The following is a 68,904-nucleotide window of genomic DNA, read 5'->3' as shown; positions in this document are numbered from 1 at the left end:
GTAGAGACAGGGTTTCGCCATGTTGACCAGGCTGGTCTCGAGCTCCTCACCTCAGGTTATCCACCCACCTCAGCCTCCCAAAGTGCTGAGATTAGAGGCGTGAGCCACCTTTCCTGGCCGAGGGTCTCTATATTATTCACTGCTAGACCCCTGGCCTGAACCCCGACATCAGTAGATGTTCCCTGAATACATGAAAGATTAAGAGCATGAGCTTTGGGGTTAGAAGCAGGTGTGGGCTTGAGTCCCAGCTCCATCACTCGTTAGCTGTGTGGCCTTGTGTAAGTTCCTTCACCTCTCTGAGCTTTGGGTTCCTCTGCTGTGAAGTACAAGCAGAGGAACTCCCTCAACGGGGGTGCAGAAGCATATCAAGTCTGGTGCAGTGTGAGCCCTGGAGGATCATCTGTGATAATTACAGGCATCTCTGAATTTTATCTGTAATTGTCCTGCCATGGGTTGAGGAACTCCAGGCATCCATAGAGTGCATCCACCAAAAGGATGTAGTAGGAAATGATCTACGGGCCGGATGCGGTGGCTCAGCACTGTAGGAGGCCGAGGCGGGTGGATCCCTTGAGCCTAGCAGTTTGAGATCAGCCTGGCCAACGTGAAGAAACCCTGTCTCTAAAAATATTACAAAAATTAGCCAGGCATGGTGGCGTGCGTCTGTAATCCCAGCTATTCAGGAGGCTGAGCGGGGAGGATCACTTGAGCCTGGGAAGTGGAGGTTGCAGTGAGCCGAGATCGCACGACTGCACTCCAGCCTGGGAGACAGAGTTAAAGTATACAGTGAGTACTTAATGTTGCCAATAGGTTCCTGGAAACTCAGACTCTAAGTGAAAGGAGGAACTACATGCTATAGGAACTTAACTCTTGTTTATACCAATTAACCTACGGTAAAATTGGTTTTGTTATACAGTCTGTTGTTTCTGCTTAACAGTTGAAGTTTCCAAGAACCTACCGATGACGTTAAGTGAAGACTCACTGCACCATTTGCTCGCGTATTTTATCGTCGTGGGCATATGATGCATGCTTATAAAAATTCAAGCAATGAATCAAGTACAAAGTGAAAGTCTCCTACATCCCACAATTTCTCATCCAAATTTCATGCTATATTAAATGAAAAAGGCAGGTTAAAAAATCCAAATATGCACAGTATAAACTCACATAAAAATTAAAATATGGCTGGGTGCAGTGGCTCACGCCTGTAATCCCAGCACTTTGGGAGGCCGAGGTCAGGAGTTCAAGACCAGCCTGGCCAATATGGTGACACCGTCTCTACTAAAAATACAAAAATTAGCTGAGTGTGGTGACATGCGCCTGTAGTCCCAGCTACTCAGAAGGCTGAGGCAGAATAATCCCTTGAACCTAGGAGGCGGAGGTTGCAGTGAGCCAAGATCGTGCCACTGCATACCAGCCTGGGCGACAGAGCGAGACTCTCTCTCTCTCTCTCTCTCTGATATATATATATATATATATCTCCTCATAAGGAAAAGCCTGGAGGATTTACATTGAAGTGTCAAGGATGTTTGGTGGGAGAGCAGAGATTACTTGCATTTTTCTTTTTTTTTTTTTGAGACGGAGTCTTGCTCTGTCACCCAGGCTGGAGTGCAGTGGCACGGTCTCGGCTCACTGCAAGCTCCACCTCCTGGGTTCACGCCATTCTCCTGCCTCAGCTTCCCGAGTAGCTGGGACTACAGGCGCCCGCCACCACGCCTGGCTAATTTTTTGTATTTTTAGTGGAGACGGGGTTTCATCATGTTAGCCAGGATGGTCTCGCTCTCCTGACCTCATGATCCACCCACCTCGGCCTCCCAAAGTGAGGGGATTACAGGCGTGAGCCACCGTGCCTGGCCAGATTGTTCGCATTTTCCATGGTCTTTTTTGACTTTTCTTTTTTGAGACAGGGGGTCTTGCTGTGTTGCCCAGGCTGGAGTGCAGTGGCACAATCACAGTTCACCACAAACTCAAACTCCTGGACTCAAGTGATTCTCCCACTTTAGCCTCCTGAGTAGCTGGGACTACAGACACATGCCATCATGCCCAGCTAATTAAAAAAATTTTTTTTTTTTTTTTGGTAGAGATGGGGTTTCGCTATGTTGCTCAGGCTGGTCTCGAACACCTAGGCTCAAGGATTCCTCCCGCCGCAGCCTCCCATAGTGCTGGGATTACAGGCATGAGTCATGCCTGGCCATTTTTGGCTTTTTCGTGGCTTCCTCACTGTCTGTGATGGCTGACCACGTATTACTTCATGTAATCTGAAAACGCCCATGTGGCCAGGCGTGGTGGCTCATGCCTGTAATCCCAGCACTTTGGGAGGCCAAGGTGGGTGGATCACGAGGTCAGGAGATCGAAAATGTCCTGGCTAACATGGTGAAACCCCATCTCTACTGAAAATACAAAAAAAAATTAGCCAGGCGTGGTGGCGGGTGCCTGTAGTCCCAGCTACTTGGGAGGCTGAGGCAGGAGAATGGCATGAACCCGGGAGGCGGAGCTTGCAGTGAGCAGAGATTGCGCCACTGCACTCCAGCCTGGGTGACAGAGTGAGACCCTGTCTCAAAAAAAAAAAAAAAAAAAAAAAAAAAGCCCAGGTAGCAGTTAACTTGATGTCCCCTGCCTCGCCCCAACCCCTACCTTCCACCCTTTGTCTACTTGATCCCTAGGGGCTCTTGCAAAGACCCAGGTGTCCTCTGCTATCATAAGCAACTGGGGGGCTGTGCCAGATACCCCAGAGGGAGCCCTGGTTCTCAGTATACTTTTGACAGATGAAGAGATGGGCGCCTTGTGGTCCTGGAGTTTGGCAAGCTCCTGAGGAGTTCTGGGTGGCCAACAAAAAGGCATGAAGGGAGGCATGAATTTGGAACTCAAGCTACCCTAGGACATTGTCAAGGCAAAAATTTAAAAACCAAACCAAACTGGGGCCAGGCATGGTGGCTTACACCTGTAATCCCAGCAATTTGGGAGGCTGAGGCAGGCAGATCACTTGAGGTCAGGAGTTTGAGACCATCCTGGCCAACATGGTAAAGCCCTGTCTCTACTAAAAATACAAAAAAAAAGAAAAGAGAAAGAAAAAAGAAAATTAGCCAGGTGGGCGTGGTGGCATGTGCCTGTAGTCCCAGCTACGTGGGAGGCTGAGGCAGGATACTCACTCGAACCTGGGAGATGGAGGCTGCAGTGAGCCGAGATTGTGCTACTGCACTCCGGCCTGGGCAATAGAGTGAGACTCCATCTCAAACAAACAAACAAAAAAAACTAAACCAAACCGGAACCTGACAGCTCACACTGGCTTCAGAAATAAAGTGAGTTGATCGGTATGTGAAATTGCAAAGTCGGGCCCCGAGCCCTTAGGCATGTCTGGATCCAGGTTCTCAGATGATCCCTTTCCTCAGCTCTGTGCCACTTCAAGGCTGTTTTCCTCTGTACTGGCTTCGCTCCGGGGCAGGCTCTCTCCCTGTGGGGGCAAGATGACCTGTCAAGGGCTCCAGGCTCACATCCCAAGAGCTCAGCAATCCCAGTGGACACAGGTTTCTTCCTCCCAGGGACTCCAGGAAAAGTCCGGGGGAGGCCCTGATGGGTTAGGCTTGGGTTTCCTGCTGCACCAGGCACTCGGGGGCTGCTGTCTGGTCCTGGGGCACAAGCCCATCCAGCCACCACTGGGTGAGCAGTCAGCTCTGCCAGAGTCCATGCACTGAGAGGGAGGAGGGGTTGTTTTTGCAGGACAATGTAGGGGCCACTGGCAGAGGGAGGGGAGGCCAAGCAGAGCTCCTCCTCATTAGCTACTGGAAACTCGTGCTCTAGGAAGCACAGAACTGCCCTTTATCAGGAAAGCTGAATTAATCACAACCCCCTGCCCTCTGCAGAAGAGCAGATGAGGGGGATCCTCCATAGGAGTGGGGTGGTGGGGGGGTAAGATAGGGGAGGGTGACAGGAGAGTGCTGCCTGGGGATCAGAAGACACAGTTCAAACAGTAGGTGGCCATGACCTAATCAACTCCCTCTCCAGGCTTCAGTATCCCCATCTGTAAAGAGAGATTGATTGGGCTGGAGTCCACAGGTTGTAGGATAGTGCTGTGTCACTGGCTCAGAGGAATTCCTTCCTTCTTTCCTCACTTCCTTCCTTCCTCACTTCCTTCCTTCCTCACTTCCTTCCTTCCTTCCTTCCTTCCTTCTTTATTCCCTCCCGTCTTCTCTTCCTCCCTTCCTTCTTTCCCTCTTCCCTCTCTTTCTTCCTCCTTCCCTTTGTCCTTCTTTCCTTCCCTCTCTCTCTCCCTCCCTTCCTTCCTTTCTTCCTCCTTCCTTCCTTTCTTCCACCAAAAATAAAATTCTAAGCCCACTCCCGCCAGTCATCTGAATGGACTCCCTCCTTTTGGCCAAGGGCACTCCAAAGTTAACCTGAAAAAGTGCTAGAGGCCATGACGGAAAGGGTGGGGAGTCAGACATGCCTCCTTGTATCCTTTTCCCTTTTGGAATTCAGGAAAAGCCAACCAGCATTTAGCATCAACACAGATCTCAAGTCTGATAAAAAACAAACAAACAACAACAACAACAACAAAAAATGTTTATAATCCATTCTCTCAGAAAGCCTGCTACCTGGAGGCTTCATCTGCATGATGAAACCTTGGTCTCCACAATCCTTTATCGCAACCCAGACATTCCTTTCTATTGATAATAACTCTTTTCAACAAAGTAAAATTTAAAATCTATGTATAACTTGGAATCCCCCACTTTGTCCTGCCTTTCTGGACCAAACTAACATTTATCTTAACTGTATTTGATTGATGTCTCATTTCTCCCCAAAATGCATACAACTAAGCTGTGCCCTGACCACCTTGGGCACATGTTCTCAGGGTCTCCTGAGGGCCGTGTCACAGGCTGTTGGTCACTCATATTTGGCTCAGAATAAATCTCTTCAAATATTTTTAGTTTGACTTTTTTTTTTTTTTTTTTTGACAGAGTCTTGCTTTGTTGCCTAGGCTGGAGTACAGTGGTGAGATCTGGGCTCACTGCAATCTCTGCCTCCTGGGTTCAAGCAGTTCTCTTTGCCTCAGCCTCCGGAGCAACTGGGATTACAGGCACCCACCACCATGCCCGGCTAATTTTTGTATTTTTAGTAGAGATTGGCTTTCACCATGTTAGCCAGGCTGGTCTTGAACTCCTGACCTCAAGTGATCCACCTGCCTCGGCCTCCCAAAGTGCTGGGATTACAGGCGTGAGCCACTGCGCCCAGCCTTTCTCTCTCTCTCTCTTTTTTTTTTTAAGAGTCAAGGTCTTGCTCTGTCACTCAAGCTGGAGTGCAATGGCATGGTCCTAGCTCACTGCAGCCTCGAATTCCCGCCTCAGTCTCCTAAGTAGCTGAGACTACAGGCATGCACCACCTTGCCCTGTTTCTGAACAGTTTTAAATGGAATCCAGTTGATTCCATTAAGAAATCATGCTGTGACCCATGTTGAGAGAGGAGTAATATTATTTGTCCAAGAGAGGCCTCTGAGCTTGGCTGTCAGTGGAGGGGAGTTGCAAGGCTATTTCTGGCGAAGCCTGGAGTGGGTGAAAGATGTGGGGGTGGGAGGTGTCAGAGGTGCTTGGAGAGGAAACCTGAGCCTGGGGCTTGGAGCCCAGAGTCTGGGAAGAAGGGCAAGTGCTTCGGTGAGGGAGGAGCTGGGGCAGGGCAGCCCTGTCCCCAGGGCCCAGTGGGGTGAGGCCTTGGCAGCTGGGAGGGAAGCGGGTGGGACAGGAATGTCCCTCTTCCCAGGCACCTGTCCTCAGGCTGGCCGACCTGTGACCCCATCCCACAGGCAGGAAACGGACACCACCCCAGTGCCCACCAGTTACCTGCACTTAGAGTAGGGATATTGGTAACGAACCATCGAGAGCCGTTCACAAGCCAGGAGCTGTTCTACGTGTTTCTAAGCATCAGCTCCACCAAGCCGCGTGATGGAAGAGGCATGACCACGTGCCCATTGTATCGGTGGGGAATTGGCTGAGAGAGGTGGAGGTACTTGCCCAAGGACGCACCCCCGCGCTGAGAGTGATGGAGCCGTGGTCAGCGTCTGGGTGCCTGGAACAAGGGGCAGGCTGGGCTCAGAGCTGAGGAGATCCATGTGCTGTGGAGCCAGAGGCAGAAGGAAACAACCACCTTGAGGAAAGCAGGCGGAATCTGGGATGGGGAAGCCACACCCTGAGCCTTGAAGGGTCTATGCCATTTGCACTGGATGAGATGTACAGGGAAAAGTTTTCCAGGGGAGGGAACAGCGTAAGGAAAGGCACAGAGGCAGGCAAGTGCAGGGGACATTTGAGACAGGGCGAGAAGCCTGGCAGGGGCCTCTGCCAACACTTTGTGGGTCATGAGGCCACTTGAGAAGTCAGCTGAGGGTGGAACTGCTGCGTCTTGAAAGTGCTGTGAGGCTGAAAATCCCCGGCATTTACCAAGGTAGCCGAGGGAGGCTGTCCCCTACCTCCCTGTGTGGTTTCTCAAATTGTCAAGGGTAAGGAGGAAAGTCTGGGAGCCGAAGTTCCCTGAGGCAGGGCTGGGGGGTGTGGAGGGGCTCCTCTGGGACCTACACACAGGACCCCGTGTGGCCTGGGCACTGTGGATGCGCAGGAAGCCGGCATTCCTTCCCGTGAGCCCGAGGAGAATGGCCTCTGTGTGGGCCACAACAAAAAGGCTTTTCTGCCAAGTTGAAGGGGGAGGAAGCAGCCAATTCAGCCCCTGCCCCAGCCTGAAAGAAGGCTCTGTTGGTGGCCCTGGGGTCTTTGATGCATAGAATGTGCGAGGAGGAAGGCTGATGGGCAGGGGCCACCTTGCCCCTGTCCCGATGCTGCGGCAGCACCAGGGTCGGGTAGAGCTGGGCTGCGGTGCAAGTTAGTCCAGCTGGGTCCTAAGGGCATGGCCATTTCCTAGCTGTGTGACGTTGGCCAAGTCACTTCACCTCTCTGAGCCTCTGTTCTCCTGAGTAAAATGTAGATGGGAAACTTGTGAGCCTTGGGGTCACAATCACATATTTAGCACGTGCCTGGTGCCAGGCCCTGTTGCCAACACCTTGCAGCCACCCAGCATCCTCTGTCCACCTCCCACAGGCTGCAGCATCAGGGCTCAGGCACCGGATGTTTAAGACTCTAAAACTCCAAGCTGTGCAAATGCAGGAAAAAAAAAGTTATAAGGAAACGTGTCAAATCATGTCAAATTGTCAACACAGGCTGGGAGATTATGGCGACTGAGACTTTTCTTCTTTTTGCTTATCATTAATGTCTCAGTTTTTGCAGCTGGGAATTAGTAAAAATGTAAAGGAAAAATGGCTGCTGAGGGAATGGGGGCTGCGAGGGGCTCAAGGTGAGTTTAGGTTACAGTCACCTTAAAAAACAAACAAAAAAACAATTTAAAGATGCAGGCTCCTGTTTAATCCTGGGTAGAAGGGACGGGGGTTAGGCCTCAGGCAGGCCTGGGCTCCGGACTCTCTGGACGTGGGGGGAGACAGGGCCTAGCTGCCCTGCCCACCCCTCCTCATGCAAAGCCCCCTGTAAGGATAGATAGGGCTCTTGGATGGGCCGTGCCTTCAGCCACTGGACCTCTAAGATTTTAGCAGCGAGCAAGAGGGAGGAAGACTCATTAGGCAGTTTATTAGGCAGTTTCCTGAGGAGCTGAGGCCTCTGCCAACTCTCTCCGCTGTCCTTGGCTGTGAGGAAGGGCTTGACTCAAGGCCTTTCAAACTCTCCTCTCATCCCCGGGCCCCCACACTGCCCTCCACCTGCCTGGTGACCTCTGGGCTTTTGGGGGACCCTAGGGACTCAGGGGACCCGGAGGGACCCCGTGGCTTCTGCCACAGGAAAGCTGACAAGATGGCAGCTGCTTGGAATCCCCCCTGCTGCTGCCAAGGCCCCTGTGGTGGGGGAGCTCACCGGCTGTTTCCTAGATGAGCCTGAGAGAGAGGCCTTCGAGGTTTCCAAGGGCCAGCACTTCCTACTCTCCTCAGCCAGTTTCAACACAAAGAGAGGAAGGGGCGGGATGGGATGGGACCGGTTGTGGGTGTGGGGGCTGGGCCTGGCACAGGAGGAAGGACCCTGCCTGAGGACTTGCAGAGGCCTGGCCTGCTCCATGGTGGGGGTGCGACCCCTGCTGCGGCAAATCATCACATTCCTGGGGGCCCAGGCTAGTACCTAAGAGGCCTGGCCAAGAGCATGGATGTGGGGGCTAAGGAGGACCTCCCGGGTCCACAGCCATGCTCAGACTCAAGGGACCGTGACGCCTCAGTCTCCTGCCCTCCTGAGGTATCACTTGCACCCTGCACAGGCCTGGGTGGGATTTTCTGCTTCTCAAAGATGAAAGGGCAGGTCTTGGGTGTCTGCCACTCTGAGCAGCATGTGTGGGGAAGGGAACTTTTGGAATCAAAGTGGCACCATTTCCCATCTCTCTCTGTGCCCGGCTCTGGGCTCCCGTTAGTGTTCAGAACCCAGCCTGGGAGGCCTGGCCTGGCTCTTCCTCCACTCTTAGATGGGAAGGGCTTGTGGCAAACTGGGTTGTCTTCTCAGCACGAACAAACAGCAAACTAACTCCACGCTCCCTCCTGCCCCACCCCGGCAGGGTGACCCCAGGTGCCCTGCCTCTCCCTTTTCTGGACTCTTGAGGGCAGCCCTAAGCTCTTCCCCTCCCAGGGCCTAGTTTCCAAGGGCCATCGGGAAGGAGCCCCCACGGAATTGGAACAAGGTCTCCTTGGCATTGAGGTCAAGCCCCCTAACCCTAGCAAGGGCTGGACCCCACCACCTGCACGCCCTTCCAGCTGGAGGCTCCAGCCCAAGGCCTTACAAACAAGAACACACTTGCCAGCTGTACAATTTATTCAGTGCACATTATTTACAGAAATCAATGTATGGGGGTGGACACGGAACCCCCGCAGCCCCACCCCTTGGCTGGCTCTCCGGTTCTGCAGGGGGCAGAAGCTGCCGGACCCGCACTTGGTGCCAGTGCACGAGAAACCACTCGCAGAGGCCAGCAGAACCCTTCGCCCCCAAAGCGCCTCGGGGATCCTGGGTGGCAGACCCCACTCGCTCAGGGCCATGGGGAAGCAGAGCCAGCTGTACAGTACCATTTCCCACAGCAGCCACAGCCTTCTGCTTGCTTTGGGAAGGAAAAGAGGAAGGAGGCATCTCTGTCCTCAGGGCTGAACCCCGGAGGAGGGCAGCCTCAGGCCACAATGGGCTCCTTAGTGGGGTTCACAGTCTGATGCGTGGCTGGCCTATCCCCACCAGTGTCTCTCCTCCCAGGACCCTGCGGGCACAGGGAGCTGGAAGGGAGGAACTCTGCATGCCCAGTGCCTGGCACTGTGGGCACCCAAAAGGTGGGCACCCATTCACGGCCATCCACTGCCCAGGCCTAGGCACCTGTCAGCCCCCTCTCCCTGGGGCTCAGGACACTGGCAGCTGAAGCCTGAGGGAGCTGGAGCTTAGGCCCCTGAGGCTGGTGGTGTGAGTGGGAGAGGGAGGGAGGAGGTGCAGGGGGGGAACAGAGGGTTCTAGCTCAGGGAGACATCTCTGCTAGGGGCGAGGCTGCTGCTACCCGGGGAGAGGGGCCTTGGCATACTCCCTTTGGTCCGTGGTGAGGCAGGCCCAGGGCCCTTTCTCCAGAGAGGGAACGAGGTGTGGGCCCAAGGGGAGGTGGGAGCTGGGAGTTGCTGCTGGGGGTGGGCTGGGTTCTCAGGCACAAGGAGCCAGGGTCGCTGAGGCTGTCAGAAGTGGACTGGGAAGGAACCAAGCCTCAACACAGGCTCAGGGGCCACGGCCCACCTCCCTTCCAGGTCCCCTTCGGCCTGGGGCTGCCCCTGGGTGGAAAGCTCTTCCTCAGGCCCAGAGAGACTCACTTGGGAGGGAGCGGACCAGGGGGGCCAGCCAGTCTCCAACTGGGTAAAGAGTCTGCAGTTACGGCCCGGGGCTCAGGCTGAGGAGGGGCTACTCTTCCAATGTGGGCCTCTGCCCCTCTGCTCCCCTAGCTGTGGCCAAGCCAGAGGACGATAGGGGCCTAATTCCCTGTCTGGAGCAGAACTACAGTTAGAAAATTCTAAACACCCTTCCCCGGTCGGGGAAACAGAAACAAATGGTCAAGTAAGGTGCCAAAAACAAAACAAAACAAACACCTGGGCATAAATAATGAGGGCGGGGCAGACAGGGTGTGTGAGGGCTGAGAGGGGCCCCTACCTGGGGGCGGAGGGAGCCCCTGGGAGCCATCTCAAAACCACAGGTGCCCCCTGAGCACCGTGAGCAGGAGCGCCGGGGGGTCAGACCCACTCCTGCAGCGAGCGCTTGCAGTACAGCAGCACGCGTGGCGCACCCTTGCGCTGCATCTGCACAAGCGCATATGTGAGGCCCAGGACGCAGAGCAGCAGCAGCAGTGGCACCAGCACCATCACCACGTTCACCGTCCGTGCCACCTCCTCCATCTGCACCACCACGCGGCTGTCCCCGTCCTTGTTGGCCCCAGCCCCAGAGTCCCCATCCCCATCCTCCATGTTGCTCTCTGCGCTGTCCACCCCGGGCTCTGTGCCCCCGTGGGGGTTGAAGGGCGGCCGGGCCACGTCGGGCCACCGGGGGCCTGGCTCCACGTGCTCCTGGCAGCCCATGAAATCCCGCAGGATGGACTTGGGGTAGCCGGGCTCCATCCGCAGGCGCTCATTGTCGAATTTCCAGTATTTGGTGCCCTTGTAGAAGTAGGTGTAGGCTGTGGGGGCAAGGAGGCCAGAGTGGCTTCAGGTCGAGCCCAACCACCAGTGAGACCATCAAAGGCCAGGACATGCCGAGGGCTTCAAAACGCCCTTCTTGTCATTTGCTTCCCTGGGCATTTTCAAATCTTCCCCTTCTCAACTTGGAGGAGCCAGACTGAGGCTCAGAGGGTTTTGGGCCGAGGGCACGACTAGAATCCTGGGCTTCCTGACCAGACTGACATTAGCTGGGGTAGGGCCTGGAAGGGTCCTACAGCCTGCTGGGTTGGGTGCTGCAGTAAGGGATCCTGCTGCCCCTTGCCAGAACTGGTTTCACCTCATACCAGAGGTTCAGGGTCTTGCTCAAGGCCACACAGCACCCCACAGTTGTTCTAGAGCGGAAGGAACCTGGTTCTGCCTTGGGCTGGCTCTCTGGCCTTGGACACCTTGCCAGCATCCCATCAACACCAGGCAGGGCCAGGTTTCAATCAAGGGGTGAGCAAAAGAGATCAGAGCAGCTGCATAGTGCCAAGCTCACATACAGAAGCTGAGTAACGGGCCTGAGCACTGGCGAAGCAGACAGGGTCCCCCCTGAGTCACCCAAGCTGAAGTGTAGTGGCGCAATCACGGCCCACTGCAGCCTTGATCTCCCAGACTCAAGCGATCCTCCCACCGCAGCCTCCTAAATAACTGAGACTATAGGTGCAAGCCACCACACCTGGCTGATTTAAAAAATTTTTTTTGTAGAGATCGAGTCTCACTATGTTATCCAGGCTGGTCTCGAACTCCTGGACTCAAGCGATCCTCTCGCATCGGCCTCTCCAAGAGCTGGGATTACAGGTGTGAGCCACTACACCTGGCTGGTTTTTCTTAAATGCACTAGAGACCTTGCTAGAGAAATAGAAGAGGCACAGCTCTCTGTCTCTCGGTTATAATGACAGAGACAGGGCTTTCCTTCTAGGTAGATGAGCGATGCCCTGGGAGGATTTTCACCCCTAACACTCTGAGCCAAGCCTGCCCCACTCAGGCTCAAGGCTCCCCTGGGATTGCCTGGGGGCGGCTGGACTCTGTGGGCATCAGGGCAGTTCCGAGCTGCAGCTCCGGATGCAGGCAGAACTGGCCTGGAATCCTGACTCCGTACCATCTTGGCTGTGGGATTTGGGCACTCTGCTCAAGCTCTCTGGTTTATTAGTTTGCCTGTGTGTAAAAAGGGAATTTTAACCACGCGGGAAGGACCAGGGTGTCAAGCTAGGTAAGCTCCCAGCCCAGAGCGTGACACAGCGTGTCCCCCATACACACCATCATAGTGCCAGGTGACCGTGGGCAAGCCCTGCCCCATGGTGTGTGTAGCAGGGGTTATTAGGTGCTGGGCAAACTGGGAGGGGCTGGCCAGGTACCTGCATCATTGCTCAGGAAGGCCCCTTTAGGGGAGGCAGGGATCCCCTGCCAGATACTGATGGACTTGGGGTAGCCAGGGTCTCCACGCTGTGTCTCCTCGTTGAAGCGCCAGTACCTGCGACCAAAAGCACCAGGCTGTGGACCTAGAGACCCTGCTTGGGCCAGGACCCATTTCCCACAGGCAGTGGATTCTTTCTGGGTAGGCCTGAGGTTGAGGGGGGCCTAGCCGGGGCCTTCTCCCCTTAGGGGAGGGGTGCACTGCTCACCTGTCCTCTTGGAAGAAGAAAGTGTGGCCTGTGGGCTCCCACCAGATGGCTGTGTCGATGCGGTCATAGGGGATGCCCAGGCCATAGCTGGTCAGCGGCTGTGGGTAGCCGGGCTCCAGGTTGGCTTCTCGAAAGAGCCAGTAGCGGTCACCTGCAGGAGAGGTGGGAGGCAAAGTGAGGACAGGCCTGGGGCTGAGGGGTGTGTGTGGGAAAAGAATGCTCTTCTGGGCCCACAAATCCATTCACATCCACTGCTGTCCCCCTAAGGCACACAAAATCACACTCACACCCCTCTACATATCCATGACAACATACAATGCAGTCACCCGCACATCACATGCCGCACTCACGGACACCTGAGGCACACTTGTTCCCATGAGCAAGTCACCCGCTCACACCCGTACATGCCACACGCCACCCACCCCCACACATATAGTTCTTGTATGGGGAGGGGGCTGCCTGGTCTCTGGGTCTGGGGGCTGTGTCCCTGGAGCACACTCGCAGCCCTCAGTGTGTGGCCCAGCGCTCCCTGCTTTTAGTGTGGGGCAGCCCTGTCCTCATGCCTCGCTCATGCCTCGTTGAAGCTCAGGACAGTGGGGTTAGAGCCCCGGCGGACCCACCACAGGGCACTGCCCTGCAAGACCTTGTCTCTGCAGACAGACCACAGAAATCCGGCCCCGGAGTGGGCTGGGGGCACCTGTTCTTATGAGGATGGGGCTGCTGGAGGCAAAGAGGCAAGGACAGAGGGAAGCAGGGCTGAGCCCTGTGCTGCACGAGGTGGCCAGGTACTTCCGGGTCGCAGGTACAACTCTGCCCCTGGCCTCTATCTTCCTCCCGTCCCCACCTTGCTGCTGTGTCCCCATCCTCCCAGAGTGAGCCCACAGTTGGGGCACAGGACCAGACATGCAACGCAGCCCTTCACCTCGTCTTCCCTTGGGTCCAGCAGGGTCAGAGGTCATGGCAGGAAGGGTGCCCATCCCCCTAACCCTACCCCTGCTCACCTTTGAAGAAGACAAAACGACCGTCTTGGCGCTCGTAGGCAGCGCTGATGTCACTAGGCAGACCACGCCAGAAGTGCCCAATGGGCATGGGATAGTTGTCCAGGACGCGGTTGTGCCGGACTCGCCAGAACCAGCGGCCCTGGGGAGGGCGCGGTGTGAGCAGGCAGCACAGGCAAGCTGCCTTGGCCAAAAGGTGCCATCCTCAAACCACCCCTTCCCAGGTGAGGGTGGGCCCAGGGAGAGGACACTGAGATACTGAGGCAGGCAGTGGCTTGGAAACTCAGGGCTGCACAGAAACAGCCCCGAGCTGGGGAGCTGGCACTAGGGCTTGCTATGTGACCCTGGACAAGTCCCTCAACCTCTCGGGCTGGATTCCACCTCGTCTAGAGCTGAGGGCTTAATGGCTCCCCGGGTCCTGCTGAGTGAGGGTGGGACAGGGGGCCCAGAGCAGCCAGCGAAAAGGCTCAGGGACAGGCATGGGAGGCAGGGCCAGACCTTGAACACGAACATCTCCCCGCGAAGCATGGCCACTGTGTCAAAGTCCCCGTCGCAGATGTTGGGGCCATACTGGTCAGGCCGCTCTGTGGCTCGGGGCTGGGCTGGGGGGCCCGGCTTTGGGGGCCGCTCTGGCTTCCCACCTGGGGGTGGTGGCTGGGGAGGCCGGGGCGGCCGGTGGTCGGGCCGGCCTGGCCGCCGTGGCGTCACAGTGGGGAGAGGCTGGGTGGGCTGTGGTTGACCGTCTGGGGTACCTGCAGAGAGGCGGTCTGTTCAGAAGTGAGGTCTGTGTTCCTACTCAGAATCCCGGGCCCCGGGCCCCCTGCACAGCCCCACCCAGGTGGAAAGTAAAATCCTGTCCAGCTACAGCAGACCCCTCCCCAACACCTGCCTCCATCCTCGGTGGGACCTGGGTCCTCCTCCTTCTAGCCCCTCCTCGACCTCCCCACACTGACCTTGCGTCACTGTGCTCCTGAGGGTGTCTGCCTGCATGTCCCCTTGGGGACATTCCCTTTGGGATGCCAGCCTGCTCCAGCAGAGGCTCCAGGCCCTGGCTTCAGGCGTTTTGGACTCTGCATTTCCAAGTTGCTGAGGATGCAGCAAGGGGTGCCCATCAAGTGCCCAGCATGGCAGGAGCTGCCGGCCCCGAGCAGGGCTTGGTGTGAGCACAGGGTGCAGGCCCACTGAACTGGCCCAGGGGACCTCACTGCTGGAGACTTTCTCGGGTGGGCCCTGGGTGGGGGGTGGCACTTCCTCAAAGCCACTGGGAAGTGATAAACTGGCAACACTGTGAACAGAGCTGTGACAGGCTCAGGCTGGAAGTGACGGTGGGAGGGGGCGGGTCCTGGGATCCCCGAGGCACTTGTGGTCTAGTAAGAATACTGCCAAGGGTAAGGAGAGGAGGGTCATGAGGAACAATGGTGCCACCTGTGTCCCTTCAAGGCCTCTAGCCTGCAGCCACAGCCTCGAGTGAGGGCCAGGCGCTGGAGGCAGTCAGCTCTGGGTTTCACTTCCAGCACCACCATTTATTCCCCAAATGATGTGGGCAAGTCACGAATCCTCACTGGGCTTTGGGTTTCTCATCTACAAAATGGAGATGGCAGTAATGCCTACTCCTCATTGGGCAGGGACTTGAGAGCGGCATGCAGAGCCTGCTGGTAACAGCCCACGCACCGTAGAGCTGCTGGATGCCACGGAGATCATCCTCGGGCAGCTTGAAGTTGTCCACGTCCTTCCACTGGTAGAACGGCGCCATGATGGCATTGGGGTTGCTGGAGTGCTCCAGCCCCAGCGCGTGGCCCAGCTCATGCACTGCCACCAGGAAGAGGTTGTTTCCTTTCGGGGACAGGAGGAGGCAGCACAGTCAGCTCTGGCCAGTCCCAGGACCTAACCACCCCGGACCCTCCAGGCTGAGGCTGCCAGAGAGCCTGCCCTTGCTTCCCTCTTGGAAGAGGCTGAGCTCTTTTGGTCTACAACAACCCTCTCTGAGAAATGGGTACAATCATCCTTTCTTGCCTCCCCTTGGAGATGGTGGGACAACAGACTGAAATCGAGTGTAGTGATCCGGAGACAAACACAGGGGAACTCTCTCCTCCCAGCTCCGCGGCTGCTGAACCCACTCAGCAGGGCACTGTTGCCCAGCTCTGGCGCCACCTGCCCTGCCCCCAACCCTGGCTAGCTGTCCTCACCATGCAGGTCAGTGCTGGAGAAGGTCCAGGGCTCATCTGCGTCAAAATGGGTGTCCCCGCCCAGGCCGGGGCCAGGGAAATAGGCGTGGGCCAGAAAGCCACCGGTGCCGTCAAACGGCGAGCTGTCGCCATGGAAGCCAGAGGCAAAGAGTACCATGATGTCGGCCTCCTTCTGCCGCCGCAGCCGGATGTCCTCATAGGGCACCTCCTGGAAGACCAGGGGTGTGGCCTGCTCCCACACGCGGAAGGCCCTGCGCACCGCCTCCATCGAGTGGTACCAGCCCAGCTTCTCGGTGTAGTTCTGGATGCTGGGGGTGGGTGGGAGATGAGTGAGCGGATACAGGGCCAAGGGCCTACTGTTCTCTGCTGGCCTGTTCCCAAGAGGGCATGCAAGGTCACCAACAAGCCCGTTAGTATCAATTGGCAGTTTGCTTTGATGTAAATCATAATTTGAATTTGTCAAATCCAGGAGATCATGAAGATATCATTAAATTAAGATTGCACTGTGGCAAATAAACTGATTTTAAGAGAGACATTAAGTAAACTAAAATACAGGTACTATGTAGCTGGGGGAAAGATCTAGAAAATGGGATGCAAATGGGTGAGGTTTGGGAAACACAGGCTGAGCAGTTCTGAATGTTGAGCTCCAGGGTCAGACAGACCTGAGTTCAAGGCCTGGCTCTAACAGTATCTGTGTGACCTTGGGTAAGTAACTTAGTCTCTCTATTTCCAACTTCTTTCTTTCTTTCTTTCTTTTTTTGAGATGGAGTCTTGCTCTGTCACCCAGGTTGGAGTACAGTGGCATGATCTTGGCTCACTGCAACCTCCGCCTCCCAGGTTCAAGGGATTCTCCTGCCTCAGCCTCCTGAGTAGCTGGGACTACAGGCACAGGCCACCACACCCGGCTAATTTTGTATTTTTAGTAGAGATGGGGTTTCACCATGTTGGTCAGGCTGGTCTTGAACTCCTGACCTAGTGATCCGCCTGCCTCGGCCTCTCAAAGTGCTGAGATTACAGGCATGAGCCACTGGACCTGGCCTTCTTTTTTTTTTTTTGAGATAGAGTTTTGCTCTTGTTGCCCAGGCTGGAGTGCAGTGGTGCGATCTCAGCTCACTGCAACCTCTGCCTCCTGGGTTCAAGCGAGTCTCCTGCCTCAGACTCCTGAGTAGCTGGGATCTCGAGTAGCTGGGATTACACCACCACACTTGGCTAATTTTGTATTTTTAGTAGAGACCGGGCTATTCCATGTTGGTCAGGCTGATCTTGAACTCCCGATCTCAGGTGATCCACCAGCCTTAGCCTCCCAAAGTGCTGGGATTACAGGCGTGAGCCACTGTGCCTGGCCAGTTCCTTTATCTGTTAAGTTACAAAAGTGTGTGTGTGTGTTACTTTCTTCACAGGGTTCCAGTGAGGATTAGAGGAAGTAAGTTGTAGCCAGAGCCTGCATTTGATGAAGTATGGCGAAGCCTGCTCTTACGCATATAAATCACTTTCAGCTCTGTGTGCTAGAGAGACTTCCATTAAACCTGAAGGGAATATTTTAGTTGGTTGTACCTTGAATTCACTCTCGGGGCTTGAGGTCTAAGTGACCATAGGAGCCACTCTTCCTTGGGAGATGGAATTCAGAGTGGGAACAGAGCCAGACTGGAACAAAAAGGGGAGCCCTTGGGGCAAAATCACATGGCTCAAGGCACACTTGGCTGGGGGGTTTTCTTGCTCAAGGACTCAGCAAAAAGGATGAGGGTCCCTGATCCAAGGATTCTGCAGGCGACTTGCCTGTTCACTTGATGGATGCCTGGATTCCTGCACCCCAGCCATCCTCCACCCCTCGCCGCAGTCTGTGCTGGTGCAGTAGCCCAGCTGTGCCCAGTGAGGCCAGCCCCTGTCTGCAGGGCAGTGGGAGGTGGGGAAGGACAGGGCGGAAGTAGCTTGAAGGGTCCTGACCTTCTATCAAGGGAGACTGCCTGGCATGTGTGGCTGGTCTCATCAGTGTGGGAGTGGGCTGGTCTGTTGAGGCTGGGTGCCCCGGGGTGGGCTCTGGGAAAGGAGGCCTGAGGCTCGGCCTGCCAAGGGGCAGACGCCTCCCTGGGCAGCTGAGCCCCCTACCTGAAGGTCAGATGGTGGTTGTTCCACTTCCTCCCGGTGAGGGCATAGCGCTTCCGCCGCCGCCGCAGATTGGCTTTCACTCGTACCCCAAACTGGTCCGGCACCCCACAGCGGGGCCGCTTCATCCACCTGTGACATGGACACAGAGGGGTGGGCATGGAGCCTCTCCTCCACACACCTGCCTGTTCTGGTACTGCCACTTCCAGGCTTCCCAGCTGCCCCTCCTATGACATGGTGGGGATGGGGGACTCTCAGCTTCAACTTCCAGTAAAATGGGCAAAATGCCTATATTGGAAGACTGAGTGCCCAGAAGTGGCTCAGTCAAGGTGAGCCCTTCTCTCCTTATCACCCAGTAATGGAGAGTCGCTCAAGGCCTTCTGTCCTGGATATGTTATGCCCTGTGCATTCTTTTCAGGGACATGGCTTTAGGTCATGTCACTTGTTAGATTCATAGCCATGCCTAGCTAGGATTTCCCATCTGCAGCTCCTGGACTGTACCTCCACACTCCCCTGGCCATGTCAGACATCACTAATCGATCACCGTGCTCCTTACTGCCAAGGCCTGGATTCTGCCCTTGGAGCTTTCTCAACACAAGGCTTTGGGCAGCCACTCCAACCAATGAGAACTGGCATGGAGGACCAAACCATTTGGCATCTCTTATCTAGGCCACTCTTTTCTGGAAACTCCACATGCGGAGCCCTCTAGAACAGGCCAGATGGCGGGCAGGTGTCTGTGGGGTCTGGATGAGGGGGAAACTCACTCCTTGGTCTCTTCGTCGAGCACACCCGTGACTGGGATCCCGTAGAAGCGCTGCATCTCAGCAAGGGCTGAGGCCAAGATCTGGGCGGAACGCATGGTGGACATATGGCGGCTGGGCTGGGGTAGGTAGCCATAGAGCCGCAGCCAGTTCTGCAAAGAAGCCACAACCCCGTCAGCAGGTCCTGGCACTGCTACCTCCAAACATGTACAGCCTGTGCCAACTGCTTCCCACCACCTCCACCACCGCTGCCCTATCTGAGCCATCATCACCTCCTGTCCAGGTGACCGTGTGAGCCTCAGCACCCTCCTCCCTGTCATCTCTCCTCACAAGGGCCAGAACAAAGGCCAGGTCAGATCTGGTCAATCCTCTGCTTAGAACCCTCTGAAGATTTCCCATTGCAAAGGAAAAGCCATTTGTACAGGAGCCACAAGGTCCTCACTCTGTCACCCCACCTTAGCCAGCCCTCACCACAATCCACCCAGCTGGGCACGCTCCTGCCTCAGGGCCTTTGCACTTGCTGCCCCTGCTGCTTGAGGCACTCTCCCGCCAGACAACTGTGTGGCTTTCATCCTCATTTTCTTCAGGTCGTTGTTTCCATACCACCTTATCTAAGAGGTGTTCTCTGACATGTTAAAAAGGCCCCATCAGCTATACCCTGCAGCCCCTCCTTCCCCCCATGCTTATCACCCATCTAATGTACTGTATATTTCGATTAGGTGTTTGCTATTTGTCTTCCTCCATTAGGACAGAAGCCGTGTCCACAGTAGCTGACAACTGCACTGGCCCCTCCAGGGTCGGCCCCTACCAGGCCAAGGAGACTGCTGGGGACCCAAAAGGATTGAGGACCTCTTGAGGCCTCACCCTTTGGCACTGCTCCCCAAAGACCTTAAATCTCCTGGAAAGAGTGGACAGATGCAGGTACCCACCCAGGATAGAGGGTGGGATAGAAGCCTGAAGCCCAGGCCCTGGTCTACTACAGTCTTCATTCTCCCTGGGCCCCAGCTTCCTCACCTATAGAATGGGGAACCATGGGCTGTTGAGGGGTGAGGTTTGAGGAAGGCAGCCTTCGAAAAAGCTGGTACACAACAGGTGTGCCCTTCCCTTTCTAGGGCTTGCTTGGCAAGTCTTCTCATCCATCTACCACCCACCCTGCCAGATGTTTCTGAACACCTTCTGTGCCAGCTGGGGGCCACGGGAGGACTAGGCTGAGGCATCCTGGCCTTCAGGAACTTACAGTCTTCCTGGGAGACCCAGCCCACCCAAAAAGCAAGGAACCCACACCCCACGAGTCGCATGGCCAAGCCAGAGGGCAGAGCCAGGCCGAGCTGTGGTAGAGAGGGGGTTCTGCCCTGTCTGCTTCATGTCCTCAAGCCTTCAAGAGCAGGGTAACCGCCATGGGAGGCAGTGAGCAGAGACCAGGGGCTGTCCTGGACCTTGGCCACTGCAAGTGTCTGTGTCTGACTTGTCTGGGTCTCTAGGGGTATCCAGAATGAGAAGCCCTTAAGGCCAGCCCTCTGAGTGCTCTGGGAGGTGAGGGCTACACCCCGAGGGCCCAGAGAGCAGGGGAGTAGCTGGACACAGAGGTTGCTTTTTAGGCTGACAGCTCACATATCTGCCTGCCACCAACCTCACATCTAATACTTCAGGCACTTGCTCTCTCAGTGCCATCCACCAGCCCAGCCCTGGCACCCGGCCAGGTCCCTGGTGTGGCAGGGCAGGCCAGCTCAGCGGTACCCAGGCTGCTGATAGACGGAGCAGCTGCTGAGCCAAGGAAGGCAGCATGGAGAAGCTGCCAGGGTTGCAGACTGGATGTGCGGCCACAGCTTTGAGGCCTCTCAGGACCCGGGAAACAGCCCCAGAGCAATGGGGTGGAAACACGGAGCTGAGAAACCACCACCAGCTCTGGGGACAGGTGGAGCTAGGCAGAGCCTGGCTTGGTTATTTCCGAGGTGACTTCACCTCCTTATCTCTCAGTCGGTCATCGGTAAAAGGGGGGTTGCACCAGGACCTGCCGCATCTCCCGGGTTTCTGTGAGGAGGAAATGGGCAGTGCACGCTAGTGCCTGACACGACCCTGGGCAGCAGATGGTGCTCGACACACGTGCAAATGACAGAGACCCAAGGCCTGTGTGGTTGTCCCTGGGGCAGGCAGCCTTCGGCCTCCTTGACCCATCGTCGACCAAGAGGGCTGATGGGTCTGGACTTTCCAAGACTGGTGATGGGCCAGGCTCCACCAGAACCCCAGAGCGGAGGGAGGCAGGAGGCCCCCAGGGCCCCTCCACCAGCACTCCTCACTTCTGGCCCAGGGCGCATTCCCACAGCTCAATAAGATACTGGCAATGTCGTGGGTACCCTCCCTGTTCTTCCCAAGCATGGGAAACCTCTCCCAAGGCTCCTGTGCTGGGGGGTGTGGAGTGGCAGATCCACCATCCTTAAAGGACAGTTTCCCTGAAGGTGCTTGGGGAGATCCAGAAGGCGAGGCCATGATGCTCAGCCAGCTCTAACGGCAAAGGGAATGCAGCTGGCTGCCAGCAGATTAGGGCACCTCTACATCACCTATTTGCATACGGTAAAAATATCTCTGGGAGCGCAATCATGGGCCACTGAGGGGCTGATTAGTGGTATCTGCAGAGTGATAGGAGGGGAGGGCGGCGGGGGGATCAGTCTGGGGCCCCGGGGAGGAAAGCAAGGGTGCTGGCCTGTCTGCAGTGAAGAGCTCCAGAGACCAGCAGTGTGGCCCCTTCAACCCCGGGGCCAGTTCAGGGGCTGCCAGGAGGGTCCCAAGGGCACTATGGACCTTCCACACAGAGAAGCAGTATTGAGTTCCAGGAAAGTGAAGAGCTTCCATCTCACTATCAGCCAAGCTTCAGCCCTCAGTCACCTGGGGTGAAGAGCCAGAGGCTGAGGATGGGGGCACCCCTTGGGCAGTGATTGGGGGAGTTGGGGGGTGGTAGGCAGAAACACAGCCTTGGTGCAGACCAGCCAAACCTCTGGATAACAAGGCGAAGCTGACAGAGCACGCCTGACCAGTGACAGCGTGCTCAGGGTGGCTGAATGCCAAGTGTCCATAAATCTGCCCGGGTGGCAGCAATACCACCCATAGGATTGGGAGCTTCCTCCTTTCCCCAGGGTCCAGGAAGAAGTTTCCCGGCACCTTCCTGCTACACTAAGTGGGACAAGTGTGGGAGAACACAGGAGGGAAGAGACAGCAGGGGGCGGGGACGTGAGGGCGGGGCCGGAGGTGCTGCTGCTTCCAGGTGGGCAGTGTGGGGAGCTTGCTGAACTGCTTTGCTGCCACTGGGCAAAAGGCACAGATGAGTCCCCAGGTCACGACTCCCAGTCCCAGTGTTCAAGCCCTTGCTACTCTCCTGGAAACTGTAAAAACTGTCCGTAATAACAAGGAACCTCTTTCTGCCACCTAGACTCACAGGTGGGGTGAGCCACGTGGGTGAAGCTTTGCTTCTCAGGTGAGGAAACTGAGGCTCAGAAAGTCTGTAAGTGGCAGAGTAGGGTGGGATATGAAGCAGGACTTGTTTCTTCTGCCACCAAGCCCACTGTCCAATGGGAGGGAAGGAGGGCTCTGGGGCCATGAGGGCCCCTCCCCTCTGCAGCTTGGGGTGTGGGCTGCTATGGGGGGCACCGGCCACTGTGGTCCTCTCAGCCATTTCTTTTTTTGAGACGGAGTCTCGCTCTGTCACCCAGGATGGCGTGATCTCAGTTTATTGCAACTTCTGCCTCCTGAGTTCAAGCGATTCTTCTGCCTCAGCCTCCTGAGTAGCCGGGACTGCAGGTGTGCGTCACCACACCCAGCTAATTTTTCTATTTTTGGTAGAGACAGGGTTTCACTATGGTGGCCAGGCTGGTCTCGAGTACCTGACCTCAGGTGATCCGCCCACCTTGGCCTCCCAAATTGCTGGGATTACAGGCTGAGCCACCACACCTAGCCAATTTCTTTCTTGACTTCCAGACCCCATCCCATTAGTATTTATTGACACTTCAGGTGAGTGGCAAGGAGATATGGGGTCACCAGGAGTCAGAAGGGTGGTTCCTGGACCCCGGCACACAGGAGAGGCCATAACCGCAGCACCTGAGTCTGGCATGGGCCAGCCACCCATTCCAGCGTCCAGTGAATGCTCACTGTCACTCCTGAAAGGTAGATTTATGACCATTCCCATGATACAGACAGCAAGGTTCAGAGATAGTGAGTGCCTCACCCAGGGTCACAGAGCTGACCTGGGCTGGAACTGGGGCTATTGGACCAGGCTGCTTCTGAGGTATCACCAGCTCCTCTTGGCCTCAGGCTGGGGACACTGGGCCTTTCTCAGGAGCAGTGCCCAGCACAGTACGGGGAAGGGTGCCTAATCCTCCCCACACCCAACATCTCCGGCCGGGTCTGGGCGCTGGGCCATCTCAGTCCACCCTCCCCCACAGGCTGCCGAGAGGGTTGGTGTGAGAAGCTGCTAGATCAATACTGTGCAGTGAGCAGCCGCCACAGTGGGGGAGTGGGGGTGGGGTGGGGGAGGGGGCGAGCGTCTGCTGCCGCTGCCCCAGCCGGCCCTTCCAGCTCCTCCAGCACTCAGATCTGTAGAGCTGGCCGGCAGACCCTCCCCCAGGGCCCTTATCAGACCCCAGGAGATAAGGACACTTTCTACCGGGCTCTGCTTTGCCTCTGTCACCCAGGTTCTGTCTGCAATCTGAGCAGACCCAGGCAGAGTTGCCCAGCCAGGCACAAAAGAAGCCTTGTCAAGGCTGCCAGCGATGGATCCGGCCCCCAGACCTTTTGTGGCCTTGTGAGGTCCTCACCATGCCCATCTCCCCTACCCTGCAGTCTTGGTATTGAGGGCTCTAGGGAGCAGGCCAAGGCTGTGCCCAGCTCTGTACTCCCAGCCTCTAGGCACAGAGCCTGTGCTGAATGGGACGAGTCCTAGGACAGCCAGGGAGCTTGCAGAAGGCGGGGTGCGCACTCCAGGCCCACAAGGTCCACCTAGATCAGCAAACCTGAGCCAAGAGTCCACTCACCAGCTGGGTGGCCCCAGTACCATAAAGCCCAGCCACCCCCAAGGCCTCCACGGACTACAGCTGGCCAAAAACTCATCCAGCCTGCATCCTGCAGACAGGGGGCGCTCACTGCCACCCAAGGCAGCCCATTCTCTCTCCAGACAGCAACAACTGTTAGCCCTTCCTCAGGCTGAGCGGAAGTCAGCCCCTGAGGGCCGCCCCTTGGTCCCGACTGCTAGTCCACGTAACAGGCCCCCGGGCAATGGAAGATGGCTAGGATAACTTTTCTGAGCCTTAGTTCCGTCCTCTGCAAAATAGGGCCAAGATCATCACTCCGATCCACCAAGCAGGGTTGAGAGCACCCCCAAGGCCAGTAAAGGAAGGTGGCATGGGCAGGGCGTGGTAGCTCACGCCTATAATCACAGCACTTTGGGAGGCTGAGGCGGGCAGATAACGAGGTCAGGAGATTGAGACAATCCTGGTTAACACAGTGAAACCCGTCTCTACTAAAAATACAAAAAATTAGCCAGGCGTAGTAGCACGCGCCTGTAATCCCAGCTACTCAGGTGGCTGAGGCAGGAGAATCGCCTGAACCCGGGAGGTGGAGGCTGCAGTGAGCCGAGATTGCTCCATTGCACTCCAGCCTGGGCCACAAGAGCAAGACTCTGTCTCAAAAAAAAAAAAAAAAAAAAAGGCGGCGTTGAGCCAGGTCCTCCTTGGTGGATTGCCCACTACCTTTAGAGGCAGTATGGTCCACATTTCAGCGCTTCTAGGACACACATGCTTAGTTTGGGCTTAAATCTTCTCCCTCCCATGGGTCTTAAAGCGAGTTGCAGGTGGGGGCTGGGACTCTGGATGGTGGGGAAGTCCAGCAGGAGAAGCAGGAAGGAGGAAGACGTCTTGAGGTCTGACCACTTCTTTACCCAGCAGCCTTCCAGCCTGCCCCACACTCCTTAACTTGGAGGAAAAAACAACCGGGTTCCCTGGCCAGTGGGCGGGGTGAACAGGCCTCTGTTAGCCAGGAGTTTCAGGCCTGGCTGGGGGCCCGGCCTTGGGTCCTCACCTGGAAACCTCCCTGCAGGTGCTGACTCCTAGATGGGGCTGTCCACAGGGTAGAGCTTGGTTGGCTGGACAGATGGGGGCAAGGCTGGGTGGGCCTGGGGGCAAAGCTGTGTTTGGCTCACACAGCTCAGGCAGCTCTGGCTCCACCTCAGACACCTCCTTCCCACCTGGATCGGGCCCAGCAGAATTCTGCATGGTGGAACTTCCACAGGATGGCACCCTAGGCTCTGACCTGTAGCCTTTAACCCTGCATGGGGGTTCGGAGCTTGGGTTCCAGGCCAGACTGAGCGGGGTTCAAATCCAAGCTCTGCCACTCCCTGGCTATGGAATGTGGGGGTCGTTTTTCTCGACTCACAGTATTAGTTTTCTCTTTTGTAAATAGAGTAATGACAGCATATACACTTGAAGAGTTAATACAAGGATTAAACGTGAAAATGCTTACAAAACATCCCTAGGCTGTGTCCAGGACAGACACAAATATGTTGAACGTGCTCAAAAATAACACCTGCTGTGCCGGGCGCTGTGCATAGCGTTTAGTGTTTTGCACATAAATGCAATGAATCTCCCCAGTAACTCCATCAAACAGGTATACTATTGCCATTCCCTTTTTATAGGAATCCTAAAGTTCATACAGGTTCAGTGACTTGCCCAACAGTAAATGCCATTCACTTCTGTCACTGTGTTTTGCACTATTTTGCCAGGGAGGCTCTGGACACAGCGTGTAGGCCACCATGTTGTGCACTGTTTTGTACTATGTATCAGGTGCCATGCTCATAAATGCTGAACGTGGAGTTAGACTCTCACCCCTACAGGGTGACAGTCACTCCTAGGGGAAAGACAAGGCAGTGCCAGCGCCAGTGCCCTGGAGAGGCGATCTAGACCTCGGCCTACATCACCACCAGCCAATGGCAGCAGGATGGGGGGCATCTGCAAGGGCTGGCTAATGGCTGGAACCAGGGGCTCATCCACCTGTCCTGTCACTGGAGGCTGAGTTGGGTCTCTTACACTTTTTCTTCTATTGCCATGAGGGCCATGGGATTAGGGAAGAGGCATCCCTCTTTGCCTCTGGGATCCAGGTCCAGCTCCATGGCCTCTGGTCTCAGGAATCCCTGGAACCTGTGTCCCACTGTGAAGCAGCCCTATCTGAGCCGTCACTCAGGGCTGTCCAGCCAGATGGTGCCTACTGTGTCTCAGGTCTGGAGTGTTCAGCCGCCTTCAGGGTCCCAGTCCTCACACTCAATGGTGGGCTTCTCCCAGGACCCTCTTTGTAAAGGAGAAAGATACGAGCAGGGTCCGCAACCCCTCCCTGTCTTTACTGACTCAGAAAACACATCTCCAGGACCAAAGCACTGCTCCTGCTGGAGTGTCCAAGCGAGGGAATCACCTAAGCCTTGGGATGATATGGAGGATATCCATTCTGATCTGATCTGGAAAGTAGTGGTGCTCACAGCGACCACCACAGCTAGCCTGAGGCAGAGGTCAAACTCCCAGCGGGGCAGAGGTGATGATGGCAGGGAACATCTGGACCAAACAACAAAAGGGCCACAGAGGGACAGCCAGAACAAACCGCTTGGCAGGGAGGGGCTTTTCCATGCCTGCAGTGTGGCCATCCTGAGTGGGCATAAGAGACAGCAGTGGGCACTGGGCTTTTGGGGAAAGTCTTCTTTTGGGGGTGGGGATAGCGTGTTATTTCCATGTTGCTCCTCTCCACATTCATGGATATCTTTTAAGTATCGACATCCCGTGGGGTTGGGCAAAGGAGGTTATTTGTGTTCAGAGGTTACGATGGGAAGGTCAGGCCAATACACTGCTCAGACAAGGAGCTTACACTGGGCTGTTCTCTGCAAGGAGACAGATGACTGGCTGGACCTAAGGGCAGTCCCAACTCGGAAACATGGCAAGGGCTGGGTGTGAAAGGCATGGCCCAATGAGATCTAGGTCCTTGGCTGTGCCAATCAGACCAGTTCTCGCTGGGTCTTGACACAGAGCATGGAGAGGAGTGATTTGCTACTAGCAAGAAAACAGAGTAAAAAGCACAGACAAGAGGGGAGGGGGAGAAGATTCAGCTTCTGTAGATTCCCAATGACAAGGCCCCGCTATTAACCCCCTTTTCTTAGCTGGTGGACAAAGACAGCATCTGTAGTTTTGCTCTGTTAAAAGAAAGAGGAGACCAGTGGGGCCCGCCGGAGCCAGCATGGAAGTACTAGTAGAGACTGAAACGCAGGAAGCCCGAGACTGTGGCTCACCTGAAGGTCGAAATGAGAATTCACGCCGATGCCCCCAATCCCCCACCCCCCCGCCGCCTCATCTGCTCTGTGGCTGGGTAGGGGCTAGGAAGATACTCGTGGGCCTGTTCAGGAAGCGTGGGTGGATCTGTTTTGGTGGTGGTGGCACCACACCTGTGAACTCTGGCAGCCTGAGTCACCTCCACAGAGCAGGCTGAGGGCCTGAATAGTGCCTGGGAGGAGGGGGTAGGGGGAGACAGGTGAGATAAGAGCTCCCCTGGTGAACCTGGAGACTCTCAGCCCTGCAGGGCAGGAACAACAGTGGGCACCTCAGCCAGGTGGGGATCTGGCCTGGAATGACTACAGACTGGGACCGGACATCTAAGGGAGAATGTGGGATAGGGCAGGGCAGCTCAGTGGTGGGCTAGGGCCTGGCAGGTTGCAGGTGTTTCTCAGTTCCTAGCACATGCCAGGTTCCTTGATGTCTCAGCCTTGCGAAACTCCCGTGGCTTCCACCCTGGGAGGGGAGAGAGGAAGTGGAGAGGGGCTGGCCTTGGCTCAACTGCCAAGCTGCTCCGAGAAGGTCCCAGCCGTGACCCAGCTGGAGGCCTGAAGCTGTGCGGATGCTGGGGTGAGAATGAGAGAGCCAGCCCTTCTCCGAGGAAGGGAGGCTCGACACAGGGTGTAGGCCAGGCCCAGGAGTCTGAGGCCACAGCCTCCTGGCAGATGGGCTGGCTGCTGAGGCCATTTGACTCTTTGGGCCCACATGTGGCCAGACCTGATGGGACTCCAGAAGCAGCAGCCTGTACCCAAAGCCAACTGTAGGAGCTGGGATACTCCACCTGTCTCTAGCCCTCTATCTGCATGGCTGCCAACATCCAGGGCTTCCTAAACCTTCCGGGGTCTCTTCCAGCCACTGCCCAGGTCCAACCAAAGTGTCTCCCCAGGAGTAGGGCTCCAGGACAGTCACAATCTCCAGATCAGGAGCACGGTCTGTGATAATGCAACCACAGCTTCTTCCCTGGCAGCACTGAGCTGTGGGCACTCCCTGAACTGGGGGGCTGGGGTAGGGGTGAGATGGAACCGGAAAAGCAGAAGAGAGAGAGAGTGAAGCCCCCTCCGACTACAGGTCCCTGCACCCCAGAGCAGCTCCTGGCCAGCTAGGGTGCCATTAGCAATGCCCAGCCATCAAATTCCATCACTGCTTCCTATGTACAGACACCATCCCTAAGTAAATTAGAAACTCAAGGGTGGGATTATGACTTGAAATTCTTTGGCACTCCAGCCCAGAGTGGCAGGTGGGCCCAAACGGCACTCTCCGCCCAGTACTTGGGTCACTGGCTGAGGGGTAATCCTCACCAACAGGAGCCCCCTAAAACTCCTGCCTGCCTGTGTGAATGGGGTGGGGGAGGGTGGCCAGACTGGGTTGGGGCGGGGCTCCTATCCTGCCTCCTGCCAGGGCCTGGCTCCTTGCAGCTCTCCCTGGCCTGGCCAGGGAGGGAGGACAGAGCAGGTGGGGAACTGGCTGGGAGGTGTAACTCGAGCCCAGGAGGAATTCCCTGCCCTTCCTCTATGCTTTTATTAAAGTAGGGAGGGGAAGGGCAAGCTTCCATCGGAAAAATCTCCCAGGGAGCCCAGGGAGATGGGAAAGCCGCCGTGGGCCAGGGAGGGAGCACCAGCCCAGCTGCAAATAGAAACGGCGCTCCGGCCCGCAGCCCGGGCAGCCCAAGGGCACCAAGGCCTGAGCACCGTGCAGAAGCGGCTCCGGGTGGTTCTTTCTCCCTACTCCCGGCCCAATCCTCTCCCCGCCTATCTGGGGCAGGGAGCAGGTCTTAGAAGTCGGGGAAGAGAGGACCCTGCTCTTGCTCTGGGGCAACAGAGCTGGCGCCTTCAGTGTCCTCGCTCTGGAGACACCATGGAGCTGGGGCGCTGGCTGGACCCGGCTCTACGCCGGGATGCCGCGCCTGGTCACCCGCCGGAGCCATCCACAGCGGGGCCCCAGGAGGGACGCCAAGAGGGCTCCTAGCGAAAAGAGGCGCGGGGTCCCCCCTCTCCCACCCGGGGCTTCGACGTAGGGGAGCTGTTGGAAGGAAGCGCTGTGGGAGGCAGGGTCCGTCCTTAGGACCCCGCCCGGGCGTGGCCAGGCTTCCTCGCAAGAGCGCAAGAAAGTAGCCAAAGCGCCCCCGCAACCCGAGTCCGCTGCCTCAGCTGTTTGCACCCATCCCCCCGCATCCCGGCCCGCCGTGTGCGCCTCGCTATCACCCAGACGAGAGGCTACCTGGGCAGGAGCGCTGTTGCCCAGCTGCCCAGCTCCTGCTCCGCCTGTGGCTGTCCCCGAGAGCAGCCCCCTCCCCACTCGCAAAGAGCGCCACTGCGCGCCAGCCGGGCTCTCGAGGAATCGGCTGCCCTGGAGGGAAGGAAGGAGGGGAGGCAAGGGCTGGGGGCGGCGGAAGCGGCTCCCGGGACACAGGCTGAATGTGGGGGGACCGGGGTGGGGGCTCAGTGCCCAGAACAGGGCTGTACTCGGAGTAGCGGGGAGGCGCGAGCCCTGCGCCCTCCAGGGTTTGGGAAGAGGTGCGCTGCAGAGGGCGAGCTGGGGAGGGGCAGCCTGCCAAGTCTCCTTTCTTCCCCGCCACGGCCCAGAACAGGGGGCGCGTCTCCGCTCCCTCCACCTCCACGTCTCAGGCTGCGGGCGTGGCGCCTCTCTCTCTAAGCCCCCAGCCCGCAGCCAAAGGGCAGGGCGGGGGTCTTACCTCGGCATGGACCTCTGCGTCTTCGGCCGCTACGCCAAGGCCCAGGCAGCCCAGAAGCACCAGGAGCAGCGGCAGCAGTCGCGGCCGCGCCGCCTCCTCCCAGTCGCCAAAGAGGCTGCCAGTCCAGCCCGGCCGTCCGGGCGCGCTCCGCTTGCTGCCCATGCTCTCGGCGCCCAGCCCGGCCCGAAACACTGCACGCCGGGTCCTCGCACGCGCCTTGGAAACTTGCGACGCTCCCTGGCTCCTGGCCCGGCGGGCGCGCCGCGCACCTCAGGCTCCCGGTCCCCGCTGGAGCCGCCTAGGTCGCCTCGGCAAATTCCCAAGCCCGAGGAGAAGCGGGCAGGGCAGGTCCGGGAGCTCGGAATCAGCGGGCGGGAAAGGGGGCCGGCCGGAGCTACCCGCCGCGGGGTCCCGCAGCCTTGGCGCCCAGAGCCTGGGGCCCGGCTCCCGAGAGCGAGCGCAACTCCGGAGCCTTTGTCTGGCTCAGCGCTCCGGCCGCCCGGTCCCGCGGCGCCCCCTGCGCGCCCAGCTCCCTCTGTCCATGCCCGGGGCCGGGCGCTGCCCGGAGCGCGTGCCTCCTGCCCGGGGATTCTGCTCGCCGCCGCGCCCGACCGGGCCCGGGTCCCCACGCAGTCCCGGGAGGAGGCGCAGGGAGCCCACCCGAAAGAGCGAGCGAGCGAACCAGCCAGCCAGCCAAGGAGCGGGCGCCCGACGTCCCCGGCGAGTTCAGCGCGGCTCCGGGCGCTCCCAGCCCTCCTCCCCGCGCGCCGCGGCCGCCGCGCTCTTAAAGGGCCAGCGTGCTCCCAGTGCGCGGACCCGGGCGGGGACCGGGGGCGGTGCCCCAGCCAGCGGCTTCTCACGAGCAGGTGCGGGCGGCCGAGGCCCGGCAGGTGGGCGGCCCATTTACTCTTCCCAGAGGGCAGGAAACGTCTCCAGCCCACCCCGCGTCACTCTCAACCCAGCGTCTGGGGGACAGGGGTGACCTCCAACGCGATCCCCCGCGGAGGGAGGAAGCAGGGAAGGCGTGGTCTCCCTGCCTGGGAGGAATGAAGACTCCTCCTTAGGGATCCTACCTGGTGGCTGGGGGTGATACTGAGGCTGAGGGGGACGGGAAGGAGGTCTTAGGGGAAGGACCAAAGAGTCGTTTTATATATATATATATGGAAATTTGTCAGCCTGAAATCTCTTTTCAAAAGCCACAGGGTGTCTCTGGCCATTGAGTAACTTTCCTCATTATCAAAGTGAGGGTTTTGTGCGCTTCGAGCGCGCATTGCGGCGGACAAGGGGCAGGTTTAGGAGGGACACGGTTCAAGTTCCGAGTCCGCCCATTAGCTGCAGCTTGCACGTGGGCAAATTAATCTCTCCGAGTCTCCATGTTCTTATCGGGAATGTGGGGCAAAGAGTTGGAGTGAGTGCGAGGTAAGGCTTCCGGTTCTTGGCCTGGCGCAATAGGTGCCCAAGCACTTTGGCCACTGGCTAGTGCGAGTGAAGTGCGACAGTGTGGCCCGACGCGGCGCGGGGCGGATGGACACACCTCCCCGCGAAACTTAATGAGCTGGCGTTCATTCTATTCCGGAAGCAGCTTGAGGTCGGGGCGGGGTGGATGCAGGAGGCCAGAGCTGGGAGGCCCGGGTCGAAGGTCCACCGAGACCCGGGGGCCAGGCCAAGGGCAACCCTGGAGACTGACCGGCGTGGTCAGTGGGTGAGGGCGGCAGGCAGGAGGGCGGAAACCGTATTCCTTATCTTCAGACCCGGAAATGGAAGCTGTCCTCACCTGAGGGCGGTTTTCTCTAGAGCAGGCCCGCGGGGCACCCCAGCCGGCCTCACCTCCCGGAAACTGGAAATCAGGAGACCTGGCAGGGCGCCTTAGAGAGCGCGCATTTGAACCCTCCTGGGATGTCCTTGGGGAAAGGAAGTCGGAATTTAGAGAAAGGAACCGGGCAATTTCATCATTTCCACGGACTCACTTCTCTGTAGGATCCCTCATCTGGGAAGTGGGTTTCTAAATTCTCCACTTTGAAATTTGCTTTATGGGAAATGTGCAGCGATCTTCAGACACAGACAACAGGGCTGTCCTTGTTTAATTGACCACGTTGCACTCTTTCATGGTATTTAGTCCCGATTAGCCAATTTAAAAAAGTTTGGGGCTAGGAAAAGTGGCTAAAGCTTGTAATCCCAGCACTTTGGGAGGCCGAAGCGGCAGAATTGCTTTAGCCGAGGAGTTCAAGACCAACCTGGGCAACATGGCAAGACCCCATCTCTACAAAGAATACAAAAATTAGCCAGGCGTGTGTACATCTGTAGGCCCAGCTACTTGGGAGGCTGAGGTGGGAGGATCACTTGAGCCCAGGAGGTTGAGGCTGCAGTGAGCTATGATCATGCTGACTCAGAGTGAGACCCTGTCTTAAAAAAAAAAAAAAAAAAAAAAAAAAGTTGGGGCTTAAGGGGCTATTAGTGAGAGGAGCCTAGGAATGAATGGAGCAACATTCTTAAAGGCCTGGGTCAGTCAAGTCTGGTGATTTTCTCTCTGTTGAAGGTTCCTCTCTTGGGGTCCAATCCTGCCTTAAGGAAATGACATCCCCTGTGACCATATCTTGAAGCTCCCAATTATTGGGTCTGGCTCCTATAGGTACTTTGGGAATCCAAGGTGGATTTGCATCTACATCCAACCCAAGATAGCTGGGTTTCTACTGGGTCTGGCCAGCACCCAAAGCCCAAAAGGACTAGTCAGTGGGACTGAGATGTGTGAACTCCAGCCCCTCCATCAAGAACTTTAAACCTTATCCATATTTTGCCAATATCGTTTCATCTATGCCCTGACACCCCCGCCCACCACCACACACCTTTTTTTCTTAGTCTTTTGAATGAAAGCCCAGACATGGTGTTTCACAGCAGTTTCATTTAGAGGTCCCGATGTGGTGTGAGGGGTTGTAAAAAGCTCTGGATCAGAAACCAGGTCCCTGGGTTTTTGCCTCAGCTGTAATTTACTGGGCAATCGGAGCAAGTTATTCCCCTCTTTGGGTTTGTTTCCTCATTTGCGAAAGGAGAGTTCTGAGGTCGTAGGGGAGGTCTCCTGTTCGGTGAAGGAAAGTAGCTGTGGGCTGGAACTGGGCCCAGGACACCCCCTCCTCCAGCTCTCCCCTCCAGGGGCCCCTCAGGCGATGCACCCACCCAACACACCATCAAAGGTGAAGCAGGCCTTGGGACTCTTGGTGCCAAGACAAGGAATAAACAAACAAGCCAAGGTAATTTCCCTCTCCCTTGGAAATAAAGCTGGGGTGGTCTGGAGAGGCGCTGGAGAGTGCCAGGTGGAAATCAGCCAAATAGGCGTGAGATGATTTCCCTGCCCTGTGGGGAACATCTGAGGACACCGAGGCCAGATGTGTTGATTTTGTACTCTCCCTGGTGTGATAAAATCCTCATCAAGAGCATTTCTTTGGGCCAGCCTGCCTGGCGGGGACTGCAGCCTGCTCTGGTCTTCCCTGTGTCTCCAGAGTTGTCTCCGAGGTTTCTCCTCTTATGGAGAATCTCCTCTTATGGAAGAGCCCCGGCTGCTTCTGCACTGTCAGCGGGAGCACTTGCTCAGCGGGCTCACTCTGCTCCAGAGGCACACTCAGTGTCTGGGTGCCCGCCAAGCTCCTGCCGCCAGCCTCCTCCTCAGGCCCAGCCTGCCCACCCCTCCCCCTCAGCGAGGCTCCTGCTTCCTTCCTCCATTGCCACCTTCCATTCTCCATTGAGGAGCCGGTTATTGATCTTGGCCCATTTCTCAAAGTTGCTGCACTCAAATTCCATCCTCAGCACAGACGGACTCCCCAGCCACATCCTCCCCTGGGGGGAATGGCCCCGTCCCTCTTCCTGGGCTTGTTGATAGAGGTCTTACCTCACACCTGCCCCCCTCCCAATAAGAGCCAGTACCCAAGTTTGGGGAAGTGCCATGTTGAGGATGCGGATTCTTCTCTGTGCTCCCTGCCTGTTCAGCCCTGCTGTGAGCACCCAGAGGGCAGACCTAGTCTGGTTCACCAAGTGCCCAGTTCAGGGCCTGGCACAGGGCAGGTGTCAGTTAAGTACAGGCTGCACAGCCAGAGTTGCCGTGTTGCCTGCAAGCCAGAAACGATGCCCGGCATCTTCCTCCTCTCCAGAAGAAGCAACCCAATGATGAGTTGGAGTCAGCAGATCAATGCAGTGGGGAGCAGGAACAAGGCCCAGAATGTGCCTGGGTCTTTCAGTGCAGCGGCTGGGAGGCTGCCCCTTTCAGGAAAGGCGGGGCAGTGGGGGCCACCATGGGAGCCTGGGCAACAGGCCCCTGGCCCCACACCTTTCCCTCAAGCCCTGTGTCCTCACTCAGATGCCAGGCCTGACCATGAGGTGGTGTGCTGGGCTGGATCAAGGCTGCCCCAGCACAGGACCTGAGGTTAGGGCTGAGTACGGCCCTTCCTTGTGATTTCTCATACAAGCAAGTCACTTAACCTGTTCTTTTAACAGCGGACTAGCCATCCCCACCCTGTTTACCTTTCAGGGGGGATACTGGGAGGAAGACACGAGAAGGTTCCGGGAAGCGCTCAGTGTCACAGCAGTATAAGGTGTCAATGTCTGCCTATGTGGGTGAGGGATGAGGGCAGTGACTCCTGCCACGCCTAGCTCCAGGCTAGATGTGCTATGTGAGAACTCTGTGTGTAGACCTTGCAGGCCGGGTGACTCCTCCCTACCCTTATTTTACCAAAGCATCATTAATGCCTCTCAAGGCCACCTTGGAAGTCACAGTAGAGACTTCCAAGAGTCCCCCCAAACTGAGAGACACAGCTGGACAGGGTAGGGGAAGGTGAAAGTCATCTTTTCACTGGGTTAAATACAAGTAGTCCAAAAAAGATCTAAAATAAGAAATGCAATTTTTTATTTGTTGAACATAATTTAAAACTGTAACATAAAAAGATTTCTCTATCCATCACCAGAAATCCAGAAGACACCTGAAGAGGACTGCCTGACTCCTTGCCACGCGGAAGGTTTGATGAAAAAGTTAAAATCCCATGCATCCCTGGCCCTTCCTCCACGTTGCCCCTCAGAATGCTGCAGCTGCAGCAGGCAGGAGGCAGCAGCAGAACCCGGGCTGTGGAAGGCCCCTCTGCCTCTCTGGGAAAGCTGCTGGGGAAGCCAGAGGTCACAGTGCATTGGAGGCCTGGCTTTCAGCCACTGGCCAGGCCAAAATGAAACATCTGTTCAAGTCTCCCCAGGCACCTTGCTAGGGTGAGCGGGAGAAAGAGGGAGAAAGAAGTGGAGAAAACTGAGGCTGGGTCACAAGTTCTCATCCTGGACCTTGGCCTTGAAGTAGCCCCTGCTGGCACAGGAGCAGGGTGAGAGTAAAAGTAAATAAATAAAAGCGACATGCTTCAAGGAGAGAGGGTGACAGACCCACTGAAGCACCCCGTGTCCTGGCTTGGCCAGGGATAAGCTAGGGCGTGATGATTTAAAACACTCTGATCTGAGGCCAATGGCATCAAAATACAAATTGCTGAAGTGGGAGAGGGAGTGAAGGGCTGTTTGTTAGGGGGACTACAGTGGAGATTCTGGCGAGTGTGGGTGGGCTCACCACTGACCCCAGTATTTTCTTTGCTTAACAACCAGATTAAGAATTAGGATGCCCAGGCTGCCCTCTACTGGCAGTTTCTGGGAAGGACCACAACACAGTCGCACCCAACCTGCAACCCGCAACAGCCCAGAGAGGAGAGAAAGAAAGGAGAGAGAGAGGAGAGGAAGACAGAGGGAGGGGAAGAGAAAGAGAAAGAGGGGGAGAGAGGGAGGGGGGGGAGAGAGAGAGAGAGAGAGCGGGAGAGAGAGCGAGAGCGAGCACTCGGAGGATGAGGAGTGGCTACACTTTCTGCCAGGCTGAAGGCATGGCTGGGACCTCCTACTGGGAGGCTAGAAGCATCTCCATTGATTTTAGCAGGTTCCTCCATCTCAGCCTGGTCTGCAGAGGGCCCTGGAGGAGGAAGGCCTCTGGTGCTCACTTCAAAGGCATCGAGAAGAACTTGTTCCCAGACTTGCAGCGGACTTGCTCGATGTACACGCGCAGCAGCACCTCAGCATCTTCAAACCCATCCACGATTGCCTTAAAACAGCAGCCAGGGGAGGACAGTCACATTAAGGGGCATCTGGGACCCAGAGGGCACTGCAAACAAAACCAGCTCACACAACTTCAGAGGCTGCAGGCTCTAGGCTCTGCATTATTGATCTTGTCTGATCACTTCTGTAATATCTGAGGTTGGTCCCATCATCCCAACTTTACAGATGAGGACACAGATGCTCAGAGCCCTGGATTACAGAAACCAATAAAACCAGGCCTGGGACACAGGTCTCTTTGCCACCTCCAGCAACATCAGGCCAACAGCAAGGCGGCTCCTTAATGAGGGAGCACAGCTGCGTCCAGCCTGCACATGTTTGGTTTGGCTTGCAAAATGTTTTTTAAACATCCAAATTAGTTGCTGACATTTGAAAACTGACAAGATTACATGTAAAAACCTAGGTTTCTGGCTTCTCTTATGAAGCAGCAGTGTTGGCAACTCTAGGCCAACCTTCCTGCATGGCCATACTCCCTACTGTCTCCCCAGCCGGGGCTGGAGTATCAGCCACCACTTACCACTTCATGTAACCTGCTGGTTCTCCTCCAAGAACGCACATGGGAAAGTGGAATCTTTCAGCTACTTATCAAAATTTGATGGACTCTGGGGGCTGGATGTTCCTTACACCTGGTACATTTCACCCATTTCCAGTGCCAGGCCCAAGCCTCTGACTCCTGGGCAAGTGGCTAGGACTTCAGGGGAAGCCTGCAGCCTCCTCGCAGATCAGGGTTCTAGGGCAGTGCTTCCGAAACTGTAATGTGCACACAAATCCCTAGAGATCTGTTAAAATGTAATTCTGATTTCTTAGGTCGGGGGTTCGGGGGGGTAAAGATCTGTATTGCTAATAAGCTTCAGGTGACGCTGAAGCTGCCGGTCCAGGGGCCACACCTTGAGTTGCAAGGGAAGGTGTTGGGGTCTCCTGCCATGTCATTTGTTTCCCAGGGATTTGGGTTTGGGTGCCTCATCCTCCTCCTCTCCAGCATCTGTCCCGTCATTTCTGGAGTTCAGCGCGCTCTGTGTTCCCGCCCTGGAAATTCACCTGTAGTTCCTGCAGGCACTGCCCCTCCAGCTGGAGACGTGCATCACCCACGCACCAGGCCAGGCTGAGGTGGAAAGAAGGGTCCTGGGGAGGGAAATGAGAGGCAGGCGGTCACCTGGACACCTTGGCAGGCCCTGCCATCACAGCAGGTCTGTGACAGAGCTGTCGTGACGTCCCTGCTGGATCCCTGGCCTGCCCAGTGGGAGACAAGATCCTCAGTGTTGATCCCAAGCACCCTCCACAGATGGACAAAATAGCATAGGACTGGTCCTTGCTATGGACTGAATCATGTCCCCTCCCCCAAATTCATGTAGCCCTAACCCCCAATGTGATAGTATGTAAAGATGGGGCCTTTGAGGGGTAATTAGGGTTAGATGAGGTCATGAGGGCAGGACCCTCATGATTAGTGCCCTTTAATCACAGAGAGCTTGGGCACTGCTCTCTCCCTGCAGCCCCCGACCCCTGCCCCACCATGTGAGGACATGGCTAGAAGGCAGCCATCTATAAGCCAGGAAGAACCCTCACCAGAAACCGACCACACTTGGCCGGGTGAAGTGGCTCACGCCTGTAATCCTAGCACTTTGAGAGGCCAAGGCAGGCAGATCAGGAGTTTGAGACCAGCCTGGCCAACACGGTGAAGCCCCGTCTCTACTAAAAATACAAAAATTAGCTGGGGTGGTGTTGCACACANGGCCGGGTGAAGTGGCTCACGCCTGTAATCCTAGCACTTTGAGAGGCCAAGGCAGGCAGATCAGGAGTTTGAGACCAGCCTGGCCAACACGGTGAAGCCCCGTCTCTACTAAAAATACAAAAATTAGCTGGGGTGGTGTTGCACACATGTAGTCCCAGCTGCTCGGGTGATTGAGGCAGAATTGCTTGAACATGGCAGGCGGAGGTTGCAGGGAGCTGAGAATGCACCACTGCACTCCAGCATGGGTGACAGAGTGAGACTCTGTCTCAAAAAAAAAAAAAAAAAAAAAAAAAAAAGACATCAACCACACTGTCACCTTGATCTTGGACTTCTAGCCTCCAGAACTGTGCAAAAATAAATTTCTGTTATTTAGGCCACCCAGTCTATGGTATTTTGTTATGACAGCCTGAGCTAAGACAGTCCTATTCACAGAAGCTTTCCTTGAAGTATCATAGAGAGTCATTACATCTGTGACGTGAAAGAAAATCCACCCTCTGTTCTGATCTAGGACATTCCAGTATACACCATACTTTTCAGATGACATGAACAAAATCCCCAAAGTCTCAAGTTTTGAAGCAACAATAATTGTCACCATTCAAATTCATACTTATCTCCCTCAGCACGGTTTAAAAACATACATCAAATAAAACAAATGGCCCTTCAAAGCCCTGATAGTCGACTTAGAGCCCAGGTGCCATTGGAGGGCCTGGGCAAGGTGCAGGAAGGTGTGTGAAGCTACAACTCTTCTCTGAGGGTCAATTTGACCAAAAATTATTAGGGACATCTACTTAAAAAATGTGAAAACAACATGTGAACATTATGGAGCAGAAGGTACAAATCTCGGGTGTATTTATGATATAAAGCAAGATTTCTAAGAAATGTTGGACTTTGGGTGGGCTGCATCTGACTACAGCTCAAAGCCTTCACTCCCGAGGTATGCATCCTCAGAAGGCTGGCATTCAGAGCACTGACACGGGAGGTTCTGAAGGGTCTTCAGTCTGCCTCTTATGAGGGCCTCTTTAAAGACAGTTTTATTCTCATTAGAAATGGGTCAATGGAGCAGCAGCAGCCCCATTCATTACCTGGTAGAAAGTGGTGAGGTCAAATTCCTCCATGACTCTGTCCACCTCTGAAACTAGGTCCAGGAACTGGGCGTGCCCTGAAGTGACCTCGAGCCCAATAAAGGTCCTGGGGAGAGGAAGACAACACAGGCATGAGATGCAGCCTCTGAGAACACCAGCCATCTGTGCAGCCGAGGAGAAGCCAGGCAGAAAGCCAACAGACCTGGGCCGTGGGTCTCACCCTGTCTCCCTGGTACACTCGCTTTCCTGCTCCATGAGCCAACTCTCTCAGTCCCCAGATTCTCTGTAAACCTTCCTTTCCCAGTTCTCACCCACACAGCTCTCCTCCCTCTCCTGGATCTAGTAACCCTTCCAGGAATGCCTTCACCCACCACTGCCAAGACACAAACCCAGAAGCTTCTGCATCTCCATTCTCCATTCTCCATCACCGTTCCAATTGCAAATGACTCCTGTCCTCAAGGAGGCCTCTTTTCAAGGACTTTGCTTCCTGGCATCTGCCACACCTCCCACAAGCACTCACACATGCTTTCTCTCGTCTTGACCCCAGGCTGGGCGCTGTGGCTCAAGCCTGTAATCCCAGCACTTTGGGAGGCCGAGATGGGCGGATCACGAGGTCAGGAGATCGAGACCTTCCTGGCTAACACAGTGAAACCCCGTCTCTACTAAAAATAATACAAAAAACTAGCCGGGCGAGGTGGCGGGCGCCTGTAGTCCCAGCTACTCGGGAGGCTGAGGCAGGAGAATGGCGTGAACCCAGGAGGCGGAGCTTGCAGTGAGCCCAGATCGCGCCACTGCACTCCAGCCTGGGCGACGGAGCGAGACTCCGTCTCAAAACAAACAAACAAACAAACAAACAAACAAAAAAAACTCTACCGTGAACCCACGGCTTCAGCCAGTCCCCATCCCATTCTCAGTAAAACTTCTCAAAAAGACATTTTGTCCACCATCACTATCTCTTTCTCACCTCCCATCTTCAACCCACTTTGCTGGAAGTGCTCTTGTCAAAGTTGCCAACAACCTCCACGTTACCAAATCAAAGGGACACTTTGCTGTCTGCCTCGTACCTGCTCATCAGTATCTCACACAGTGGACTCTTCCCTCCTTGAAACCCTTTTCTCTCTTGGCTCCCAAGACACCACCTGCCATGCAGTCCTGGTTTAAGCCTGCCTCCTGTCTCCCGGTTCAGTGTCCTCTGCCATCCTCTCTCCTCTCCAGCCTCCCCATGGTGAAGATCACTGGATCTCCTCCATTTGCAATCTCCAGGAGGCTGTTCTCACCCAGCCCCGCTTCCCACACTGGCCAATATTTCTATCTCCAGCTGGTCCCTCTCCTGAACACCCAGTTGTGTATGTGACATTTCCACCTAGGGGTTCAACAGGCAGCAAAACCTAACAGGTACAAACAAACAGGTACAAAGCAGAACTTTTGATTTTCATCCCACCAGTGTCTCCTATCACAGAAAACGGGGCCAGTTGTTCCAGCCTCAAACCCAGGAATCAATGTTCATCAACCCATTGGTAATTTGGTTGCTTCTGCCTCAGTGTATCTCCAGTGTGTCCACCTCTTGGTCTTCCACGGCCATCACCCTAATCTAGGCCACCAATGGTCCCTCACCTGGACAATGACACTTGGCTCCTCTCTGGTTTCCCTGCATTCACTCTTGCTCCCTTCTATCTTGCCCCCAGACTCCATGGCCACAGACACACCATCTAGCCAGACTGACATCCCCAGATACACATCAGATCATGCCTCTCCTCTGTTCACATCCCTCCAATGGCTCCCATTATACTGAAAATTCAAACTCCTTACTTGACATTGCAGCCCCTGGATGGGCTAACCCTGCCCATCTCATCTCCTATCATTCTCCCACGTGCTCTCTGGGGTTGGCCTCACTGGCCCCCTCAAACACGCTGAAATCTTCCCTGCCTCGGAGTCACTTAGTTTGCTATGTCCTCTGCTTGAAGCTCTTGCAACAGCTCTTCCCAAGACTGGCTTCTCATTCTCAGGTCACCATCAAATGCCATCTCCCTGGCCACTTCCCTGGTACCCTCCTGGACTACCCACTCCTAACCATCATATCACACCACAGTTACTAACAAACACTCTCATTACTTATTATCTGTCTCCCCTCCGAATATGAGATTGAAAAGAGCAGGGGCTGTGTCTACCTCTTCACTGATGAATCCTTAGCATACAGCAAATGCCTGGCACAAGTGGGTGCTTAACAAACTTGTGCAGCATGGAATAAGTGAACGAATAAATGAGGTCCCTTTCAGAAGTGCTCAGAAAAGGTGGCCCAGTGAGTGTGTCAGACAGGGAGGCTCGCTTTGAAGGCAGGATAATCATTTCTTCTTATGTTCATCTAACACGTCAATACTTTTAACTTTTCAAAGGCCTTGGGGCTCACTTGAGCCTTACAACTGCCCAACAATGGATGTTGGGAGGTGTGTGCCAGTGTGAAAACGAAAGGTCACAGAGATGAAGACATGGACCAAACACCACAACTGGGATGGAGCTGGGCAGAAACAGGTTTTCTGACTTTCACAGGTTTTCACTAAACCAAGATGCTTCTCTCAATCTCTGTGCAACACCCCCCACATACTCCCCCAGTCATTATTTATTTATTTATTTATTTATTTATTTATTTTTGAGACAGAGTTTCGCTCTTGTCGCCCAGGATAGAGTGCAGTGGCATGATCTTGGCTCACTGCAACCTCCTCCTCTAGGGTTCAAGTGATTCTCCTGCCTCAGCCTCCCCAGTAGCTGGGATTGCAGGCGTCTGCCACCACACCCAGCTAATTTTTTGTATTTTTAGGAGAGATGGGGTTTCGCCATGTCGGGCAGGCTGGTCTTGAACTCCTGACCTCAGGTAATCTGCCCACCTTGGCCTCTCAAAGTGCTGGGATTACAAGCGTGAGCCACCGCACCTGGCCTTTTTATTTATTTTTTTGAGACAGGGTCTCACTCTGTTGCCCAGGCTGGAGTGCAGTGGTGCAATCGTGGCTCACTGTGGCCTTGACCTCCAGGGCTCAAGCGATCCTCCCATCTCAGCCTCCCAAGTAGCTGAAACTACAGGCACACACCACCACACTCAGCTAATTTTTGTATTTTTCATAGAGACAGGGTTTGGCCATGTTGCCCAGGCTGGTCTGGAATTCCTGAGCTCAAGCTATGCACCTGCTTCAGCCTCCCAAAGTGCTGGAATTACAGGCATGTGCTACTGCACCTGGGATCTCCCAATTATTTTTCTTAATGAAAGGTTCAGATTTGGGGATAGCTGCCTTTGTAGTCATTGAGTTGGTTAAAAGCAAACAAAAAACGGGACAAATAAGTCCAGAAACAAAGCACTCAATTTTTGCACCAAAGAATCTTCCTCTAATAGTGACTGGGGGTTGGGAAGACGCACCTGGTTTTCTCTTGATTGGTGTAAATCTTTACCTGGTTGGCAGTAAAGAAGAATCTGAAAGGTAGAAGACCATATTTCAGGAAAAATCATAAGAGAAAAAGCAGAAAAAATAGCTTATGTTAAAAAAAAAACCAAACAGCACTTTGAAAATATAGTTAACTCATTTTGCACTTAATATTATCACCCCATTATGCAGGTAGTATACTGAATCCTAAAACATTAGAGCTGGACAAGACGTTGAAATCACCCAGCCCGAGTAACATACATCATCATCCAGGTGCTAGTAAAAATTTTACTTTGTTAATAGCAGTTCATTTCGATAAACAATTTGAGACTATCTCAACTTTACTGATGGGAACTGAGAAAGCCTTATTTATCAAGTAGGTGATAATGGACCAATTAACAGCTGATTCATTTCTTGCAGTTTTTTAAAAAAATAGACAACTCCGATTTCATCTAAGCAATCACAAGAACATTTCTTCATGTGTCAGGGCTGAGCTCAAGCCTTTGCACACATCCGTTTCTCGAATCCTCACACAACTCTGTGAGCAGGCCTACAATTATGCCCATTTTACAGACAAATAAACGGAGGCATGGTGAAGCTGAATTTGGTGAGCCAGGATTTGCACAGTCAGTCTGCCTGTTTCCAGAGTCCTTGCTGTCACCTACGACCCTTTAGTGAGGGGAAGTAGGTCTCTGTTGGTGTGAAATCGAGACAGATGCCCCCACCCACCCACCCCTCAGATCAATAACACAGAAAGAGTTAGGCTCAGCCAGGTAAGTGCTTTGACTTGGACTGGTTCTGTCCTTTGTTCTCTGAGACACTAGCAATCTCACCATAGAAAGTCCCGTCACAGAAACAGATCATTTTACAGCCCCCAGGCCAAGGGGCTCACCCCCATCTGAGGGAACATAATATACCAGCATGCTAGGGAGAGTCTCACAATCTGCCCAAGGGCAAAAGTCATTCAGCCAACTCTCCGCCTCTGGGGAAAATGTAAGGGATCACAGAACCACCAGGAGCTCAATTAAGTGCAGCTTTTAGGAAGAGTTCTCAAGGTGTCTCCCAAACATCCTGGAGTGGACATTGGATGTCTGTGCCCAACCAACACCCCTTCTCCTGGTAACCTCCTGTTGCAAGATGGCTCTCCATCCCTACTCCAGAGGCAGGCTGCCCAGGCCTGGCCAAGCAGAGCTTAGCATCTCCTCAGTCACAGCAACAGAATCAGGGGTGCACCGCCCACTCTTGGTCACCTTAGGCTCAACCAGATGATCAAAGTTGAAGAGACCACACCTGGCCAGGCTTCACTCGTGACACAGAGCAGTGACAGATCCTTTCCTCAGAGGGAACCAGCCCAGGGGTCCGGTCCAGGTGCTGTTTTCTAGTCTCCCAGTGAGCAAGGGAACCAGCCACATATACATCCCACAGGGATCAGAATTTCTTGCAATGGACTTTAGGCAGAATTTTCAGAAGTCCCAGCACGGGACTTGTGCCCAGTTAAGGAACCACTGTATGCAGGGGAGCCTAGGCCGTGGCGTCCCTGCAGGGGCGCAGTTCACGCGTCTTCCCAGCGCAGGTGCAGTGTGCCAGTCATCAGCACTAGCTCTCCTCCTTCATCCAGGGAAGCTGCTTCTGCAGGATAAGGGAAGCACTCTGTGTGCAAGGGGGAAGGGCCTGTTAACTCTTTACTCCCAAAGAAAGCGCACAGGAGCCGGGTCAGACCAGGCAGTCATTTCTGTGACTTGTGCTGAAGCTAATCAGAGAGGGAGGTTGTCTTTCCAGGCTGGTACACCATCAGCCTGGAGATGCGGTGGCTTCATCATTGTGACAAAGGAAGGGGACAGAGCTGAGATGGTGACAGTCAGGTGCCATGTGATATCTTGTTACCCCGGTCCATTCATGCATGAGCCAGTGCTACCTCTGAATCTTTTAGTTATACCAGCCTATAAATTTCTCTTTGGTTTAAGCCACTTTGGGTTGGGTTTCTGGTACCTGTGGTTAAGACAGTCCTGATAATATACATACGGCTCAATCAATTTGATAATGACAATCCAAAGAGGGAGAGGGCTAGACTAGGTTGAGAGATAAGTTTGAGTCCTGATTCCCCGGCCAAGTGACCGGATTGGGACAAATCCTGTCCTCCTCTGGCCTTCAGAAGGGGTTCAACTAACTGAGAAGTTTCCCAGCTGGGCAGTGACATCCTATGGAATTCCTGGGCCTATGGTCCCCTGAACTGTGGGAGTAGGGCTTTGGCTAGAAGACTGTTTATTTCTGTTTTACACAGCCACACACCAGGCTTTTGTGCAACACCTCATTTGAAAAAAGGCTCTGCTGATAAAGGCAGGGTCAGAAAACCACCAGCTGGGTGGCTTCTTAGGCTCCTTCTAGTACCAACAGTAGAGGATCCAGAAAGATATTCTCTGGGTTCCCTCATTCCCGCCTCATGACTCCACAAGCATCTATTTGGTGTCTCTGTGAGCAGAGCACTAGGGAAAAGCTGTGGGGTAATTGAGAGAGAGGCCACAGTCCTGGCCTGGAGGAACGTGGCTTCCAGGAGGGAAGATGGACACAGGAATGACTGCATATAAGGGTGAGTGAAATGACCACGAGGGGTAAACAACCACAGGACCGACTCATCTCTGGATGGAGGGATTCTGCAGGAGATGCCGACCGGCAGAGCCTCAGTGAAAGAGCAGGATTTTGATCTGGACCAGTCTAGCAGGAGATGCATTGCTGGTAGGAAAAGAGTTACAAAATAACGCAATAGGTAAGGGGGAAAAAAAGCCCCAGGTTGGCAGACAAAATCAGAAGTGGGGTCTGGTACTAAGCCTTCGCCCAAGTGGTGTGCTGAGGGCACCCATGATCTCCTTTCACCCCCACAAGCCCCCAGTGAGGTAGCCCCCACCACTGCCATGACCTGTTTGACCTATTATTGTGAAATGATAACGTATGTGTTGGTCTCAGCCTCCAGTTCCTGACACAGAGATCCTAAAACCTATGTCATTTCCTAAGCAGTGGGGGTGCTAGGAGCATCTTTTGTTCTATTAGCTGGTCTGTGACCCTGGCTCCTGACACAGAACTCCTAAATCTTTTGGAATTTCCTGGGTGACAGGAGCATCTTTGGTTCTGATGAGGCAACTCTCAGTGGCCTCCTGGATGGGGGCCGATCACAGAAAGAGCAAGGCATGATGAGAAGCCAGAAACTTTCAGCCCCACCCCCTATCCTCCTGGGATGGGAGGGAAGCTAGAGACTGAGTTAATAATCCATCATGCCGAGATGATGAAGCCTCTGTAAAAATTTGGAACTGCAAGGTTTGAGGAGCTTCCCTTGGTGAATAAGAAGGCACCCATGTGCTGGAAGGGTGGCTCACCCCCAACTCCACAGGGTCAGAAGCTCCCATGCTCGGGACCCTTCCAGACCTCACCCTACCTCTCTCTTCATGTGGCTGTTCATGTGTATCCTTTAATACATCCTTTGTAATAAACTGGCAACCTAGTAAGTGGACTGTTTGTCTGAATTCTGTGAGCCATTCTAGCAAATGATCAAACCTGAGGAGGGGGTCCATAGAATCTCTGATTTGTAGTGAAATCCAGACAGATGTTGTGGGTAACCTGAGAGCTCAACACTGCAGATGGTGTCTGACATGGAGCGCAGTCTTGTGGGACTGAGCCCTTAGCCTATGAAGTCTGCACTAACCCTGGGTTATTAGTGTCAGAATTGAGTTCGATTATAGGACACCCAGTGGGTGTCTGTAGAGTTGGATAATTTGCTGGTGCGGAAAAAAACTCCACACATCTGGTCACAGAAGTGCTGGAAATACTGAGCGAGGGCTTACAGAAAAACAGCTGGCTTTTCCTACAGAGCAGATAAGGCATCAGGGGTGTCAAGAGCTTCCACGGCATGCCCAAGGTCATGCAGGACAAGAAGTAGAGCAGGCAGCCCCAGGAGAGGGGCCGTGTTCTATCTTTAGGTCTGGCCTGCCTGCTGGGGTAATGCCCGCAGTAGCTCAGGAGAGGAGGAGAAGCCGTGGAGGGGAGGGAGCGGAGCGGCAGAGGGAAGTACTCACCTCTGGAAGGAGGCCATGCGGGCTTTCAGAGCCTGCACAAAGGGGAGGATCCAGTGGTGGCGCAGAACCACACTCTGGGACAGGCTGAGGTGGAACGCTTCCATCCTTACCAGGCGGGGGACATATGTCTGGGCATGGGGGAGCAACACGTCAAGCAGATCCAGGAACTCCTCCTTGGCTTCATCTGGAGGAGAAGAGTAAAGAGGGCGGGCCGTTCTCTCAGCCAAGGTGCCATGGCTGAATGAAGAAGCCCAGAAGGCAGACGGAGGTCCTTATTACTCTGCGTTTGGGGAGAAAATTACTTGGACAGCAGTCTATGTCTATGTCTTCTAATATAATTTTATTTTATTTTATTTATTTTTTTAGACGGAGTCTCACTCTGTCGCAGAGGTTGGAGTACAGCGACACCATGTTGGCTCACTGCAAACTCCGTCTCCTAAGTTCAAGCAATTCTCCTGCCTCAGCCTCCCGAGTAGCTGGGATTACAGGTGCCCACCACCACACCCAGCTAGTTTTTATATTTTCAGTAGAGACGGGGTTTCACCATGTTGGTCAGGCTGGACTCGAACTCCAGACTTCAGGTGATCCACCTGCCTCAGCCTCCCAAAGTGCTGGGATTACAGGCATGAGCCACTTCTAATAGTATTTTAATAGGCATTTCTGGGAAGTCCCAGCTAGAACAATCAGACAAGTGAAAGAAACAAAAGGCATTCAAATTGGAAAGGAATAAGTAAAATTATCCTGCTTGAGGATGATATGATCTATTTGTCTTTTTTGCTTGTTTTTGTTTTTTTGAGAGTCTTACTCTGTTGCCCAGGCTGGAGTGCAGTGGCTTGATCTCAGCTCACTGCAACGTCTGCCTCCCAGGTTCAAGCAATTCTCCTGCCTCAGCCTCCTGAGTAGCTGGGACTACAAGTGTGTGCCACCACGTCTGGCTAGTTTTTCTATTTTTAGTACAGATATGTTTTCACCATGTTGGCCAGGCTGGTGGTCTTGAACTCCTGACATCAAGTGATCTGCCCACCTTGGCCTCCCAAAGTGCTGGGATTACAGGCGTGAGCTACTGCGCCTGGCCTGATCTTATATTTGGAAAAGCCTAAAGACTCCACCAAAAAACTATTAGAACTGATAAATTTAATAAAGTTGCAGGATACAAAATCAGCATACAAAAATCAGTAGCATATCTACATGCCAACAATGAACAATCTGAAAAAGAAATCAAGAAAGCAATCCCAATTGCAATAGCTACAAATAAAATAAAATACCTAGGAATAAACTTAACAAGAAGTGAAAGATCTCTACAATGAAAACTATAAAACACTGACACAAGAAATTGAAGAGGATACAAAGAAATGAAATGATATTCCATGTCAATGGATTGGAATAATCAATAGTGTTAAAATGTCCATACTCTCTAAAGCCATCTACACATTCAATATAATCTCTATCAAAATACCCATGACATTCTTCACAGAAATAGAAAAGATAATCTAAAAATTTATATAAAACCACAAAAGACCCCAGAATAGTCAAAGCCATCCTGAGCAAAAAGAACAAAACTGGAGGAATCACATTACCTCAGATTATACTACAGAGCTATAGTAACCAAAACAGCCTGGTACTGGCCTAAAAACAGACACACAGACCAATATAACAGAATAAAGAACCCAGAAATAAATCCATACATCTACTCTGAACTCATTTTCAACAAAGGTGCCAAGAATATACACTGAAAAAAGATAGTTTCTTCAATAAAAGGGAAAACTGGATATCCACATGCAGAAGAATGAAATTAGGCCTCTATCTTTCGCCATATACAAAAATCAAATCAAAATGGATTAGAGACTTAAATCTAAGACCTCAAACTATGAAACTACTACACATTGGAGAAACTCTCCAGGACATTAGTCTGGGCAAAGATTTCTTAAGTAATTCCCCACAAGCACAGGCAACCAAAGCAAAAATGGACACAAGGGATCATATCAAATTAAAAAGCTTCTGAACAGCAAAGGAAACAACAAAGTGAAGAGACAACCCACAGAATGGGAGAAAATACTGGCAAACTATCCATCTGATAAGAGATTAATAACCAGAATATATAAGGAGCTCAAACAACTCTATAGGAAAAAAAAATCTAATAATCCAATTTAAAAATGGGCAAAATATCTGAATAGATAATCTCTCAAAAGAAGACATATAAATGGCAAACAGGCATATGAAAATGTGTTCAATATCATTGATCATCAGAGGCATGCAAATTAAAACTATAACTAGCTATCATCTCACCCTAGTTAAAACGGCTTTTATTCAAGACAGGCAATAATAAATGCTGGTGAGGATGTAGAGAAACACTGTTGGTGGGAATGTAAATTAGTACAGCCATTATAGAGAACAGTATGGAGGTTCCTCAAAAAACAAAATAGAAATACCATATGACCCAGAAATTCCACTGCTGGGTTTGTACCCAAAAGAAAGGAAATCAGTATCTCGAAGAGGTATCTGCACTCCCATGTGTATTGCAGCACTATTCACAATAGGCAGGATTTGGAATTAACCTAAGTGTCCATCAACAGACAATGGATAAAGAAAATGTGGCACATATACAACATGGAGTACTGTTCAGCCACAAAAAAAGAATGAGATCCTGTCATCTGCAACAATACGGATGGGAACTGGAGGACATGATGTTACATGAAATAAGACAGGCACAGAAAGACAAATTTTCCATGTTCTCACTCATCTGTGGAAGCTAAAAATTAAAACAATTGAACACACGGAGACAGCAGAAGGATGGTTACCAGAGGCTGGGAAGGATAGTGGGGGTGGGGCAGGTAGGGTGAAGAATGAGGATGGCTGATGGGTACAAAAATATAGTTAAATACAATAAATAAGATCTAGTATTTGATAGCACAACAGGTGACTACACGCAGCAATCATTTTTTGTACATTTTAGAATAAGGGAGTATAACTGGAATGTTCATAACACAAAGAAATGATGAATCCTTGAGGTGATGGTGATCCATTTACCCTGATGGGATAATTACACATTGCATACCTGTACCAAAATAGCTCATGTACTCAATACATACATATACCTACAATGTACCCAAAAAATTAAAAATAAAAAAATTTAAAGTTTTGTTATTTTTTCTTTAAAAAATAGGTGTTTCTGGTTATAGAAATAACACACGCTCATAGCAAAAAATTGAAATTAATAAGCAATAAGCAGGAGACTTCCAGTTTCTCCGGTCCAGCATGTAAGATGCTTAGAAGTCGCCACCTCATCCTAACAACAAGCAAAACGCTGAACAAACTGAAAAAGCAACAACTATTCTTAACTGCATAAGAGACGTGAGGTCACAGGGCAAACTGCTGCCCCCAAAATCAGAGAGACCAACAGGCAAATACAGAGACTCACAAATTACCAGAGCAGAAACCTACAACAAGCTGAAGGCTCTGCAGGAACCAGCAGCAGGGTAGGGAAACCTGAGCTGTAATCGGCAACCTGCTGGAGACTCAGTATGTACAAATCTGAGTTAAAAACGCCAGGGGAACTCTGTCGGTGGGGGCACCCGCATTTTTGTGAGGTTTACCTCCTAGAGGTCTACCAGGTTATTGCAGTGAATACTGGAAAAAATATCCTGTGCTTCTGGCTGGGGAAGGGGGAAGGCAACCATTTGGAAACATATAGGAGCATCCTGTTTTTCTCCCCCACTTCTTTTTTTTTCTTTGAGACGGAGTCTCACTCTGTTGCCCAGGCTGGAGTGCAGTGGCACGATCTCTGCTCACTGCAACCTCTGCCTCCCGGGTTCAAGCGATTCTCCCGCCTCAGCCTCCCAAGGAGCTGGGACTACAGGCATGTACCACCATGCCCAGCTAATTTTTTTGTATTTGTAGTAGAGACAGGGTTTCACCATGTTGGTCAGGCTGGTCTCCAACTCCTGACCTCAAATGATCTGCCTGCCTCAGCCTCCCAAAGTGCTGGGATTACAAGCCTGAGCTACGGCGCCCAGCCGGGAGCATCCAGTTTTTCTTAACAAGGTCTGCCCTCCGGAGAAACTTATTTAATTACAGCCTAACCTGAAAGCGTTTTATCAGACTCATAACTGACCTGGGGGATGTGAAATATCAAACTGCAGCACCTTCTGGCCATCCTGTCCCACCTACAGGGGGAAAATTCTGAGAAGCATGTGGGAAGTTCCCAGTCCAGAGGAACCGGCTCACCAAAAGATTGAGACCCAGTCACAGGAGTACAAAATGATTCTTGTCCCCCAGCACCTCACCACTACATTCATACAGGCCTGTTTACCAGTTCCTTTCACATAGTACTTCCTGTCCAGCTATCGAGGAAAAATTATAAGACATACTAGAGGGCAAAAATACAATCTGAAGAAAAATAGTATGCATCAGAACCCTTTAAATATAAAAGACTAGAAACCATACAACGTCTGATCTCAGGCCACAATGAAATTAGACTAAAAATCTGTAACAGAAATGCAGCTGGAAAATCTCCAAATACTTGGAGGTTAAACAACACACTTCTAAATAACACATGGATCAAAGAAGAAATCTCCAGAAAACTTTATAAATATTTTGAACAAAATAAAAATGAAAACATAACTTATCAAAACTTGTGGAATGCAGTAAGAGGTGCTTAGAAGAATATTTATAGCATCAAATACATATATTAGAAAAGAAGATCTGGACTGGGCATGGTGGCTCACGCCTGTGATCCCAGCACTTTGGGAGGCCAAGGCAGGTGGATTGCCAGAGGTCAGGAGTTCGAGACCAGCCTGACCAATATGGTGAAACTCCATCTCTACTAAAAATACAAAAATTAGCTGGGCATGGTGGTGCGTGCCTATAGTCCCAGCTACTCGGGAGGCTGAGACAGGAGAACCGCTTGAACCTGGGAGGCGGAGGTTGCAGTGAGCAGAGATTGCACCACTGCACTCCAGCCTAGGCGATAGAGCGAGGCTCCCTCACAAGAAAAAAAAAAAAAGAGAGAAAGTCTAAAGTCAATCATCCAAGTTTCATCTTAGGAAAGTAGAAAAAGAACAGCAAATTTAATCCAAAGTAAGCAGAAGTAAAGAAATAATTAAAATTAGAGAAGAAATCAATAAAATTGAAGACAAGAAATCAATAAAGAAAATCAATAAAACCAAAAGCTGGTTGTTTGAAAAGATTAGTAAATCGACAAGTTTCTAGCCAGGCTGAGAAAAATAGAGAGGACACACAAATTACTAAAATCAGTAATGAAAGATGGGACATCATTACAGATCCCATGAATAATAAAAGGATAATCAAATAATAGCATGAATAACTTTATGTCCACAAATTTGATAACCTAGATGAACTGGAACAATTCCTTGAAAGACCCAATCTGCAAAAACTCACAAAAGAAGAAATAATCTAAATAGGCCTAAATCTATTAAACAAATCGAACACACACACACATACACACACATATATATATATATTTTTTTGAGGCAGAGTCTCGCTCTTTTGCCCAGGATGGAGTACAGTGATACAATTTTGGCTCACTGCAACCTCTGCCTCCCAGGTTCAAGCAATTCTCCTGCCTCAGTCTCCCAAGTAGCTGGGTTTACAGGCACCTGCCACCACACCTGGCTAATTTTTTTGTATTTTTTTAGTAAAGACATGGTTTCACCATGTTGCCCAGGCTGGTCTCAAACTCCTGAGCTCAGGCGATCCACCCGCCTCAGCCTCCAGAAGTGCTGGGATGACAGGCATGAGCCACCGCACCCAGCCTGAATAAATAATTAATTACCTTCCGGCTGGGCTCTGCGGCTCACACCTGTCATCCCAGCACTTTGGGAGGCCGAGGCAGGTGGATCACCTGAGGTCAGGAGTTTGAGAACAGCCTGGCCAACATGGTGAAACACATCTTTACTAAAAGTACAAAAATTAGCCAGGCGTGGTGGTAGGTGCCTGTAATCCCAGCTACTCAGGAGGCTGAGGCAGAAGAATAGCTTGAACCTGGGAGGCAGAGTTTGCAGCGAGCCGAGATCATGCCAGTGCACTCCATCCTCGGCAACAGAGTGAGACTGTGTCTCTGGAAAAAAAATACCTTCCAGGCCCAGATGGGTTTGGTTTACTAGAGAATCCCACCGAACATTTAAGGAAAAAATTAAAACAATTATCTACAGTCTTTCAGAAGACAAAAGCAGAGAGAATACTTCCTGACTTATTCCATGAGGCCAGCTTTATCCTCATACCAAAACCAGAAAAAGACATTACAAGAAAACTACAGACCCATATCTCTCATGAACAGAGATGTAAGATTCTCAAGAAAATATTAGCAAATTGAATACAACAACCTATAAAAAGAATAATGCTCCACAACTAAATGGGATTTATCCCAGGTATTCAAAGCAGGCTCAACATTCAAAAATCAATTAATGTAATCCATCCAATCAACAGGCTAAAGGAGAAAAATCACACAATCCTATCAATAGATACAGAAAAAGTATTTGACAAAATCCAATGCCCACTCAAGATAAAAACTCCCAAAAATCTAGGAATAGAGAGGAACTTTGTCAACTTGATAGAGAATGTCTAAAAATACCTATAGCTATCTGATGGGAAACTCCAAAGCTTTCCCACTAAGATCAGGAACAAGGTAAAGATGCCTCCTCCAACTATGGCTTTTCAACTCATACTGGAAGTCCTAGCTAATGCAATAAGACAAGAAAAGGAAATAAAAGGTATACAGATAGGCAAAGAAGAAATAAGACTTTTTTTTTTCCCCCCTCCCCAAGACGGAGTCTTGCTTTGTCGCCCAGGATGGAGTGCAGTGACATAATCTCGGCTCACTGCAACCTCCACCTCCTGGGTTCAAGCAATTCTCCTGCTTCAGCCTCCTGAGTAGCTGGGATTACAGGCATGCACCACCACACTCAGCTAATTTTTGTATTTTTAGTAGAGACGGGGTTTTGCCATGTTGGCTGGGCTGGTCTTGAACTCCTGACCTTGCAATCCACCTGCCTTGGCCTCCCAAAGTGCTGGGATTACAGGTGTGAGCCACCACGTCCGGCCTGTTTTTCCTTTTTTTTTTTTTTTTTTTTTTTGAGACGAAGTTTCACTCTTGTTGTCCAGGCTGGAGTACAATGGTGCAATCTCAGCTCACCGCAACCACCGCCTTTCTTCTGCCTCAGCCTCCTGAGTAGCTGGGATTACAGGCATGCACCACCACGGCTGGCTAATTTTGTATTTTTAGTAGAAATGGGGTTTCTCCATGTTGGTCAGGCTGGTCTTGAACTCCCAACCTCAGGTTGTCTGTCTGCCTTGACCTCCCAAAGTGCTGGGATTACAGGTGTGAGCCACCATGCCCAGCGTGTTTTTCTTTATAGATGACATGATTGTCTATGGAGAAAATCCAAAAGAATTGACAAAAAAAAAAAAAAATCTTCTGGAAGTAATAAATTATATAGCAAGGTTGCAGTGTACAAAGTTAACATACAAAAGTCAATTTCTGTATATTTGCTTTCCTATACAAAAGTAAATTTCTGTATATTTGCTTTCCTATACACCAGCAACGAACAAGTAGGATTTGAAATAAAAGATACAGGGTTTACCTTAGCACCCCCACAAAATGAAATACTTAAGTATAAATCTAACAAAATAAGTATAAGATCTATATGAGGAAAACTATAAAACTCTGATGAAAGAAATCAAAGAAGAACTAAATAAGTGGAGAGATATTTCATGTTTATAGATAGAAAGATTCAATATTGTAAAGATGTCAGTTCTTCCCAACTTGATCTACAGATTCAATGCAATCCCAATCAAAATCCCAGCAAATTATTTGGTGATACTGACAAACAGATTTTAAGGTGTACATGGAGAGGCAAAAACCCAAAATAGGCCAAGTGCTGTGGCTCATCCCTGTAATCCAAGCACTTTGGGAGGCTGAGGCAAGAGGATTGCTTGAGCCCAGGAATTCAAGACCAGCTTGGGCAATATAGTGAGACCCTCTCTCTAAAAAAAGAACCTCCCTCCTTGCCCACACACAAAAAAAGCCCAGAATAGTCAACACATTACTGAAGGAGAAGAACAAACTTGGAGGACAGAAACTACCCAACTTTGAGACTTACTATGTAAAGTTACAGCAATCAAAACAGTGTGGTATTGGTGAACAAATAGATGAATGGAACAGAATTGAGAACCCAGAAACAGACCCACATCAATAGAGTCAACTGATCTTTGGCAAAGGAGCAAAAACAATACAATATGAAAAAGATAGTCTTTTCAACCAGTGGTGCTGGAATAACTGGATATCCATATATAAGAAAAGGAATCTAGACACAGAACTTCCACCTTTCACAAAAATTAACTCAAAATGGATCACAGAACTAAATGTAAAATGCAAAACTGTAAGATTCCTGAAAGATAATATAGGAGAAAAATGTAGATGATCTTGGGTTTGGTGATAACTTTTTAGATATGACACCAAAGGCAAGATCCGTGAAAGAAATAATTGATAAGCTGGACTTCATTAAACTTAAAAACTTCTGCTCTGTGAAAGACAACGTCAAGAGAATGAAAAGGCAAGCTACGGGCTGGGAAAAAAATGTATTTGCAAAAGACATATCTGATAAAGGACTATTATCGCAAATATAAAGAACTCTTAAAACTCAGTATTAATAAGCAAAAATGATTAAAAAGTGGGCAAAAGACCTTAACAGACACCTCACTGAGGAAGATACAGAGATGGCAAAAAGCATATGAAAAGATGATCTGGATCATATGTCATCAGGGAAATGCAAATTAACAGACAACAGTGACATATTACTACACACCTATTAGAATGGCTAAACTCCAGAACACTGCCAATACCAAATGCTGACGAGGATGCGGAGCAACAGGTACTTTTATTCATTGCTGATGGGAAGCAAAACGGTACAACCACTGTGGAGGACAGTTTAGTGGTTTCTTACAAAACTAAACATACTCTTATTACAAAATCCAGCAGTACATTCCTAATGTAAACTACGGACTTTAGGTGACTATGGTGCATCAATGTAGGTTCATCAATTGTGACAAATGTACCAATCTGGTGGGGGGTATTGATAAAAAGAGAGACTACACCTGTGTGGGGGTACAGGGTATAGAGGAAATCTCTGTACCTTCTGCTCAATTTTGCTGTGAATCTAAAACTGCTTTAAAAAATAAAGTCTAGGCTGGGCACCGTGGCTGATGCCTGTAATCCTAGCACCGTGGCTGATGCCTGTAATCCTAGCACTTTGGGAGGCTGAGGTGGGTGGATGGGCTGAGCTCAGGAGTTTGAGACCAGCCTGGGCAACATGGTGAAACCCCATCTCCACTAAAATACAAAAAATTAGCTGGGCATGGTGGTGCATGCCTATAGTCCCAGCTACTCAGGAGGCTGAGGCAAGAGAATCGCTTGAACCTAGGAGGCAGAGGTAGCAGTTAGCCGAGATTGTGCCACTGCACTCCAGTCTGGGTGACAGAGCAAGACTCTGTCTCAAACAAACGAAGTCTATTAAGACAAAAAATGTTTAAAAAAATGCAAAGGAAAAAGCAGGAGCCCCTGAAATTGTCACCTAAAGCAATGGTCTCCAAACTACTGTGATCACATAGCCCATTAGTAAAACAAGTTTGCATGTATACTCTAATAAATATATATTTATGAATTACAAGTGTGTGCTACTCTGTAAAATTATATGTTATAAAATGTGCACTCTCAAAAACAGAAATATAAAGAGATGAGATAAAAAGAAATACATTTAAAAGTTCTAATGATTTTCTCCTACACCCTAAAGTGTGGGATCATCTTGACCTCTCCCCTAGTGGCATATACCCCCCCTTTCAACACCAACTACCCTAGAGATAACTACTGTTAAACTTTGGTGCCTATTTCCATATGCATATACTAATTTATATATCTTATTTGTTTTAAAAAAAAAAACAGAGAGTATACCATTTAAACAGTTCTGGAACTAGTTTCTACATATAACATTACATGTTGGACATCTTTCCCCTCAGTATAGAGAGGTCAAGTTCATTATTAGAGCTCCATAGTAATCTATTAATCAGAATAGATTAGCATTTCTCTAATCAGTCTACTATTGATAGACATTTAGCATGATTCCAATTTTTCACAAAGAACACCACAATGACCACCCTTGTATGTTCACATATTATTTGTCTATTTACCAAATATGTGACTGCAGCTGCATGTCTTCTTAGCCGGGCATGGTGGCTCACGCCTGTAATCCCACCACTCTGGGAGGCCGAAGCAGGTGGATCACCTGAGGTCAGCAGCTCGAGACTAGCCTGGCCAACATGGTTAAACACCGTCTCTACTAAAAATACAAAAATTAGCCAGGGGTGGTGGCGGGCACCTGTACTCCCAGTTATTCGGGAGGTTGAGGCAGGAGAATCGCTTGAACCCAGGAGGTGGAGATTGCAGTGAGCCGAGATGGTGCCATTGCACTCCAGCTGGGTGACAAGAACGAAATTCCGTCTCAAAAAAAAAAAAAAAAAAAAAAAAAAAAAGCCAGAGTCTTCTCACACCCAGTATCCTACTCAATTTGCCCAAATCCCCTGGTGGATAGGCAGCATAGAGAATCATGTCATCCTCGGGCAGATGGGGAAATGGAGGTTTCAAGACCTAAACTTACTCTGTGTACTTTGCTAAGAACTTGACATAGATTATCTGATTTAATCTTCATGATAGTCTTAGAAGACTGGTATTACTACTCTCCCATTTTATCTATTTATTTATTTTAATTTTATTTTATTTGAGATGGAGTCTCACTCTGTCACTCAGGCTGGAGTGCAGTGGAGCGATCTTGGTACCCCACAATCTCTAACTCCCAGGGTCAAGCAATCCTCCCACCTCAGCCTCCCAAGTAGTGGGGACCACAGGCGTGTGCCACCACGCCTGGCTAATTTTTTTGTATTTTTGGTAGAGACAGGGTTTCCCCATGTTGCCCAGGCTGGTCTCAAATGCCTGGGCTCAAGTAATCTGCCTGCCTCCGCCTCTCAAAGTGCTGAGATTATGGGCGTGAGCTACCTGGTCTAGCCAGCGCTACCCCCATTTTAGATACGAAGAAACGGAAGCTCTGAGAAGTCTAGTATCTTATAAAGGGCACCCAGAGTAGTGGGCAGCGGAGTGAGGTCTGACTCTGAAGCCTGGGCATTTTCTGCCTGCCACCTGCTGATCAGAGCTAGGGGGGGATTTGAACCTTGCACACCCAGCGTATCCAGGGCCCTCTCAGAAATACAGTGCCTGCTGTGCCCTGGCATGACCTTGACACCCTGCTCCAGATTCTCCTTTGGTCACCTCCTCATGAACTGGGAGAATATTATACCCAGAGGTAATACATATTTCAGGCTATGAATTCAAAACCAAGATGACATAAAAATCCCCAATTCTTGAAACCTGCTCTTTCTCTGCTAAGTCAATGACTTTCCCACAACCAGTGTTAGAGGTTTCTGGTTTCTTCCTAGTTGGGGCCAGATTCTACCCTTCATGAGGCACTTATGGGTCTATGGGTCTTGGCCACTTTCCTTTTACACATCACTCACATGGTACATAGACGTGGGTGGCCCAGTTGCCCCGCTCGTGGGGGAAGGTGCGCACCCGTCCCCCGTGTTTTGTGCTGTCATCTTCAGGCCCCTCCTCGGTGCCCGGGAACATGTTCAGCACACTGTCAGGTACTGGAAATCTCTGCCTGGGAAGGGGGCTCTGGCCACTGCAAAAGAAAAAAAGAAAAATGGCCACATTTATCCTCTCAGCATTCTCTACCTTTGTACATACCACAAAAGTTGTAACCCCTTATATATGGTGGCTCTGAGGGTGTGTTTCCAGCCTGGTGCTGGAAGCAGCTTCTAGATAGCAAAATTGTTTCTCCAGTATTGTCTCATTGGGGTCTCCAACTCTGGGGCACGAGGTCCCCATGGGAAACAACAGGGCATACAGCAATGTGGTTCAGGGGTCACATTCCCAAGCTGGACAGGCTGGAGTGGCACTTTCTAGCTCTGTGATCTTGGGCAAGTTATGTCCCCTTTCTGGGCCTCAAATGCCTCATCTGAAGGTATATGTCTATCTGATAGAGCAATTGCGAGATCAACTGAGCTACGGCTTGTAAAGCACTCTGCAAAGATAAGGCCTAGCATTTAAGAACCTAAGCCCCAGGAAGTAAGAGAGGCCGATGGTTTTGTTCACCGCTGAATTCCCAGACCCCAGCCTGGCACTGAGTGGGTGCTCAGTGAATATTTACTGGATGAATGAAAAGGCTCTCCCTACACTTTAGCAAGTATTACTATCGCAATTGTGTTCAAATCAGGAAACGGACCTAGGATGGTACAGGGATGTGTGCCGGGCGGTAGAGTGGGCCAGCGCGGAGGCTGGACCGGAACGCAGGTCTGGCCTCCCAACTTGGCCCTAACCAGGTGGGGCCACTCTGGGGCTTTGTCTGGGGGTACCTTCTGGATCCCCCTTTCTCCATGCGTCCCCTTGTCCTTTCCCGGAGCCGCCCCGCACCCTCCCTTCCCACTCCACCCCCAGACACTCGGGTCCCGTCTGGGTCCAGGGTGAATGCGCGCGCCCTCCGGAGAGACTTCCTCACTCCTCACCGACGGTGGCTCCCGTTCCCCGGCCTGGTCTGCCTCCCGTCCTCGGACTCATCCTCGGAGCCGCTGCTGCTGTAGCCCACCAGGGGCGCCGCGCTCATGGGGCCTCATCCAAGACCACAGAGCAGGTCCACGAGCAGCCTCACCCGGCACCCGGAGTTCCGCTGTGCCGGAAGCGCCCTCCCAGGGGCGGGGCCTGGGCTGGCACCGCCTCGGGGCGGGGTCGGGAGGGGCGGAACCCGGCAGGACAGGGACCAAGATTCAGCCCACCGACTCCACGCTGCCTGCAGGCTGAGCACGCGGCTCTGGCCACCTGCAGCCTCCCGGCACCCGCTAGCCTTTGTGTACCCATTTCACAGATCGCTCAGGGCCCTCACCTTTCTGCCCGCTGCTCTTTCTGCAGCTACCTGGGACCAGACATCCCAGACACGACGGTCCCGGGTCAGCGCACTAGACCCAGCGGTAGACCCCCGCCTGCCCCAAGCCCGGCCAGGATCAGAGGTCCTGGAGCCCCCTCCTCAAACCAGCCCAAAGTCGGAGCCCGTAAGAGCCAAGTTGAGCAGTTAGGGGCGGGTCAATAGTGTAAGACCAGAGGCTCTAGGAGGCCTCTCCTCTCCTGCGCAGAGCCGGGCCGAGGGCGGTCACCGGGAGCCCCCTCCCTTAAGCCTGAGTGGGGTGGCCGGAAGCAGAGCTCCCTTCCACGGTTAGCCCAGGCGCCCAGGCCTGTCGACTCGAGAACCGTCCGGAGCACCCGGCTTGTCCGACCTGGCCCGGCCGCGGGGTCCCCGGCAGGGGGCGGCCTCGCTCCGCGCGGCCCGCTCCTCCCGCATTCGCCGCCGCCGCCCGGGATGCCGCTCCTCCCCCGGCCCCGCCTCCCTGGCCCCCGCGCCGCCCGCCCGTCCGCCCGTCTCCGCAAGGCCATCGGTCCGTCCGCCCGCCCTCCCAGCGCTCCTCGCCCCGGCCCCGCTACTCCGGCAGCGCGCGTCGCTTCCTCCGTTCCGGCCGCCGCTAGCCCGTCCCCCGCCCCCGGTCCGGCCGCCGCCGCTACGCGAGGCCGGGGATTGGCAGCGCGCGTAGGCCGCGCCGCCGCGGATGGAGCCGGAATAAAGGGGCGGCCGAGAGAGCAGCTGGTCGCCGCTCGCCCCGCGCCTGCCCTGCAGGCGGCCTGGAGCAGGTGAGCGGCGGGGCGCCCGGGGCCGCATCTGGGGGCCACCCCCGCGCCCGCCGCACCCCTTCCTCTGCAGGCCCGGCCGCCCCCCCGCGCCCCTCCGCCGCGACCCGGCGGCCTCTTGAGCTCCTGGGAGGCCCAGGCCGGGCCTCGACGCGCAGCCGCTTCCTGAGCCCGGCCTGCAGCCCTGGGGCCTTTCTCCAGCCCGGCCGCCCTCGGGGCCCGCCCTCGGGTCGCAGCGGCCGGGCCATCCCGGGCGAGGGCTGACAGGACGCAGCCCAGCTGGGCCTGCAGGCAGGGCCGGCGGGAGGTGATCGGCTTTCATTCGGTTTCTCAGGGAGGAGGAAGAGCCGGGGTGGGGCGCAGGTGGGGGGCCTCCCCTGCCTCTCCTCGCCTCCTCTCTCCCCTTTGCGGAGTGATCACAGAGGCTTCCTGGCTGCACCTTGCTGCAGGAGGGCTGGGGTGGCCAGGGGGAGCTGCAGGCCAAGCCAGGGGACACTGTCTGACAGCCATTCATGCCAGAAAAAGCAAACAAAACAGTGGGTTGGCACAACGGACCTAGAGGCGCTCAGAGAAGCCCACCTTCCCCCTCTCTGTCCCAGGAAGGCTTAGAGAACCGAGTGGTACCTGCTTGCTCAAGCAACCTGCTGCCTCCACCCAGAGCAGCCGCTCCTCTCCTCCCTCCCTTCCGGAAGATGCTGAGGATGACAGCGTTTAGCCTGACTCTTACATTTCTTTGGCAGAGCAGTTAGAGGCCAGGCTGGCCTGTGAACGCTTCTCCTTCCTTCTTCCTCTGCTCAGGAGAAAACTTACAAACTTTTAAATGTAAGAGGCAGATGAGCTGGGAACCTGGAAGTGGGTTGCATCTGACTCTGAAAGTTCCTCCCTCTCGCTGGCATTACCTTATGCTGCCACAAAGTGGTGAGTTAGAGATTTGCCTGGGCTGGGTGGGCTTTACCTTCCAACAATTACCCAGAATGTTATAGGCTTGGAGTAAGAGAATGGAGTTATCTCTAGAGAGGTGATGAGAAATGCTCTGTGGTTAGCGTGCTGCATCCTGCATTGCCAAGGCAAACCAGTGCAGTTTCTTACATTTTCCTGCAGGCCTTGACACTATGAGATTCAGAGGATTTAGGACTTTGTGTGTGTGTATGTGTGTGTGTGTGTGTGTGAGAGAGAGAGAGAGAGAGAGAGTGAGTTCTGGGAGAAAACTAGAGTGAGGAAGTTCTGCTGTGTGGACATCAAGCCTGGGTGGTTCTGTGGCCCTGTCATCTAGCCCCCATCACCTATGGGTTCTGGTCTCTGCAGGGCCACCATCCTGTCATGTGGGGAGAGAATGGGCTGTGGTCAGGGATAGTTGAGGGGGTGTGGTCAGTCCCTGATAGGTGAGGGTTTTTGAAATGGTCCTTGGTTCCATGAAGTTGTCCTAAATATCTACTGTCAGAGGCCATTTGCCACTGGGCTGTCAGACCTGGGGGGTCTGGCCTCCTCAGGTGTAAGTAGTGGTGTCCCGGATTGAGACTCAGGGTAGTGACAAAAGAGGAGCTGCGGGCCTCAAGGAGGATTCTGTATTGTAGGCAGATAACCCCAGACTCTCACCTGTGAGTCTCAGCTAAAGGGTTGGCAGGAAGCTGGAGGGGACTTGTGGAGGCTGGGATATCCTGGCCCAGGGGCGGGGCACTGAGGTGGGTGGGAGTGGAGGCCACTGCCATTTCCACTGCCTGGAGGAGCTGAGCTGGCTGCAGACCTCTCTGATCGCCTAAGAAGGGAGGAGTTCTGCAGCCCTGAGCACCTGCCTTACCCGATGCGTGGTTTGTGATGGTGTGGTGAGTGCGGGCAGGACAGGGAGAGGGCCCAGGAAACTGCTGCTTGTCCCTTCCTCAATCTCATACTTTCTCTCTTCTCTACAGAACAGATCACTGGGGAAGGCAGAGCCTCCCCGGTACTGCTGGGACCCTCCCTTGAAAAGCCCCCCATGTCCTGCAGGCAGAGCCTTGTAGTTTGTTCGCTTGGTTACTGACTCGGGCTGTGTGACCAGCTCCTCTTCTGTGCCTTGTCTGAGGTCCTTGTCCATCTCTGTGATCGGGCAGCTTCTCTCTCTGGATTGGGTCACGTGAAGCGGGAAACTGAAGCCATTACTCTCCAAACCCTGTTTCATCTTCCCAAGCATGTCAGAAAGCTGGCAACAGCCGCCACAGACGCAGCCACAGCAGCCACAGCCACCGCAACCTCAGCACCATGCAGAGCCACCGCCAGCCCTGGCGGAGCACACACTGCCCCCGGGCACGGCGGAGAACCCCCTGGGCTGTGCCGTCTATGGCATCCTCCTGCAGCCAGACCCGGGCCTGCAGCCCCCACAACATGCGCCCCTGCAGGCAGCAGGAGAGCCAGGCCCCAAATGTGGTGTGTGTGGTCACGACCTGGCGCACCTGTCCAGTCCGCATGAGCACCAGTGTCTGGCGGGCCATGACCGCTCATTCCAGTGCACACAGTGTCTCAAAATCTTCCACCAGGCCACTGACCTGCTGGAGCACCAGTGCGTGCAGACTGAACAGAAGCCCTTTGTCTGTGGGGTCTGCAAGATGGGCTTCTCACTACTCACCTCACTGGCGCAGCACCATAGCTCCCACAGTGGCCTGGTAAAGTGTTCCATCTGTGAGAAGACCTACAAGCCAGCCGAGGCAGCGGAGCCGGCCACCACTGCCGCCCCATCGCTTCCTGCAGCACCCCCACCTTCCACTGTCACCCCTGCTGAACAGGCTGACAAGCCCTACAGCTGCCCCATCTGCCAAAAGCCCTTCAAGCACCTGTCGGAGCTCTCTCGGCATGAGCGGATCCACACCGGTGAGAAGCCCTACAAGTGCACGCTGTGTGACAAGAGCTTCAGTCAGTCGTCGCACCTGGTGCACCACAAGCGCACGCACAGCTCTGAGCGGCCCTACAAGTGCGCAGTCTGCGAGAAGACCTTCAAACACCGCTCTCACCTGGTGCGCCACATGTATGCGCACTCGGGCGAGCACCACCTGTTCCGCTGCAACGTGTGCGAGTTGCATTTCAAGGAGTCGTCGGAGCTGCTGCAGCACCCGTGCACGCCAAGCGGGGAGCGGCCCTTCCGCTGCGGTGAGTGCCAGAAGGCCTTCAAGCGGCCTTCGGACCTGCGGCAGCATGAGCGCACACACAGCGCTGAGCGGCCCTTCAAGTGCGACCTGTGCCCCATGGGCTTCAAGCAGCAGTACGCACTGATGCGGCACCGGCGCACGCACAAGACCGAGGAACCCTTCAAATGCGGCCTGTGTGAGAAGGGCTTTGGGCAGCCCAGCCACCTGCTCTACCACCAGCACGTGCACACCCTCGAGACTCTCTTCAAGTGCCCCGTGTGCCAGAAGGGCTTTGACCAGTCTGCCGAGCTGCTGCGGCACAAGTGCCTGCCCGGCGCGGCCGAGCGGCCCTTCAAGTGCCCTGTGTGCAACAAGGCCTACAAGCGGGCGTCGGCCCTGCAGAAGCACCAGCTGGCCCACTGTGCGGCGGCGGAGAAGCCCCTGCGCTGCACGCTGTGCGAACGCCGCTTCTTCTCCTCTTCTGAGTTCGTGCAGCACCGCTGCGACCCGGCCCGTGAGAAGCCACTCAAGTGCCCAGACTGCGAGAAACGCTTCAAGTACGCGTCAGACCTGCAGCGGCACCGGCGGGTACACACGGGCGAGAAGCCCTACAAGTGCCCCAACTGTGACAAGGCCTTCAAGCAGCGGGAGCATCTCAACAAGCACCAGGGCGTGCACGCCCGCGAGCAGCAGTTCAAGTGCGTATGGTGCGGGGAGCGCTTCCTAGACGTGGCCTTGTTGCAGGAGCACAGCGCGCAGCATAGTGCCGCCGCCGCCGCAGCAGAGGGCGCCTACCAGGTAGCCGCCTGCCTGCCCTGAGTCTGCGGCTGTGGCCCCTACCAGCCTGACCTGAGTCGGCGCCGTGGGCCCCGCAGGCCTCACGCAGCCTAGCTCCTCACAGCTGCCTTGCACCGAAGGCCCCACCCAGCTCGGTGTTCTGAGACCTCGGGAGTGAGGACACAGGGGTACGAGGCAGGGAGAGGGTGTGGTGCTCGTACTCCTGGCACCAGCAGGCAGTGCGGGCAGCCAGATTGCTGTGGCCCATCCTGATTCCACAAGCCTCTTTCCCATCACAAGATTCGCTTTCTTGAGAGCCATCAGCCCCCCTTATTTCCGGGGCACTGGAACCAGGTTGGAAATCAAGCGGCCTCTCCTGCCCTAAGGAGGGTGTGATGCCAGCCCAGCCTTCCCGTATCTTTCAACCTAATTAGCAGCCACATAGGTTATGAAAGCGGAGGTTCATGGTGGGGCTGGGATCCCAGAGGTGGGCTAGGTGTGAGGCATCAGTTGCTGTGTTGAGGAGAAGACCAGCTTTAAGACGTAGTCCTGGGGACTGGGAGGGCAGAGGGTGAGTCACAGCCCTCTCTGTCTGCTCTAGCCAGGGGTCATGTGTCCCCAGGTTTCTGGCAGGGGAGATGTGCAGGGTGGGTCTTGGGGCTGGGTCTGCCTGGAGACCAGTGGGCTCAGGGGGAAGGGGGGAAGCTGAGAAGTTCCTGTGACACCGTCAGCCAAGGGACAGTGCCATCCCTGGGGACAGGAGGAAAAGCAGCCTGTCTGTGCTAAGGGCAAATCCTCTGGTTTTGGAAGCGCTTCTCCCACCTTTGTAGTGCGGTTCCTAGGTGTGGTGGGGAATGTGGTGTGCTCTCAGCAGACAGAACTGCTGGTGTGAAAGGCAGGGATCGTTAGCCCACCTGAGGCTGGGAGGAAGTAGGACCAGGCCTAGGATCTCCCCAGCAGATGCGAACAAGTATCCTCCCCTGAATTGTGTGAACCAAAGCGTCAGGGGCTTGGGGCACAGCCCCAGTCAGCTCACCCCAGTCCTGCTTCAGAGCCAAGACCAGGCCAGGGTGGGGACCCCCCAGTACCCTCCCTACATCAGTGTGGCTGCTGGCCTGGACCCCAGGGGTCTGGTGCTGCCAAGATGTTCTGGACAACATCCAGCTACTTCAAAGGCCAGAGTGTCCTTTGGGTCCTCCTAGAGTCCCCCTGGGTCTCTGGCTGCCCATGAGGCTCATGGAGCAGAGGGTGTCCTGGTCATAGGGAGCAGAAGGAGCAAGTGGGTTACGGAAGCCTGTGGGGGACCTGGCGGATGGAGTTGACCAACATCGCTGGGTGGCCACGGCCCTCCTTAGGAAGCCCAGAAGGACCTTTATTATTAAATAATCATTTTTAACCCTGCTCTATCCCCTGCCCTCTTCCAGCCCCACCCCTCCCTGGTCTTGAAAGAAGACTAATCAGTGGACACACCAAGGGCCCCGAGGGGCAGGGAGATGCCACCGTGCTTCTCTGTCACCGTAAGGCTGACCAGCCAAGTCCACCTCCTCTGTCTGACTGAGTTCCTTCCTGTGGCCACAGGGAGGGGCTGGTCCTTCCCCTTGGTGCTGGCTCTCTGTCACAATGCCTCAAAAGACACAGAACCCAGGCCTACAACCGTCCCAACTGCTAATTCTTTTCCTTTCATTTTGCTTTCTGAAAGCAGTTTGTTATACTATTCATAACACTGTAGAGTTTAATTTCATGTCATTTTGGATTATATAAAAATGTGAGGATTTGGATTTTTAAAAAGAATGACTCCATTTTAGATAGCCACTTTTGATGTTAATATATAGTGAGTCCAATGTATGCTTTAGAAGTAAAGACATTGACCGTCAGAGACCAGTGCACTGCTTGTTCTGCTCCTTCTTCCACAGGGGAACAATGGACATGGAGAGGCAGAGAGGGGCACAGGTCCGAGTGGCGGCTTGGGGACTGGGGCACAGGGCTGGGTTTGAATCCTGAGCTTTGAATGTTCTGGCTGTGTGGCCTTGGGAACCTCTTTTGGACTCAGTTGCTTCATCTGTAAAATGGGGAGGTTCACCTTGCCTTGCTTGGTTGTTTTGAGAATTAAATAGAGCCCCATAGAGAGTCCCTGGTGGGGACGCTTGAAGATGCTGACAGTACCAACTCCAGGACACCTGGGGCTTTCAGGAATGATACCGAGGCCTCCTGACTTCTTTTGGGTTTAATCACAGCCCCTGAAGTGGGAGCTGACCTGTTAGAGAGCAGCAGCTCATGGAAGGCTGGAAGCCAGGCACTGGGCCTGGTGGGCATGACAGCTTGCTCAGCCCTGATGGAAAACAAAGGGCCTGCCTGCAGCAGCAGCAGACGCAGCCAGCCCTGCCCTGCCCCAGAGGAGAGGGAGGACCTGCTGTCACCCCACGACCACCCACCCTGTCTCACAGTGACCCTTCTACATGGCCAGCCCAGCTGCCTCCCACCTAAGCCCCTCCAGCACACCTTTCCTCCTGCACCCCTTCCCTGCCCCAGTGGCCCAGCTGCAACTCAGGCTCTGTCTGTTGCTCAAAGGTGGGGATGGGGCTGGGGAGAGAGAGGGAAAAACAGCCTCCCAAGCCTGGGCACCTGAGAGCCAGTGGAAAGTGGTCAGTAGGGGCCCCTTGCCCTGAGTTAAAAGGACAAGGAGCTGCCTACACTGCAGGTGGCCCGAAAGCTGGGTATAGAAGGTGCGAAAGGCCAGGGGACCCAGATGTGACCCAGACCCCATGTTCCTCTTCTTCCCTTCGGGTGGTCATGGGAGGACCCTGCCCTTGAGAAACCATGTGGCTCCTTCCCACAGACTTCTACCTCCCAGGAAGAGGATGCCCAGGGCCTTGGTTCCGTGCCAGGCTCAAGTCCCAGCTTGCTTTCTTGCCATGTGACCTAGGCAAAACCCACCTATCCTGAGAGGCCCCTGGAAAGTGCTAGCATGTGTGTGAGGCTTTATAATTACCGCCACAGGTTGTCCCTCCTGAGTGGGTGACAACATGCATGGGTCAGGGCAGGAGGGGCTCTGGCTGGACATGGCTGAGCTCACATGGAGCCTGCAGTGGCTTCTTCTTCCTTTGTCCCCACCCCTACCTGCCTCACAAAGCAGTGGGGTTCCTACACCTCCACCAGGTCCTCAGCCTCTAGGCTCCAGCCTGGGCCTAAACCAGGGCAGCCAATGGGGCCCTGGTCTGGGAGCCCAGATGTTTGGGTTCAAGGCCAGGCCCTTTGGTAACACATGGCCTGAGGCCTCTGTCTGTCCCTCTCTCAGGCCTCAGTTCCCCATCTCAGTGCCCCACCAGCAGGCCTGGTGCTCTGATTCTGGGAAAGCGACAGGATCAACCCATGGCCCATTTTCCCTTCCCTGCCCCTCCTGGCCTCCAGCCTGTTCCCCTCTGGTATCTCCGACTAGCCTCTCTTGGTTGTAAGTGGCAGAAACAGCACAAACCGGCTTAAGCAGCTGCTCACTGCACCTGGCCATACAGGTACTTCTCCCACCAATAGGCCCAGGAATGCTGACCTACAGGACTGCCAATTTCCTGTTTCCCAAACCTGATGAGTGTCTCCTTCTCTTACAGCACAGCACTTTTTTTTTTTTTTTAGACTGAGTCTCCCTCTGTCACCCAGGTCAGAGTGCATGGAGCAATCTCAGCTCACTTCAAACTCCGCCTCCCAGGGTCAAGTGATTCTCCTGCCTCAGCCTCCGGAATAGCTGGGAGTACAGGCACATGCCACCACGCCTGGCTAATTTTTGTATTTTTAGTAGAGACAGGTTTTCACCATGTTGGCCAGGCTGGTCTTGAACTCCTGACCTCAAATGATCCACCCGCCTCAGCCTCCCAAAGTGCTGGGATTACAGGCCACTGCACCCGGCCAAGCATAGCATCTTAAAGGGGAGCTTCAGATGTTGTGACTAGGAATATAAACTAGTGCTATATCTTTAGTCTCTGGCTAATCATTCCTTTTGGCCCAACCACTGGGAGGATGGGAAGTGTGGTGTTTTAGGATGAGGGTGACATCTGGATGAGGGCCAGGGCTGGGAGGAAGCAGGAAGGAGGAGGGAGAGACTGACACAGCCTCCTCTTTGGGAGTTAGTCATTCCCCCTGGCTAGTGAGAGACACCAGGAGTGGGAAGGGGAGGGGGCCATTCTCCTGGGTCCTAGAAGTTGGTGCCAGGGCAGACTGGGCCACCAAAGGGGATGTTCTTAGGAAGCCCATCATCCTGACAGCTTTTCTAAACTCCCACCATGTGCTGGCTCTGCTCCATGCTTAGCCCTGCAGGGGACGGGGGAGAGGATGCCGCTTTCTGGGGGTGGAACCTGTACTCATGAACCATAGTAGACTGAGTGTGGTGTCCTGCTTCAGAGCACCACAGCAGCCCTGGCTAGAGTCCCGCTTCACCACTCATTGGTTCCAGGGCTTTGGGCAGGCTGTTGAAGCTCTCTGAACCTCAATGTCCTCATCTGTGAAATGGAGTCAATAATGCTGTCTTCTGAGGTTTAGGGTAAGGGCACAGTGGAATGATTTGTGTGACATGTTTGGCATGTAGTATCCACGCAGAAGGACTAGCGCTGGAAAGTCAGAGGCAAGAGCAAGCCAGCCCAGCCCTCCCATCTGAGAGCCCTCCCATCGGCCTTGCCATACACCGTACAGAAGCCTTTTCCCATCCGCCAGCAGGTCTGAGCCTCATTCCATACTTATAAGGTGGCAGGGCAGATGCTTAGGAAGTCCAGGGGTGATGGACTTCACAGCCAGGCAGTGATGAAAGTGGCCTGGAATTGTGGGAGTTGGCCAGGTGAGCCTGGTACCTGCACACAGGTGAAGGAGAGGCAGTGGGGTCTGAGCCGTGTAGAGCTCCTGCTTGCTCTTTGCTAGCCAGCAAGCCGAGAACAATAGCCAGGACCAGTCCAGGGCTGGCCAAGGCAGTAGAAAAGCTCTTCAGCAGCAGGCAGATGGCGTGACCAACCCCTCTGGCCCTCTCTCAACTCCTTGAACAATCAAAGCCACTGCATTCCATCTTCCCAGATGTACAGAAGTAGTGCCACAAAGGCCCTAGGCCCCCCAGCCTAAGGAGGGCCAGGCTCTCCCACGAGCTCCACATCTGATCCTCATGCAGGTGGCTTCTTGGTTTCTTGAAGGTGGTGCTTCCTAGAAAAGCCTTGGCCACTATTGATTTTCTCATCTACAAAGATTCCAGCCAGAACACAGTCTTCCTCAGGGCTGTGAAATGGAGTCAAGGGGATGGCTCCTTCTTTCCTGTGTATCTCTCTGTCCCCACCCTGGGTCTGCCTTCCTGCCTTTGTTCATCCACAAGCATTACTGAGCACCTACTGTTTGCCAGGCACTGAGCAGGTGCTACAGGGCACAAGGCACGAATTTCAGGTGAG

General features: G+C 53.5%; 3 protein-coding genes across 7 annotated transcripts; 1 reads left to right on the top strand and 2 right to left on the bottom strand.

The window, feature by feature from the left end:
* Positions 1-8,804: 8,804 nt before the first annotated feature.
* MMP15 (matrix metallopeptidase 15) lies at positions 8,805-30,381 on the bottom strand. Its single transcript, XM_025370365.1, has 10 exons — positions 29,428-30,381; positions 18,391-18,539; positions 17,630-17,758; positions 15,524-15,831; positions 15,009-15,170; positions 13,836-14,089; positions 13,341-13,479; positions 12,340-12,490; positions 12,073-12,188; positions 8,805-10,695 (listed from the first exon to the last, which is right to left on the bottom strand). Exons 1-10 carry the CDS (start codon positions 29,587-29,589, stop codon positions 10,256-10,258), a joined length of 2,010 nt encoding a protein of 669 aa, XP_025226150.1. The 5' UTR covers positions 29,590-30,381; the 3' UTR covers positions 8,805-10,255.
* A 3,916-nt stretch (positions 30,382-34,297) lies between these two features.
* On the bottom strand, positions 34,298-60,456 carry USB1 (U6 snRNA biogenesis phosphodiesterase 1). Of its 5 annotated transcripts, none has more exons than XM_025370347.1 (7): positions 60,349-60,456; positions 57,404-57,570; positions 45,827-46,010; positions 41,759-41,812; positions 38,353-38,458; positions 36,580-36,663; positions 34,298-35,530 (listed from the first exon to the last, which is right to left on the bottom strand). In XM_025370347.1, exons 2-7 carry the CDS (start codon positions 57,513-57,515, stop codon positions 35,426-35,428), a joined length of 645 nt encoding a protein of 214 aa, XP_025226132.1. In that variant the 5' UTR covers positions 57,516-57,570; positions 60,349-60,456; the 3' UTR covers positions 34,298-35,425. The 5 variants fall into 5 exon arrangements, with proteins under 5 accessions (XP_025226132.1, XP_025226128.1, XP_025226130.1 ...); XM_025370343.1 differs by lacking the exon at positions 60,349-60,456 and adding an exon at positions 58,454-58,661; XM_025370346.1 differs by lacking the exon at positions 60,349-60,456 and adding an exon at positions 58,454-58,661 and having other exon boundaries at positions 35,446-35,530; positions 36,567-36,663.
* ZNF319 (zinc finger protein 319) lies at positions 60,101-65,379 on the top strand. Its single transcript, XM_025370342.1, has 2 exons — positions 60,101-60,539; positions 61,529-65,379. The coding sequence occupies exon 2, from the start codon at positions 61,787-61,789 to the stop codon at positions 63,533-63,535; it is 1,749 nt and encodes a 582-aa protein (XP_025226127.1). The 5' UTR covers positions 60,101-60,539; positions 61,529-61,786; the 3' UTR covers positions 63,536-65,379.
* Positions 65,380-68,904: the final 3,525 nt, after the last annotated feature.

The sequence above is a fragment of the Theropithecus gelada genome, chromosome 20 (genome assembly GCF_003255815.1).
Source record: "Theropithecus gelada isolate Dixy chromosome 20, Tgel_1.0, whole genome shotgun sequence".
Taxonomy (NCBI): domain Eukaryota; kingdom Metazoa; phylum Chordata; class Mammalia; order Primates; family Cercopithecidae; genus Theropithecus; species Theropithecus gelada.
Note: the sequence above shows the minus strand (reverse complement) of the source record. Positions and strands in the feature narration are given on the sequence as shown.

What these genes read in the sequence shown, in the direction of transcription:
- ZNF319 (XM_025370342.1), top strand. Translation starts at nt 61,787, where the DNA reads ATGTCAGAAAGCTGGCAACAGCCGCCACAGACGCAGCCACAGCAGCCA.
- USB1 (XM_025370343.1), bottom strand. Translation starts at nt 58,551, where the DNA reads ATGAGCGCGGCGCCCCTGGTGGGCTACAGCAGCAGCGGCTCCGAGGAT. An exon ending in CACCCACGTCTATGTACCAT is followed by an intron (nt 46,011 to 57,403) that starts GTGAGTGATGTG and finishes CTTCTCCTCCAG; the next exon opens with ATGAAGCCAAGGAGGAGTTC. An exon ending in CGCATGGCCTCCTTCCAGAG is followed by an intron (nt 41,813 to 45,826) that starts GTGAGTACTTCC and finishes TCTACCTTTCAG; the next exon opens with ATTCTTCTTTACTGCCAACC.
- MMP15 (XM_025370365.1), bottom strand. Translation starts at nt 29,589, where the DNA reads ATGGGCAGCAAGCGGAGCGCGCCCGGACGGCCGGGCTGGACTGGCAGC. An exon ending in CTCCAGCACTGACCTGCATG is followed by an intron (nt 15,171 to 15,523) that starts GTGAGGACAGCT and finishes TGTCCCCGAAAG; the next exon opens with GAAACAACCTCTTCCTGGTG. An exon ending in TGGCATCCAGCAGCTCTACG is followed by an intron (nt 14,090 to 15,008) that starts GTGCGTGGGCTG and finishes GCCTCTCTGCAG; the next exon opens with GTACCCCAGACGGTCAACCA.